Source organism: Triticum urartu, chromosome 5, assembly GCF_003073215.2.
Source record: "Triticum urartu cultivar G1812 chromosome 5, Tu2.1, whole genome shotgun sequence".
NCBI classification, from domain to species: domain Eukaryota; kingdom Viridiplantae; phylum Streptophyta; class Magnoliopsida; order Poales; family Poaceae; genus Triticum; species Triticum urartu.
Genome location: NC_053026.1, coordinates 196,101,298 through 196,173,386, shown reverse-complemented (window position 1 = coordinate 196,173,386; position 72,089 = coordinate 196,101,298). Strand labels below are relative to the sequence as shown.

Genomic DNA, 72,089 nt, shown 5'->3' with positions numbered 1-72,089 from the left:
CTATATAAACCAGAGGGTTGTAGTCCGTAGGCAATCAACTCCATATACAACAATCATACCATAGGCTAGCTTCTAGGGTTTAGCCTCCTTGATCTCGTGGTAGATCTACTCTTGTACTACCCATATCATCAATATTAATCAAGCAGGACGTAGGGTTTTACCTCCATCAAGAGGGCCCGAAACTGGGTAAAACATCGTGTTCCCTGCCTCCTGTTACCATCCAGCCTAGACGCACAGTTCGGGACCCCCTACCCGAGATCCGCCGGTTTTGACACCGACATTGGTGCTTTCATTGAGAGTTCCTCTGTGGCGTCGCCTTTAGGCCTGATGGCTCCTTTGATCATCAACAACGATGCAGTCTAGGGTGAGACTTTTCTCCCTGGACAGATCTTCGTCTTCGGTGGCTTCGCTCTACGGGCCAATTCGCTCGGCCACCTGGAGCAGATCGAAAGCTACGCCCCTGGCCATCAAGTCAGGCTTGGAAGCTTAAACTACACGGCTGACATCCACGGAGACTTGATCTTCTACGGGTTCGAGCCACGGCCAAGCGCGCCGCACTATATCGAGGGGCATGATCTAGCTCTGCCCCCGGACAGTGTCCTGGAGGCCGCACACGCATCGGTTCCGACCCCTAACTCAGAGCCTATTGCGCCAATCGAGGATGAGCGGTTGGACGTCACCTCGGGGGCTGCGATCCCAAAAGCGATCGAGCCGAACGCTAGCCCCGCACTCTGCATGACCCGTGACTCCGAGGATCCGGACTCCTCCCCGGACTCCGAACCTCCCGCGCCCTTGCCAATCGAATCCGATTGGGCGCCGATAATGGAGTTCACTGCCGCAGACATCTTTCAGCGTTCGCCTTTTGGCGACATCCTGAATTCTCTTAAGTCCCTCTCTTTATCAGGAGAGCCCTGGCTGGACTACGGTCAGCGAGGGTGGGATACAGATGATGAGGAAATTCAAAGCCCACCCACCACCCACTTTGTAGCCACTGTCGATGATTTAACCGACTTGCTTGACTTCGGCTCCGAAGACATCGACGGCATGGACGACGATGTAGGAGAGGAACAGGAACCAGCACCTGTAGGGCGCTGGAAGGCCACCTCGTCATATGACATATATATGGTGGATACTCCAAAAGATGGAGATGGCGATGGAACAGTGGGGGATGACGCCCCCAAGAAACAGCCAAAGCGCCGGTGTCAGCAGCGCCGCTCTAAATCCCGCCAAAGCAAAAACGATGATTCTGGCACGGGAGATAATACTACCCCGGATAGCGCCGAAGAACACCCACCTCAGCAAGATTCGGCACAGGAAGATGGAGAAGCCAGCCCTCATGAGAGAGCGGCAGACCGAGAGGTCGAGGATGATAACCATACGCCTCCCTCCGAAGACGAGGCAAGCCTCGATGACGACGAATTCGTCATACCATCAGACCCCGCCGAACAAGAGCGTTTTAAACGCAGGCTTTTAGCCACGGCAAGCAGCCTCAAGAAAAAGCAACAACAGCTTAGAGCTGCCCAAGATTTGCTAGCTGACAGATGGACTGAAGTCCTTGCGGCCGAAGAGTATGAACTCGAACGCCCCTCCAAGAGTTACCCGAAACGCAGGGCGCTACCCCGATCAGAGGAGGAAGCACCTACATCACCAGCGCATGACATGGCAGACCGGCCACCTCGCGGCCGCGACAGAGAGGCCTCTCGGCCCTCCACCCAAGCCATGCCCCGACGCCGCTCAACTAAGGCACGGGAAAATGCGCCAGACCTGCGAGACATACTGGAGGATAAGGCAAGACAAACAAGATCGATCTACAGATCGCGCAGGCGCCCTACGGCATGTGACAATGATCTTCACTCCGGATACAACAAATCCGGCCAGGCCGAACACAACAGACATAGCTCTTCTGAGCTGCATCGTGATATAGCCCAGTACAGAGGCGCCGCACACCCGCTATGCTTTACGAATGAAGTAATGGATCATAAAATCCCAGAGGGTTTCAAACCCGTAAACATCGAATCATACGATGGCACAACAGATCCGGTGGTATGGATCGAGGATTATCTCATTCACATCCACATGGCACGCGGTGATGATCTACACGCCATCAAATACCTCCCGCTCAAACTTAAAGGACCGGCCCGGCATTGGCTTAACAGCTTGCCAGCAGACTCAATCGGTTCTTGGGAGGACCTGGAAGCCGCATTCCTTGACAACTTCCAGGGCACTTACGTGCGACCATCGGATGCCGACGACTTAAGCCACATAATTCAGCAGCCAGAGGAATCGGCCAGACAATTCTGGACATGGTTCCTAACAAAGAAAAACCAGATAGTCGACTGTCCGGACGCAGAGGCCCTAGCAGCCTTCAAGCATAACATCCGCGACGAGTGGCTTGCCCGGCACCTGGGACAGGAAAAGCCGAAATCCATGGCAGCCCTCACGGCACTCATGACCCTCTTTTGCGCGGAGAAGACAGCTGGCTAGATCACAGTAACAACTTATCAAAGAACCCTGGTAATTCGGATACCAAGGACAAAAGTGGCAGGACACGTCGAAATAAGCAAAAACGCCGCGTTAGCAGCGACAGCAATGAAGACACGGCAGTCAATGCCGGATTCAAAGGCTATAAATCCGGTCATCGGAAAAAGCCATTCAAAAAGAATACTCAGGGCCCGTCCAGTTTGGACCGAATACTCGATCGCTTGTGCCAGATACATGGCACCCCCAAAAGGCCAGCCAATCACACTAACAGGGATTGTTGGGTGTTCAAGCAGGCGGGCAAGTTAAGGACCGAAAACAGAGACAAGGGGCTGCACTGCGACGACGAGGAGGATCCCAAGCTGCCGAACAACAATGGACAGAAGGGCTTTCCCCCACAAGTGCGGACGGTGAACATGATATACGCAACCCACATTCCCAAGCGGGAGCGGAAGCGTGCGCTACGGGACGTATACGCGATGGAGCCAGTCGCCCCAAAGTTCAACCCATGGTCCTCCTGCCCGATCACTTTTGATCGAAGGGACCATCCCACTAGCATCCGTCATGGCGGCTTCGCCGCATTGGTTCTCGACCCAATCATCGACGGATTTCATCTCACAAGAGTCCTCATGGACGGCGGCAGTAGCCTGAACCTGCTTTATCAGGATACAGTGCGGAAAATGGGCATAGATCCCTCAAGGATTAAGCCCACAAAAACGACCTTTAAAGGCGTTATACCAGGTGTAGAAGCCAATTGTACAGGCTTAGTAACACTTGACGTGGTCTTCGGATCTCTGGACAATTTCCGAAGCGAAGAATTAATCTTTGATATAGTCCCGTTTCGCAGCGGCTATCACGCCCTGCTCGGACGAACCACATTTGCAAAGTTCAATGTGGTGCCGCACTACGCATATCTCAAGCTCAAGATGCCAGGCCCTCGAGGAGTAATCACGGTCAACGGAAACACCGAACGCTCCCTGGGTACGGAGGAGCACACGGCGGCTCTCGCAACGGAGGTACAAAGTAGCCTTCTTAGGCAATTCTCCAGTCCGGCCATCAAAAAGCCAGACACGGCCAAGCGCGCCCGGAGTAACCCACAGCAGGACCGCCTGGCACACTCTGAGCAAGCGTAGCAATGCGGCCCCAACCCCAGCTCTCGTGACATAACGAAACCAGTACCTCGCGTACATAACTACGCCCTTGAAATACCATGGGCACAGGGGAAGGGGCACAATAACGGCATGCCCAAAATACGGCTTAAAACGTACTAGGGGCTGCCGGATTCCTTTTTTAATTTTTTCTTACTTTCAGGTCTCCATACTTCGGACGACCTGTTCGGCAATTCGACTGCCGCACAAACGATGCAAGCTCCAGGGAGGCAGACAAGCCATGCCGCATTATGGAACTCCCAGGTGGTCTCTGTTACGAGCGGTATACCTGTTTTAAATACAATTCCACGGCCTGCCCCTGGTCAGGACATACTAAATAGTCCAATATCTTTTGCTTACCGCACTATTTGTATCGTTCGGCTTTGATAAATAGCCTCTCTATAAACAATGCTTAGCTTCTTGTCTATTTTTTGCATTATCTTCTTTTCACATTTATTTATTAAATGACATGATTGCACCCGTACACCATGGTACGGCAAACACGCCAGGGGCTTCAGTACCCCTCATAATGGTGTGAGAAGTCCGTACACTTTCACAAGTGTGGCACCCCGAACTTATAGCACTATATGCATCGGCTCCGAATCATGATTTGGGTCAATAGTTGGGTTTTCCCGGCTCCTATGTTTTGGTGCCTTACGTTCCGCTCTATCGGCTAAGGTAGCACTAGGAGAACCACTGCGATTGTGCCCCGGTTCAGCTGGGTTAAGCACCTCAGTGGAGAAAGCCAAAACTGACTGTCATGATGTGGCGAGAGACCGATCGCTGTTCGAGAGGTTTTTTGAGTCCCTAAAGGCTTATGCCGCTTCGAGCGAGGAGCTGACTTTGTCCGGCCAAGGCATGGATAGCGCCCTGAACTCGGTCTTCCGAACTAGGGGCTTCGCCGAAATTTAAAATTATAGAGTTCTATGGCTAAGTGAGAGTGTTCAAGCATTATAGTCCGATTGCCTGGTTCGTTGTGCTGAGCGCCTCCCTCGAAGGACCCAACTATGGGAAAAAGAGCGCTCAGGTTTATCCCGAACACCCCAGCACTAGTGGCATGGGGGTAGAAGCCGACGACTGGCCATCTCTCAATTTTTGATAAACGGCCGCATAGAAAGTAATATTTTAAATTCAATAAGCATTGCTTAGCGCATATGAACAAGTTTTCAGCGCACAGGATAAACACGAGCGAGTTCATTCAAAAATCACATCCTTGGTACATTCATCCGCCACAAGGCGGGCACCTGCAAGAACATCCTTCTAGTAGTTCTCGGGCTTGCGATGCTCCTTCCCCGGCGGCGGCCCGTCCCTAACAAGCTTCTCACCGTCCAGCTTACCCCAGTGCACCTTTGCACGGGCAAGGGCCCTACGGGCACCTTCGATGCAGACAGAGCGCTTGATGACCTCGAGCCTTGGACAGGCCTCCACCAGCCGCCGCACCAGCCCAAAGTAGCTCCCAGGCAGGGCCTCTCCGGGTCACAGCCGAACTATGAAGCCCTTCATGGCCTGTTCGGCCACCTTGTGGAGCTCGACCAGCTGTTTCAGCTGGTCGCTCAAGGGCACAGGGTGTCCAGCCTCAGCATACTGAGACCAGAACACCTTCTCTGTCGAGCTGCCCTCTTCAGCTCGGTAGAATGCGGCGGCGTCGGATACGCTGCCGGGAAGATCTGCGAATGTCCCTGGAGAGCTCCGGATTCGGGTAAGTAACAAGTAGTTTACTTTTATATTTCTGCTTTGCATAAAGAATGCCTTACCCGCTGCTATCTTTTTCACCTCCTCCAACTCTTGGAGGGCCTCTTGGGCTTCGGCCTTGGCAGACTTGGCAGTCTCAAGGGCCGCCGCGAGCTCGGACGCTTGCGTCTTTGACTCAAGCTCCAGACTCTCATGTTTTTTCATGAGAGCCTGAAGCTCTTGCTGCACCTCGCCGACACGGGCCTCAAGTCTTTCTCGCTCGGTGCGCTCCGCGGCCGCTTTATTTTCGGCCTCGGACAGCGCCTGCTTGAGGGTCGCCACCTCAGTCGTGGCCCCTACAATAAGCAGTACAATCTTGTTATTTTTTGCAATCACGTCTTTTTATAGGCACCTTTTTCTGTAAGGTATTTCTTACCTTCTTTCTCCTCGAGCTGCCGCTTGGCAAGGCCGAGCTCTTGCTCGGTCCGCTCGAGTCCCTGTTTCAGGGCACCCACCTCCGCAGTCAGTGCGGCGGTGGCTAGCAGCGAGGCCTGCATACGCATATTGACTCTTTGTTGTTAGACTCCTGCGAAATTTAATAGATCCTCTATTCGGCTTTTCTTCCCGAACGCCAAACAGAGCATCAGGGGCTACTGTCTATGCGGTTATATTCTTACATATTTTTTACTTACCTCGAAGCTTGTTAGAAGGCTAGCGCAAGCTTCACTTAGTCTGCTCTTGGCGGACCAAACCTTTTGGATCACCGTACTCATAATAGTACGGTGCTCCTCGTCGATGGAGGCGTCGTCAAGCACCTCCAGCAGATTGTCCGGCACCTCCGGTTGGACGGAGGCCGCCGGCTCAGAAGGCTTGCTCCTCTTGGAAGGAGTTCGCCTACCGCGGTCCGGAACTATTGAAGATTCCGGCGCGGTGTCCGGCACAAAGCCGGACTTGGAGCCCTGGGGGTCTTGTCCCCTTTACTCCTGGAGTCCGGGAGGTCGCCTTGCGGCTCCTCCAGGACCACCTCCTCCTGCCCCGGAGCTTGTTGCGACACCACTTCGGCGTCATCCGCAGTGCGGGGGGAGACAGCGGGCGGAACTGAGTTCACGTCCGATGAATCCAAGGAGCCGCTCGACGACTCGTTGAGTTCGGCCCGGGGCGGGCTGCATAATTATGTTCGACATTAGGGAAGGTTGTGCAACAAAGCAACGTGATGAGTTACTCTGATATCTGAATACTTACGATTTCGCCGGACGCTTGGCCCTATCTGGCCATTCCTCTTCGTCCTCTTCGGCGTCGGGGGAGTAGTTCGGCGGAGGGGTCTTCCTCTTCCTGGACCCTTCGGCCTCCCCCGTTGGGGCGGCCTTCCTTTTCTTTCCTCCCCCCGTTGGAGGGGGAGAGTGTTCTTCTTCCTCCTTCTCGTTCTCATGGGAGGAGAGCATCTCAGACTCGTCGGATGACGAGTCCGACACCACCACATTACGGGTACTCTTTCGAGTCCCCGTGGCCTTCTTCTTCTTGGCCTTCTTCTCCGGCACCACATAAGGCGCCGGAACCAGCAGCTTCACTAGGAGAGCCAGGGCTGGGTCTTCGGGCAGGGGAGCCGGACAGTTAATCGATCCGGACTGCGCCTGCCAAGCTGTCAAAGGTGAGGGAGTCTAGATCCCACATAGAGTCAAGCTATGAAGAAACTTAACATCCTGTAAAAGGTGAAAATAGCTTACCTCGCTGGCGTGACGCCGCGAGCTGTATCCGTGGTCCTCGAAAGCGGATGTGGGAGCCTCGGCGCCTTTGGTTAGCACCTTCCAGACGTCTTCATACGTCGTGTCGAAGAGCCGGTTAAGGGTTTGGTGCTGCGCCGGGTCGAACTCCCACAGATTAAAGCCCCATTGTTGACACGGGAGGATCCGGCGGACGAGCATAACCTGGACTACATTGACAAGCTTGATCGGCTTGCTCACCAGGGACTGGATGCATGTCTGCAATCCGGTCACCTCTTTTTCATCGCCCCACGACAGGCCCGTCTCTTTCCAGGACATAAGTCGCGTGGGGGTCCGGATCGGAACTCGGGGGCTGCGATCCATTTCGGATCGCGCGGCTCGGTGGTGTAAAACCACCATGATTGCCACCCCTTCAGAGTCTCCACGAAGGAGCCCTCGATCCATAGGACGTTGGCCATCTTGCCCGCCATGGCGCCTCCGCACTCCGCCTGGCTGCCACGCACCACCTTGGGCTTGACGTTGAAGATCTTGAGCCAGAGGCCGAAATGGGGGCGGATGCGGAGGAAAGCCTCGCACACGACGATAAACGCTGAGATGTTGAGGACGAAGTTCGGGGCCAGATCGTGGAAATCCAAGCCTTAGTAGAACATGAGCCCCCGGACAAATGGGTGAAGTGGGAAACCCAGTCCACGGAGGAAGTGGGGAAGGAATACTACCCTCTCATGGGGCCTTGGGGTGGGGAGAAGCTGCCCTTCCTCGGGAAGCCGGTGCGCGATGTCCTTGGACAAGTATCCAGCCTTCCTTAGCTTTTTGACATGGCCCTCCGTGACGGAGGAAACCATCCACTTGCCTCCCGCTCCGGACATTGCTGGAGGAGGTTGAGGTAGGAAGCGCGGGCTTGGGCGCTGGAGCTCGGGTGCGCAGGAGATGGATAGGCAAAGGAGGAAGAAGGCGTAGGTAAAAAGGTGGATCCTTGTCCCCTTATATGGGCGGATGCGGTTGTGCGTCCCCACCTGCCTAGTAAAACTCGCTTGCCTCCCAAGCGCTGTGATAAGTGGCACGGTTGGGTTACCCACGTCCGTATTGATGAGAATCCCGTAAAAGGGGGGTACACGATCTCTGCTTTGACAAGACGTGCCAAGGAAACCACCTCGCAAAACATGCTGAGGTGGAGAAGCGAAAACGATTCGAGCGAAGGACTTGGCTGTAGTGTGATGACGCACTGTGGAATACGTCAGCAGATTTGATTTGTGTTAATATTATTCTCTCTATGGCAATATGTGGAGGCTTATTTTGCAGAGCCAGACACTACTCTTGGTGTTTACAATCTTCTATGAAGGACTTGGAGGAGGAACCCGCCTTGCAATACCGAAGACAATTTACACGCCGGACTCGTCGTCATTGAAGCCTGGTTCAGGGGCTACTGAGGGAGTCTTGGATTAGGGGGTGTTCGGGTAGCCGGACGATACCTTCAGCCGGACTCCTGGACTATGAAGATACAAGATTGAAGACTTCTTCCCGGGTCCGGATGGGACTTTCCTTGGCGTGGAAGGTAAGCTTGGCGATGCGGATATTCAAGATCTCCTACCATTGTAACCGACTCTATGTAACCCTAACCCTATCCGGTGTCTATATAAACCGGAGGGTTGTAGTCCATAGGCAATCAACTCCATATACAACAATCATACCATAGGCTAGCTTCTAGGGTTTAGCCTCCTTGATCTCGTCGTAGATCTACTCTTGTACTACCCATATCATCAATATTAATCAAGCAGGACGTAGGGTTTTACCTCCATCAAGAGGGCCCGAACCTGGGTAAAACATCGTGTTCCCTGCCTCCTGTTACCATCCGGCCTAGACGCACAGTTCGGGACCCCCTACCCGAGATCCACCGGTTTTGACACCGACACTTTATCTCCAACTTTGTAAACAGTCTCCTTGCGTTTAGAATCTGCATAACTCTTCTGTCTGGACTGAGCTACCTTGAGCCTATCGCAATCAACTTCACCTTCTGTTCAGACTCTTTAATAAAGTCAGGTCCAAACAACTGGTGGTCTCCAACTTCGTCCCATGACAACAGTGTCCTGCACCTCCTTCCGTACAAGGCTTCAAAAGGGGCCATCTTTAAACTGGTTTGGTAACTGTTGTTGTAAGAGAACTCTGCATATGGCAAATTGTCGTCCCAACTAGATTCGTAATCTAACGCACAAGCTCTCAGCATATCCTCCAAAATCTAATTGACTCTCTCGGTCTGTCCATCTGTCTGTGGATGAAAAGCTGTACTGAATTCTAGCCTGGTACCCAAAGTTTCATGCAACTGCTTCCAGAACTTTGAGGTAAACTGGGTTCCTCTATCTGATACGATACTCCTCAGAACTCCATGCAGACATACCATCCTGGTCATGTATATCTTTGCCCACTTAGCACTGGTGTAAGTGGTCTTTACCGGGATGAAATGAGCTACTTTCGTCAACCGATCAACTACAACCCAAATCGAGTCATAGCCTGAACGAGTCCTGGGTAATCCTGTGATAAAATCCATGCCTAACTTATCCCACTTCCATTCGGGTATCGGCAATGGTTGTAACAATCCTGCTGGCTTCTGATGCTCTGCCTTTACTCTCTGACATACATCACAAACTGCTACGTACTCTGCAATATCCTTCGTCATTCCGGTCCACCAGAAAATATCTTTCAAATCCAAATACATCTTGGTATTTCCTGGGTGAATCGAATATGGTGAATCGTGTGCCTCTTGCAGAATCAACTTCCTAATCTCCGGGTCATTGGGCAATAAACACGGTCTTCAAACCATAGGGTGTCGTGCTCATCCTCACGAAATCCTTTAGCCTTTCCTTTGCTCAGTTTCTCCTTAATAGAGGCAATCTCCTTGTCAGTCTTCTGAGCTTCTCTGATTCTATCCATCAAAGTTGACTGAATCTCCAATGCTGCTACATAGCCTCTCGGAACTATTTCCAAACATAGTTCACGAAGATTTTCTGCTAACTCCCTTGGTATTTCTCCCGTCATTAATGTATTGACGTGGCTCTTACGGCTCAATGCGCCAGCTACTACATTAGCCTTTCCGAGATGGTAATGTAATCTCGTATCATAATCCTTGATGAGCTCCAACCATCTCCTTTGTCTGAGGTTTAACTCCTTCTGTGTGAAAATGTACTTCAAACTCTTATGATCCGTGTACACCTCACAATGGTTTCCAATGAGGAAATGTCTCCATGTTTTCAATGCATGCACTATGGCTGCTAACTCCAAATCATGCGTAGCATAATTCAACTCATGAGGCTTCAGTTGTCTTGAGGCATATGAAACAACTCTCCCTTCCTGCATAAGCACTGCTCCAAGTCCTCGACGTGAAGCGTCGCAATACACCTCATAGTCCTTGGTCTGATCTGGCAAAATCAACACTGGTGAAGTAACCAAGCGTTTCTTCAACTCCTGGAAACTAGCCTCACATTCCTCAGTCCATTTGAACTTGGTATCCTTCTTTAATAACTCCATCATAGGCTTCGCAATCTTTGAGAAATTCTCAATGAATCTCCGGTAGTATCCTGTGAGTCCAAGAAAACTCAGGATCTCTCCAATCATGGTTGGTGCTTCCCACTTGGTCACGGTATCAACTTTTGTGAGATCAACTGATATTCCTTCTCCAGATATAACATGTCCGAGAAATCCTACTTCCTTCAGCCAAAACTCACATTTGCTGAACTTGGCATACAACTGATGTTCTCTGAGCTTTTCAAGTACCAATCGCAAATGTTCCTTATGCTCTTCTTCATTCTTCGAGTAAACCAGGATATCATCAATGAACACCACGATGAACTTATCCAAGAACTCCATAAACACTTTGTTCATCATGTTCATAAAATAAGCAGGTGCATTAGTCAGACCAAATGACATAACGGTATACTCGTACAGCCCATACCTGGTAGTAAAAGCTATCTTAGGTATATCATGTTCTCGAATCTTCAACTGGTGGTATCCTGATTGTAGATCGATCTTGGAAAATACCTTAGCTCCTTGCAATCGATCAAACAGATCATTAATCATTGGTAGTGGGTACTTGTTCTTGATCGTTACTTCATTCAATCCTCGGTAATCAACAACCATCCTTAACGATCCATCCTTCTTCTCCACTAGAAGTACTGGCGATCCCCAAGGCGAAGAACTTGGGCGAATATATCCCTTATCCAATAACTCCTTAATCTGCTTCTTAATTTCCACCAAATCCTTTGTTGGCATCCTATATGGTCTCTTCGATATTGGCCCGGTGCCTGGCAATAGCTCAATCAAAAACTCAATATCTCTATCCGGTGGCATGCCTGGCAACTCTTCTGGAAATACTTCAGGGAAATCCTTCACTACTGGTACTTCCTCCTGCACAACTCATGTTAAACAATTTACTTGAGTCCTCTTGGGCACATGCCGGGATACATACTTGATCCTTCTCCCTTCTGGGGTGGTAAGAAAAATTGTCTTACTGGCGCAATCGATGTTTCCTCCGTACATCGACAGCCAATCCATACCCAGAATTACATCCAATCCTTGTGATTCCAAAATGATTAAATCTGAGGGAAACACATGCCTACCTATACTCAATGGCACTTGAAAACATCCTTGACTGGCCATATACTCCGCTCCTGGTGAGCTTACTAGCATAGGTGTTCTAAGAACCTTAGTGGGCAGGTTATACTTATCCACAAATCCCCTTGATATGTATGAATGCGATGCACCAGTATCAAAAAGAACGAGTGCAGTAAATGACTTAACCAAAAACTTACCGATTACGGCATCTGGCTGCTCTTTAACCTCCTCCACGTTTACGTGGTTCACCTGTCCCCTGTTGAAAGGGTTCGGCTTCTTCCCAGAGCTTCCATTGCTATTTCCATTTTGTAATTCAGGACATTCATTTGCATAATGTCCTGTCTTCGAACACTTAAAGCAAGTGACTTGGCTCAGGTCCTTCTTGGCTGGGGTTGATGGGTTGGTGCGATTCTGGCCATTGCTTCCTCCATTCCCATTACCATTCCTGGTGCCATTGTGATTGTGCGAGCTACCTCCTCCATGGGTATGCTGAAAATGTCCTCCCGGTCTAGGGGTAAAACGTGGCTTCTGCTGAGCTCCTGAATTGTACTTCCCTTGTCCATACTTCCTCTTGCGATTCTCAATTTGCTGCTGCTTGCCTTCAATCATGAGAGCACGGTGTACCAACTCCTGGTAGTTGTTGAAGGTTGCTACCATCAACTGCATGCTCAACTCATCATTCAGTCCTTCCAGAAACTTCTCCTGCTTAGACGCATCCGTAGCAACGTCATCTGGGGCATAACGTGCTAACTTACTAAAGTCCTCCACATACTGGCCTACTGTCCGTCCTCCTTGGCGCAAGTTGCGAAACTCATGCTTCTTCATGGCCATAGCTCCTGATGAAACCTGGGCAGTGCGAAAGGCCTGCTGAAACTGGTCCCATGTGACAGTGTTGACAGGGAAAGTGGCGGTGAAATTCTCCCACCATGATGTTGCGGGTCCTTCAAGCTGATGTGCGGCAAACTTCACCTTCTCCGCATCCGTGCATCCTGCTGTGGTCAACTCTCTAGCTGTCTTGCGGAGCCAATCATCTGCTACTATCGGCTCGATGCTACTGGAAAACACCGGCGGATTCAGCCTAAGAAAACGCGCTAAGTGATCAACAGGTGGTGGTGGTGGTGGTGGGTTGTTGTTGTTGTTCCCCTGGTTCTGATTCTGGACTAGCAACTGCATCAATGTGTTCTGCTGCTGGATCAACTGGGTGAGCTCCGGTGGGAAGGTAAATCCGGGGTCACGTCTCGGAGGCATCTGAGGGTTTAGAAAAGATGAGATGTAAGAATAGAGGGGGTCTAAAGAGAAAACACTGCCCATATGCACATGAGGCAAAAGCAAACAATTCACTTCATTCAATCAAACAAGGGCATACAATCGATCTAACTATCGCAAAAGTGCTCGGACTACTATATTTACATGGTGGACTACTACTACTGATGAGGTGGTCTACTAGAAATATTCTTTGGTTGCAGACTCCATGATATCTGCTCCGGCTTCATCAACATAATCATCATCGCTATCATCTGGGTCCGAGTCGGTGTCGTCGATGATGATGTAGTCTTCCGGGCTAATCTCCTTGGGTTCTTCGTCTTCATCTACTGGCATAGGGTCTCCCATAAATACTGCTAGCTTCATAGTTAGGTCGGCATTCTAATCCACCAATACTTCAATTTCCTCTTCATAATCTTCACGTGTAGCCTTGAGTTCTTCCTTCAGCTCCTTGATTCTTGTCTTAGCCTTCTTCAGATCTATCATGTTGGCGCACATCTGGTTCTCCTGTCGTCGAATGTGCTGGTTTAACTCCTGGATAAAAGCTGCAATGGATCTATCCCTTCTGGTGCTGATCATCTCCCAGTGCTCATCTCGGTGCCCACAAATCTGGTAGATTGTATCCTTGAGATCATTGCGGTAGACTTCTCCAATGCGTCCCATAGCGATGTGAGCTGCCATGCTCTTTCCTAGACTCCAAGTTGGTGCATCAAAAGAAAACTCTATGGGCTCAGTGACTGGCATGAACGTCCTTCCTGGAACTTGAACTTGAATCATCCAGCGCTCTTCTTCAGGTAAAGTGGCTTTGTAGGTTCCGGTGAAGCTTGGTACTCCTATGTTCAGGTATCTAGTGACTTCCTTCAAGTGACGTCCAAATGGTGTATCTTCATCCGGTTGCATGAACTTGTTCCTTGCGTCCGCCATCCTAAAAGAGTAGAAAATATGAGGAGTCAGAAGATAAGAGAGTGGATAGTGATCTAGGTCTTTAGCTTAGTGGTCGTGTCCTACAGTCAACGTGTGCTCTGATACCATCTCTATAGCGACCAGACCTCAAACAGTCTGATCCCTGTGCTCCGGTGTCATCCGTGGATCAGTAATGCTGACACCACACAGTACTCGGAGAATTTATAGCAGAGTAGCAATCACACACTTATTACATCGAGTGTCTCAATAGAGAACTTATTACAATAAATATGGCTTAAGGCCATCTAATAACGATAACAGCGGAAGGCTTGGAAGATAAGTGAGTCCATCAACTCCAACGGCATCACTGAGTATAGAACCACGACCTAAAAACTCCTTAATCGTCGTCTGAAAAGTCTGCAACATTAACATTGCAGCCCGAAACGGGTCAGCACATGGAATATGCTGGTAATGTAACACATAGAGAGTAATGGAATGAAACAGCTATACTATATGCATATTTGGCTGGTGGAAAGCTCTATGGTTACAGTTTTTTTTGCGTAACGCCAATTTTTCCCTACTGCAAAGGAATAAATTTATTTAACTATCATGGTAGTTGTTAAAAATTGAGAATGGTTGACAGCATCCTCAATCGCAATTAAAAATATCATTAACAAAACCCAACAAAATTAATTTAGAGTAACATGTTGAGATTCACATGATAATCCAAGTACTAGATACTCAAGATGTCCATAACCGGGGACACGGCTAATCATGATTAGTTTAATACACTATGCAGAGGTTTGCGCACTTTTCCCCACAAGACTCGATCGCCTCCGTTTGGTTTCTCGCACTACATGGTGTTTGAGAAGACGGATGACCGAGACATAGTCTTTCAGAAGCGCTAGCACCTTACGATGGATAGACCGTTACACCTACTTTCCCCTACATCTGCTAGTCTACCCTGTAAGAGTTCGCACGACTTAATCAACTATGCTAGAGCCCATAATAGTTTGTGGCTGCACACGGAAGTTTCTAGTATGAATAATCTCATGATCCCTTTGAGCCCGGGTGGCGGTCCAAAAGAAAACAGGCAAGTCCTGGACTACCCAGGTGCCTCAATCCACCCAGATGTGTGTTTAAGTTGCCACCTTAGATAAACCATTAATTAACAATACTCACATCTGTCATGGAATATCACTCACCCAATCCACGTCTACTAGCATAGCATGGCACAGTAAGCAAACGTAGAAGTAACTCCCAAAGGTTTGGTAATAAACAGGTAATAGGTACTACCTCAACTACTTCCCATCCCACAATTTAATTAGATCCTAATCATGCAATGTGTGAGGATTGATCTAATGCAATAAAACTGGGTTGTAGAAAAGGTATGATCAAAGTGTTACTTGCCTTGCTGATGATCCGAGAAACCTAGCGATTCGAAGTAACACGCGGCACACTCCGGGTATTCTATCGCAGACAAACAAACAAGCATACAATAAGACTCATCTAATGCACAGGTAAAACTCAAATAAGAAACTAACCAGAAATTCAACTTAAGAACTCCGGTTTGGCAAAAAGAATCAAATCGAACGAAGCAACGAAAGTAAAAGGAGAAAGAAAACAACTTGTTCTACTAATCTGGATCTAAGGCAATTTTTACAGTAGCAAAACTTGTTTAAGTTGGTTAAACGGATAGAGGGTTTCGAGACGAAACTCCAGGCGCTTGAATCGCCTGATTCCGATAAACAGCGAAAAGTTAAACTAAAACGAAAAATGGATCAGAAATCGCGATCAGATAAATCGCGGATTTAATCCGAGAAAAAGAAAAACGACGAACGTTCGCTAGAACGAACGAACGACGAACGCTCGCTAATTAAATAAACCGGAAAACCTGATCTATTAGAAAAAACCGAAACTAAAAAAACCCGAGAAAACCGAACGGATTTTTCAAAAAAAACGGCGGCACGGATTTCGAGGCGACCTCGGGCGGCGTGCGGCAGCGAGGCGGCGGCGGCGGCTCCGACGACGGCGGCAGCAGCGCTGGTGGCGGCGGCGGCGGGCGGGGCTTGGGGCGGCTCGGGGCTAGGGTTCGGCCTGGGGTGGGCCGGCTTATAACGGCGAGTCGGGCCGGAGTCCGGGTAGGACACGGCCCGTAGGTCGGTTCGTTTTTTTAAAATAATTACGCGCAGAAGAAAAATAAAAAGAAATACTAAACGGACTCCAAAAATCCCGAAATAAATTTTCCTGGCTTCTAAAATCAAGCCGCACAAGGTGAACATTTATTTGGGGCCTAAATGCAATTTTGAAAAACGCACATTTTTCCTAAATTCAAATAAAATAACGAAAAACTCCGAAATAAAATCTTATTTGATTTTATTATTAAATCCTCAATATTTCTTTATTTTGGGAAAGTCATTTTATTCCCTCTCTCATATTTTTGTAATAGAAATAATTGACGATAAAATAATAAAAATCAAATGATCCTATTCTCAACATTTGAGAAAACTCAAATATGAAAATAATGAATTTCCCAACTCTCTCTGTGGGTCCTTGAGTTGCGTAGAAATTCTAGGATCAAACCAAAAGCAAAACAAAATATGATATGCAATGATGATCTAATGTATAGCATTCCAAATTGAAAATTTGGGATGTTACACATGCATGGGTAAAAGCCTTGAGCAATAGCTTCGGACTGTGATTTGGGCTGAAGACCTTTGTATGTGATATCTCCCCATGGTCCCTTGATGGCACTCTTCTCAGCATATTCGTCGGTGACGAATCTGTACTTGAACCATTCCTTTACCCAATGTCTTCGAATCCATTGGATTCGGTTCTTGCGTTCTCCATAGGTTTCTTCTGGATCTGACTTGTATTGCTCATATAGATCTGGTGGCAGGTCCTTAGCAGTGTTTCCACGGCGCTGTCTGCCTCCCTTCCTTGTAGATTTCTCTGTAGCCATGAACTTCAAATTTAATGGCTTCAACACGTTCAAAGGTTTCAAAGGCTTCCGCCTACGGGTCAAACAGGAACTGGCTTCGGGAGAATTTATATGATGTTGTAAGAATTCTGCAAATGAATGCAGACTATGAGAACCAAGGGATTCTCCCATGGACATGTACCTGTGACAGCATTAAGGTGCGAGGGAAGGGGAAGAGGTCATATGCATTCTCATAAGATTTTGAAGATAAATCAGTTTAGAAGACATTGACCTCATCGTGCGAAGACATTCACTCATAGATAAAGAGTTGGTTCCAGATTTGTACGAATCCACGGATCAGTACAAGTGAGGAATGTAACTACTTTGTGAAGCATAAATGAACATACTAGGCATATTATGAGATGCAGTATGAAATAGATCCAACTTGTGTGAATAGAAACTTCTTGAGGCAGAAAGTGATGAATCTATAGGATCAAAGGGGCCGTAAAAAAGGAAGTTTTATTTACCACACGAAGAACTGCTAGACGGAGTGTAAGAGGAGGCCGAGCAGTTCGATCGTCCGTGCCCTAACTTGGCGACGGAGGACACCTGCGGCGACGGCGGAGAAGACGATGTCCACGGCCGGCGTGAAGACGGCGTCAGAGAGGTCATGGCAGCTAAGCGCTTCGTCGCCGGCGTCATCGAGGGCTAGCGATGGCGCTAGGGTTTGTGCGAGAGTGGAAGAAAGGATAATGACTGTGGTTAGGAGTGTATTTATAGGGACAGGGACGGCACAGTGTTATTACACAGGTGCCCCTGGCGATTCACATCTGAAGGACACGTGGCCATCATGCAACATATTGGAGGTTGTTCCACGTTCCCACGCATGCCTGGATTGTCGGGTGGTCGTTCCTACTTCTTCGGGTTTCAGGTGAAGAAATTAGCATTGAAAACAGACTTAATGTTTGTCTCTGTATCTTCTGCTGACAAGGACGCAGAGAAGACATTCGACAGTTTCAAGAGAATGCATATGATTTGGACAGATAGAGTTTGAGATAGAAAGCATAGAGAGGTTAGGGTCTGATCACATTCACTTAGTTCAAAAGATTCAACAAGAAGACATAGCTATAAGTGAATGCTGTAGAGGACAGAACAATCAAATCAACATAGTGACGATAATCATGAAGACAAGTTGAAAATGAAGACAAACAAAATGTGAAGACATAGCAAATGTAACGCCTTAGGTAAAACACTTCAAACAGAAGAATTTGGTGGTGGCGTTACCCACCGTATAGGAAGTATTAGACCCAGACACGGCGCACAATTATCGTGGTGCTCCGAAGTCAAATTCCACAATAATGTATTCACATTTAGAATATATGTCTTCATTGATTGAAGATATACTTTACTTCGTGTGTGTTGCACATCTAAGTCATCAATATGCATAAGTGTTAGGATGTGTGCCTGATCACAGGACATTTGAGGATTCCAAGATATTTAGCTCACACCGTAACTTGCAAAATCTCTTCTCATCCAAGGGCTTGGTGAAGATATCTGCCAATTGCTCTTCAGTGTTGACGTGTATGATATCAATATCTTCCTTCACAACATGATCTCTGAGAAAGTGATGACGAATTTCAATGTGCTTTGTCTTTGAGTGTTGAACTGGGTTGTTGGCAATCTTGATGGCGCTTTCGTTGTCGCGGTAGAGTGGCACTTGCTTCAGATGAATGCCATAGTCTTTGAGTGTTTGCTTCATCCATAGAAGCTGAGCGCAGCAAGATCCAGCAGCAATGTATTCAGATTCAGCAGTGGAGAGAGATACACAGTTCTGCTTCTTTGAAGACCAACATACAAGTGATTGTCCCAGAAAATGACATGTGCCTGATGTAGACTTGCGATCCACATTGTCACCAGCATAATCAGCATCCGAGAATCTAACCAGATCAAACTCTGAGCCCTTTGGATACCATAATCCTAGTGTTGGGGTGTAAGCCAAATATCGAAGAATTCGCTTCACAGCTAAGTGATGTGATTCCTTTGGTGCCGCTTGGAATCGAGCACACATGCAAACACTAAGCATAATATCTGGCCTAGATGCACATAGATAAAGTAAAGAACCAATCATGGAGCGGTATACCTTTTGATCGAACTCTTTACCATTGTCGTCGGGACCCAGATGATGTTTGGCTGGCATTGGCGTCGTGAAGCCTTTGCAGTCTTGCATACTAAATTTCTTCAGGCAATCTTTGAGGTACTTCTCTTGAGATATGAAGATGTCGTTGCGTTGCTGACGTATTTGAAGACCAAGGAAGAACTTCAGCTCACCCATCATGGACATCTGATATTGCTCTTGCATCATATATCCAAATCTTTACTGTATTTCTGATTGGTGCAGCCGAAGATAATGTCATGCACATATATCTGGCACACAAATAGTTCACCATCATATGTCTTCGTGAAGAGAGTGGGGTCGAGGGAACCAGATTTGAAGCATTTGCTTTTCAGGAAGTCTTTGAGTGTGTCAAACCAAGCCCGAGGGGCTTGTTTGAGGCCATACAGTGCCTTGTTGAGCTTGTACACCATGTCAGGATGTTTTGGATCTTCAAAGCCAGGCGGTTGTGCAACATACACTTCTTCTTCAATCTTGCCATTGAGAAAAGCGCTCTTCACATCCATTTGATATAGAAGTATGTTATGATGATTTGCATAGGCCAGCAGTATGAGTATGGCTTCAAGTCTAGCCACAGGAGCAAATGTTTCATCGAAGTCAATCCCTTCAACTTGAGTGTACCCTTGAGCAACGAGACGAACTTTGTTTCTAACAACTTGACCATGCTCATCTTGCTTGTTGCGATATATCCATTTGGTGCCTATTATATTGTGCTTGCGAGGATCAGGACGCTTAACCAGTTCCCATACATTATTCAGCTCAAACTGTTGAAGCTCTTCTTGCATAGCTTGGATCCATTCAGGTTCCATGAAGGCTTCTTCAACTTTCTTGGGTTCAGATATTGAGACGAATGTGAAGTGCCCACAGAAATTTGCTAGCTGTGTTGCCCTTGAACGAGTGAGTGGACCTGGTGCATTGATGCTATCAATTATTCTCTCAATCTGTACTTCATTTGCAACACGAGGATGTGCAGGACGAAGATTTTGCTCTTGCTGATCATTGTCATCGTTAGAGGGATTGTCTTCAGGCTGAGCATTGTCTTCAGGTTGATCAGGTGCGGAGATGATAAGTTCCTCTTCAGGTTGAGCTTCAGACGGTATGATTTCTCCAGTTCCCATAAGTTTGATTGATTCACTGGATGGAAGTTCATCTAGAACATTTAGCAGGTGCTCTCTTTGTGAGCCGTTCGTCTCATCAAACCGCACATCCACTGTTTCAACCACTTTATAGTGAAAAAGGTTGAAGACTCTGTAGGAGTGCGAATCCTTTCCATATCCAAGCATAAAACCCTCATGTGCTTTTGGTGCAAATTTTGAAGTGTGATGTGGATCCTTGATCCAGCACCTGGCGCCAAATACTCTGAAGTAACTGACATTTGACTTCTTTCTAGTAAGGAGCTCATAGGATGTCTTGTTCAGAAGCTTGTGAAGATAAACACGGTTGATGATATGGCATGCAGTATCAATGGCTTCCGGCTAGAGTTTTCTTGGAGTCTTGTATTCATCAAGCATCGTACGGGTCATCTCAATAAGTGTTCTGTTCTTGCGTTCGACGATGCCATTCTGCTGTGGCGTGTACGGAGCTGAGAATTCATGTGTGATGCCTAAGGTATCAAGATATGTATCTAGGCCAGTGTTCTTGAATTCAGTGCCATTGTCACTTCTGATGTGCTTTATCTTGGCGCCATAGTTGTTCATTGCTCGACTGGCGAAGCGTCTGAAGACATCTTGCACTTCAGTCTTGTAGAGGATTATATGCACCCAAGTATATCTTGAATAATCATCAACAATGACAAAGTCATAGAGACAAGCAGTAGTAGTAAGAGTTGAGTAATGAGTGGGACCGAAAAGATCCATGTGGAGCAGTTCGAAGGGCTGAGTCGTTGTCATGATTGTCTTAGAGGGATGCTTGGCCCTCGTCATCTTTCCTGCTTCACAGGCACCGCATAAGTGATCCTTCTTGAACTTGACGCCCTCGATGCCTATGACATGCTTCTTCCTTGCAAGGGTGTGGAGGTTCCTCATGCCAGCATGCCCTAGCCTTCGATGCCAGAGCCAGCATTCAGAAGCTTTTGCTAGAAGACATACTGCAGGTTGTGGTCCTGCTGATAAATCTACCACGTACAAATCATCTTTCCGATACCCTTCAAACACTAGAGACTTGTCAGATTCCATTAGTACAAGGAAATGATATTTTCCAAACATCACAATCATGTTTAAATCGCAAAGCATTGAGACAGACATTAAGTTGAAACCAAGGGATTCAACAAGCATGACTTTATCCATGTGTTGATCCTTTGAGATTGCAACTCTACCTAGACCCAATACCTTGCTTTTACCAGTGTCATCAAATGTGATGTGACTTTTGTCAGATGGACGTAAAGTTGAGTCCATGAGAAGGCTTCGCTTTCCAGTCATGTGATTTGTACACCCACTATCAATAATCCATTCTGAAGCAGCTGGTGTCATACCCTATAGTGCAGTTAGGGGGATAGGCTTCACAAAGAGAATTGTGAAGCAAAAACATTTGACGAACCAGTGGATTATTAAAGCTTAGATCGAGATTAGGACTGATAGGGCAAGTAGCAAGCGATTCAGAAACAAAGTACATAATAAGACCATTTGGGCATTTGATCTTGCGTCCTACAAGATGTTTAAGGTCCCCAGCAATAGTGTCAGCCGATTTTGGTTTTCGGCTGGAGACCTTTCCCTGCAAAAGAGAGTTAAGCTTTCTTAGCCACCCACATCTTCAAGGGTGGCTTCGAAGCAATGAGTCTAAGTGCAGCATCTGAGAACTTTGGCTTTGGAGCCCTAGCAAAAAGTCTTGCAGGTGGACAATAGTACTCTTAAGAATAAGCAGAATAGTTCTTGGTCTTATGAACATGGCGGTTTGATGAAACGCGCTCATATTCACAGGCCTGAGTATGGTTTCCCTGCAAAACATTTGCATTAGTGCGACTCAGGTGAGTCCTCTGTCTGTATGAAGCCTTTGGACCGTATGAAGCCTGTGGTCTGGGGTTTGTCTTCTTCACCTGTGGTGTCATGATGACATTCACAAGAAGATTCTCCAAACACCTTTTCGGCACCCAGATCTTCTTCATAGGCGGTCCATTCCTGCAGTTAGTACCAATATACCTGGCAAACACTTCACCATTCTAATTCTTAAACAGTTTATAGTTTGCATCAAAGAATTCATCAATAATAATGGGATTAGCACAAGTGAAGCCAGATAGGGTGGATGGATCCGCTGAAGGTTCCTTTGCAGCAACCCATGTGGTTTTGGGGTACTGCTCAGGTTTCCAGTAAGAGCCATCAGCATTCATTTTCCTTTCGAACCCAACACCCTCTTTCCTAGGGTTTCGGTTCAGAATCTGCCTTTTTGAGGACATCACAGAGTGTCTGATGCCCTTTGAGACTTTTGTACATCCCTGTTTCAAGCAGTGTCTTCAACCTAGCATTCTCATCAGCAATAGCAGTGGTATCCTCAGCAGAGGGGTTAGTTACCACATCAACAGTTGAAGATATTGCAATAGTGGCAGCAGTAGAACATTCAGCAACAGAAGTAGCGTTATCACGCTCAATGCATTTAAGACATGGTGGTTCAAATCCTTCCTGGGCTGAACTGATCTGTTCGGCACGAAGTGACTCATTTTCTTTTTGAAGATCTTCATGAGCCGCTCTCAATTTCTCAAGATCTTGCTTCCTTTGAATATAATCATAGTAAAGCCTTTCATGAGTTGTTGAGAGCGTTTCATGACGACTTTCAAGTTTCTCATACTTAACGTGAAGATTTTTTATGTCTTCAATTAAGGACTGAGATCGAGTCATTTCAGTGTCTAACAGATCATCGCTTTTGTCTAACAGTTTTTGAATGTGTTCTATAGCTTTCTGTTGGTCAGTTGCAATTTTAGCAAGTGTTTTGTAGCTGGGTTTGGAACCACAATCAGAGTCATCGTCACTAGATATTTGATAGTGAGTAGTGCGTGTGTTTACCTTGGCACCGCGTGCCATGAAGCAGTAGGAAGGAGCGGAGTAGTCCTTGTCATTTGCATCGGTGTCGGTGATGAAGTCATTGTCTTCAGTGTTGAAGATGGACTTGGCAACGTATGCTGTAGCCAGACTCGCAACGCCAGAATCGGACTCCTCCTCAGACTCCACCTCCGCCTCCTCAGAAGCGGACTCCTTCTCAGAATCCATTTCCTTGCCAACAAACGCACGTGCCTTGCCATATGAGCTCTTCTTGTGTGATGAAGACTTGGAGGAAGACTTGGAAGAAGACTTTGAGTATTTCTTCTTCTTGTTGTCGTCAGAGTCATACTCCTTGCTCTTCTTCTTCTTGTTGTTCTCATTGTCCCACTGTGGACACTCAGAGATGTAGTGGCCAGGTTTCTTGCACTTGTGACATGTTCTCTTCTTGTAGTCATGAGCAGAACCTTCATCATTCCTTGAGCTTGATCGTGAAGACTTTCTGAAGCCTTTCTTTTTGGTGAATTTTTGGAACTTCTTCACAAGCATAGCAAGCTCCTTTCCAATGTCTTCAGGATCATCAGAACTGCTGTCAGATTCTTCTTTAGATGAGGAGACAGCCTTTGCCTTCAAGGCACGAGTTCGCCCATAGTTGGGACCGTAGATGTCTCTTTTCTCAGAAAGCTGAAACTCGTGTGTGTTGAGCCTCTCAAGTATGTCAGACGGATCGAGTGTCTTGAAATCAGGACGTTCTTGAATCATCAGGGCTAGGGTGTCAAACGAACTGTCAAGTGATCTCAGGAGTGTCTTGACGACTTCATGCTTGGTGATCTCAGTAGCGCCGAGGGCTTGAAGCTCATTTGTGATGTCAGTGAGTCGATCAAACGTGAGTTGGACATTCTCATTGTCATTTCTCTTGAAGCGGTTGAAGAGGTTGCGAAGGACACTGATTCTATGATCTCTCTGGGTTGAGACGCCTTCGTTGACCTTGGAGAGCCAGTCCCAGACTAGCTTAGATGTTTCCAAAGCACTCACGCGTCCATACTGTCCTTTGATCAGATGACCACAGATGATATTCTTGGCAGTAGAGTCCAGTTGAACGAACTTCTTGACATCAGCAGCAGTGACACCTTCTCTAGCCTTGGGAACGCCGTTCTTGACGACATACCATAGGTCGACATCAATGGCTTCAAGATGCATGCGCATCTTATTCTTCCAGTAGGGATATTCAGTTCCATCGAAGACGGGGCACGCAGTGGAGACTTTAATTACCCCTGCAGTTGACATAGCTAAAACTCCAGGTGATTAAACCGAATCACACAAAACAAGGGAGTACCTTGCTCTGATACCAATTGAAAGTGCTAGTGATCGACTAGAGGGGGGTGAATAGGCGATTTTTATGAAAGTCTTCAAAACATGTAAGTTTCGAAGACAAACGATAGAAATAAACCTATTACCATGCAGCGGAAGGTAGACTACACTAGGCAAACCATAGTCAAGTATTCAATGAAGTGAAAGCACAATGACTAATAGCAGCTAGGCAGTAAGGATCAGGTACGAAGATATTATGAAGCCAATCAGAACAAGTAATCACTCAGTGAAGCCAAATGGTGATGCAATCGTACAATGACTTCACAAGGACCAACATTAAGTAAAGGGAAGGGAAGGATGAAACCAATGACTCGTTGAAGACAATGATTTGTTGGACCAGTTCCAGTTGCTGTGACAACTGTACGTCTGGTTAGGGAGGTTGAGATTCAACTCAGAAGACCTGGTCTTCACCTTATTCCCCTTGAGCTAAGGACACCCAGTCCTCGCCCAATCACTCTGGTAACTCTTCAAGGTAGACTTCCAAACCTTCACAGACTTCGTTCACCGGCGATCCACAATGACTTTTGGATGCTCGGAACGCGACGCCTAACCGGCTGGAGGATTCACAGTCCTCAAGTGTAATAAGTCTTCAGATCACACAGACAGGAAGACTTAAGTGATGCCTAACACTCTTTGGCTCTGGGTGGTTAGGGTTTTATCCTCTCAAGGAATTCTCTCTCAAAGGCTTCGAGGTGGGTTGCTCTCAAACGACAAAAGTCGTGCTGTAACTTTGAGCAGCCAACCGTTTATAGTTGTAGGGGGTGGGCTATTTATAGCCACTAGGCAACCCGACCTGATTTGTTCGAAATGACCCTGGGTCACTAAGGAACTGACACGTGTTCCAACGGTCAGATTTCAAACACACACGACAACTTTACTTGGGCTACAAGCAAAGCTGACTTATCCAACTCTGGACAAGATTTGCCCTTATAGTCTTCACTCGAAGACATAGGATTTTGGTTAAGCATCACTTCAGTCATTCTGACTGGTTCTCTTGGACCCCACTTAACAGTACGGTGGTTCCTATGACTCAACAAAGAAAAACACAAAACGACGAAACTGTTAAGTCTTCATGCTCTATAGTCTTCACGCGATGTCTTCTCTTGTCATAGTCTTCAATGTGAATGTCTTTACATACCACCTTTGACTTCAATGTCTTCATACATTTTTAGGGGTCATCTCTGGTAGGAAAACCGAATCAATGAGGGACTTCTACCTGTGTTATCCTGCAATTCTCACAAACACATTAGTCCCTCAACTAGGTTTGTTGTCAATACTCCAAAACCAACTAGGGGTGGCACTAGATGCACTTACAAGTCGGAGCCGACGGCCTCCCCACGGCTGCCCCGCCAGCCAAGTGCGCCGCAGCTGGGCCCCCTGACCGCGCCCCGCAGCGGCCTTGGGAGGCTGCACACCAGCACGGCCGACAGCCGAAGCCGGCGCCGGCAACACGCCCCTGCCACTCCCTTGGCCCGGCGGCACCTCGGCCCGGCCATTGCCTTGGCCCGACGGCGGCACGCCCCGGCCATTGCCTTGGCCCGGCGGCAGCGTGCCCCGACCATTGCCTTGGCCCGGCGGCGGCGCGCCCCGGCCATTGCCTTGGCCCAGCGGCGGCGCCCCAGAGGACCGACTAGCCCCGCTGGGCGGGAGCGGTATCTTCCCAGGAGGAGGAGCGCCACCGGAACCCGCCATCGCACCTAGGGGAGGGATGCGGCGAGCCCGGCCAGGTCCGGCAGAATGCAGGTGCGGCACACGACGCAGATAAACCCTAGTTCGCGGTGGTGGAGTAGGCGATGACGAATACGACGTGCATGCGCCCCTCCTCTCGGTAGCGTTTGGAGCCACGTCCGGCTGGGCCTCATACCCACCAGACACCGGCCCAAACGTACCCACCGACCCAACAGGCATCGGCACAGCTCGGCCCAGGAGCTGATTCAAACGCTCCTGGCGAGCGGCACGGATCGGGATCGTTGTGGCCGCCGGCAACAAAGCCGCGGCCACCTCCGGCGCCGATCGGGGCCCTACCTGGCGAGTTTTCTTTCTCCATGTCACCTTAGTCCATGATTCCGGTGGAATCAGATCAAATAACATTAAGTTCGGTAGACGTAACTTAGGCAGGGGACCCTTCCACGACCGGATCACCGACGTCGCTGTTCTTCGGTGAACCACCCGGTGCAACATCTCCTTGGTCTCCCCCGCATGAAGCCCGACCCTAGCCGGATCATCAACGGGCAGGATCTTGTTGACCATGGAAGCGACCTCATCTTCATCGTAATCTGCACACAAGAACTCACACAGCACATCAGAAGGGGTCGACGAAGGTGGAGAAGGTTGCGCCGCATCAGCCTCCTCATCCCCTCGTCTTCGTCGGCGTCAGCGAGTGCCCAAAACCGGCCCCCCGCCCGCCTTCGATCGCCGGAGGTCACGGTGGTCGTGCACCCAGTCGTCCCCCGCCGACCGTGCTCCCCTCCGTCAGACTCCGAGGACGAATCAAGAAGCTCGATCAGGTTTTCCACATCCGCAACCATCTGCATACGATGATCCACAACCACGTCATAGACATCAATCCGCAAATGAAAATCTACCATCACCTGGTCGCTGATCTCTACATAATCGCCGGCGCGGACGTCGTTGTCCAAATCCAGCAGCGTCGTCCAGCGAGATGCCGGAGAATGATGCAGACGTTCGTTGATCCAATCCCCATGGCCATCTCGAAAACGCACAACCCAATGCACCCCCACCTCCGCACGCACGTCCGCCTCACACACAGCCTCGATCCGATCCAGCTGGATGGGATCGGGCTGTGCCGAGAAGGGTGCCGAGGCCGAGGCGATCCGCATCGGCGGCGGCAGATCAGCGGGATCCGCCGCGCCTAGCCTCAGTATGGGCTCATATGGAATGAAATTGGATTATACGCCGAGCTAGGAGTCCTTCAAATTGGCTCATATGGAATGAAATTGGATTATAGGATGATCCACAATCACAAAAGGAATTGAAATCATTATTTTATTTATTTGTAATTCTTCATCTGAGTGCACATGCACCCGAGAGCAGAACTCTTGGGCCTCTCCAACTCAATCACTAGATGTACATAGAGGCAGTGGCGGAGTGTGAATAAAATATTAGGAGGGGCCAAATGAGTGTATATGGCTTAGAAAAGGCTAGGATGATCAGAGACGCCGGATAATTAGTAGAGCAATTAACAGATAAGTAAGTGTTTTGGTAAATTTTCCTCTTGGAAGGAGGGGGGGGGGCAGGGCCCGGAATTGTCCCCACTACGGTCCGCCATTGCATAGAGGTGCTAGCCGGGGAAAATACCCCGAGAACCTTCGGGTAGAAGAACTTGATATGAGAAAATAAAAAGCAATTCAAAAAATTCAAAACATATTAATCTTTTGGAACAAAATTGACCTACTGGTGCACTCGTATAAAAACTTTGCCAACAAAGAAAATCCATCAAAAATCTGGCATAAAAAAATATAAATTTTCTAGGGGGCATCTACATTCAGACCCCTCAAACGTCCTATCGGACAGCCGGTCACTATCCGGTCATTGTGCGAACAGAAGAGAGAAGAAAAAATTCCACCCAACCGGACCCTCCCAACAGCTGGACCTTTCTTTGTTCCGAGCTAGCATGACTGGACACGAAGAGGAAAGAAGCTCGATCAACCAACTGGCATAAAATACGTACACATCGGTTTCTTTGGATTCGTTATGTAGAAAAGGCTTGCTTTGGAGACGCGGAGTTTCTGCACCCGAGGTCAAATGAGCTCGGGTGAACAGTAAAATCAAAACAAAATAAAAAAAATCCAAATTTTTTTTGAAAGAAACATTGACAAAAGTTCTAAATGCTTGCAAAAATTCGTCATGAAATCACATTTCTAGAAGGCGTGGCAAAAAAAACAACATCAGTACTCTGAAAAAGCTACTTTCAAAAGCATTTTGGAGCATTGAATTTTTTTTTTGCCACGCTTTATAAGAATGTGATTTCATGATGAATTTTTGCAAGCACTTAGAACTTTTGTCAATATTTCTTTCAAAAAAAATTAGAATTTTCTGATTTTTTTTTAAAAAAATTTGATTTTACTGTTCACCGAGCTCAAACGAGCTCGGGAGCAGAAAGGCACTTTCGTGCTTTGGACATCTTCCGGAACAAACATATGTTTCATATTGACGTGATGCGCCCGTCATGTGTTTCTCCACTGCCATCGGTCACTCTACTCGTCATGTGGGGGGTAGCTAATATAATACTACTACGTATGAATTGTGGTAGTTTGCGTAGGCGATGACTAATGACCGAGGTGTGAGTTGTGAGTGACGCAGCAGGTGACAGAGGAGAAGCTCCTAAACAAAGAGCAGCTCGATCGATCACCTCACCTCCCAACTTTTGAAATTTGAGCCACAGACTCTGCATGGCTGGCCCTAACGGACGTGATGGAACAAGGAAACGTGTTCCGTAGGATTATCGGTACGAGGAGGTTTGAAACATGGCAAGATAAAGGCGGCGCTGCGAACAAGGAAGGCAAAACAAATGCAGGTTCAGACGTCGATCGAGGACAGCACGCCAGCCGCATTTTAGCACCATCACATCTTGAAGATATTGGGAGTCGTTTTTTTCTGGCCAGCACGTTTAAAAGGCCTTCCATTTGCTGGCTTGCCCAACTGAAATTCGCGCTGCAGTCTTTCTTTGGGCCTCGGACTGTTCTTCAGTTGGAGAAGAGTAAATGATACGTACGTACATACGCACGCATTGGCCAATGGCAAAGAGACACGCAGGGCAAGGGAGACCACAGGACCTGCATCTCACGTATATATATAAAAATAAAACAAGATGGCAACACATGTCCCCGAGAAAAGCATATAGCATAGGTACGATTGTTGAATTTCCTCCGACCGCCAGATCTCAGATTCGGTGGCTTTGCGTCGCGACGTCGCGCGTGCAACCGTGATTTCATTTTGCTTGGCATGCAATGCATGTTGTCTGTGTCATTTCGGTTGCGCAGATGAGTTAGGCGGCGCCGCCGCACCGAGACAAAACACACGGCCACATTTTGCAGGCCATGGAATGGAAAGATAGATAGATATCGAGCAAAGCATATCTTGCGGAGCGTGCCCGCTAACTTTCATGACCAAATCTAATTTGTAAGAGCATCTAAAACGTTTTTACCATCCAAGCGGACTTCTCATAGCCGCTCAAATGTCCGGACTGACCGACACTTTTCATATTCGGCTCATATATGAGGACGGATATGGAGACGTCCGGATGCACTCGTCACGTCAGACAGACCGATAGAACCCACGTGGGCATACAGAGAGACCGCTGGTCTGACGGGTATCTTCGACGATGAGTAGTTTTAGATACAGACATAGTATGTAGGTTTTAATTTGCATGGCAGGTATTGATTTGAGGTATGAAGTTCGAGTTCTGTTCTGGAGAGATTGTTGGATCCATGGCTTTGCAGTGGTAGATATCACGTCACTGTTGCACATGGCGGTACAGACGAGGATGATCAACTCCCGGACGGTGCAACAAGCACTACTAAATGACCGTTGGTTGGAGGACTGCCAGTCCGAGTCTTCCTTCATGGCTCAAATACAGTGCATGCACCTTTGCCATGCATTGGCCTCGGTGAGTCGAGACACGGCCACGCAGGATAGCTTCACGTGGACCTGTTCGAGTTCAGGAGGATACACAGCTAAATCCGTGTACAACAGTCTATGCTTCGGGCTGCCAAGATCTCCAACGACAGCGTGTATTTAGAGGAGTTGGGCGCCTCTCAAGTGCAAGATCTTTGCGTGGTTGGCGATACAGTTTTAAATTTGGACTTCGGACAGGAGAGCACGACATGAACTGCAGGATGAGGCCACGGCATGTTATACTTGCTTGCAGGAGGAGGACAACGCGAATCACATTCTTATGCACTGTCAATACGCCCGGGAGGTATGGCACACCACTTGAAGTACGATACGGGTCCAAGTATAAGATGCCCTACCCACGGACTCAACCTCGGATTGGTGGCTGAGAGAACGAAAGAACTACCACAAGGCCCACAAGAGGGGCTTTGGCACCCTAGAAGCGAGGTTGCAGATTGGCGATAGGTGGCGGTGTTGGGATCTACGGTAGGGTGCGTCGACTGCAAATTAAAATTTCCTACGCGCAGAACAACTAAGAACATGCTACGGGAGATGGATCACAGTTCGTCATCACTAGATGCACAGTGCCGTGCAGCGGAAGAAGAGTTGGGGCAGCGCGTCCGCGTGGATCGTCTCCTCCTCGTCCCCTCGTACAGCTGGTGGTCGGTTCCCACGTACAGGTTCGCCGGAGCGGTGCAAGTGCACCGCCTCTAACGGTATCCGCGCGTGCAGGAATAACGTCGTGCGGCGGACTGCTAGGTCCGATCACACAACCGGCGGCGAGTGGAGGTGTCTATTCGCAACACATGCAAACCCTAGTGACAACGCCGAAGCGATCAACCGCATGAGTGTGCGGCACCTCCACTATATATATATAGGCGTCCGTCGCAAGCTCAACACTTGGGCCTCACACGGACCCTAAAGCCCATAAGTCTACTCGGCCACAATCCGAATACAGTTCGGATCACATCCGACCAGTGTCCTCGGATCCGACCTTGTAGGTTCCTTCCCTTAAGCGCGCGACCCCTTAGATTCAAGTCGGCTTGGTCGCAGTTCGGATCACCTCCGAACTGCACGGTTGGTAGCGGCCTCTAGCAAAGCATGCCGAACACCAAGCAGACTATGAAGCTGGTTAGCGAACCTGTACATCACACTTCCATTCCTTTTGTCACACGATATATGTTGTCGAGCTCAAGGCGAGTCTGTCATCCTTGTGCTAGCCCGACCTCTTTCTCGTTCCAGTGATGCCGACCACAAACCGGATTATCTCATAATCCTTGTCGCATGGCCATGCTTATCCTGGTCGGATCACATGAGGGGCCCAGAGTATATCTCTCCTGGTCGGAGGGGCAAATCCCATCTTGCTCGACCATGTCTCGCAGCATGGGTCTGGACAAGCTTGAAACCTACCTTTGTAACTACCCAGTCACGGAGTAGCGTTTGGTCGGCCCAAAGCAAGTCTGTCACCATCCCGAGTACATGCATCAGCTCAGGTCTTAGGACATAGAACATATGTTGTACTAGAGACTCACAGATGACATATCGCTGCGTCTCATAGTTGGGTCTGTCCGACTCAGATCTTATCTCGACTCGGATCCGACTACGTCGAATCCGACCAGATCCTTCCAAGTCCATATTATCCGGTTAGCATCCAATGCTCCATGGCTAGTGAGACCAAGCCATCGACCGTGTCATATGCCAGTCTAGTTTGCTGCGCGTCCACACAGCCCTTTCGACTAGGGACCTTTTAGGACAGTCATCATACAATGCATAATCCCACAAACAAGTCACGTACTTGCTGATACACATCATTGATAATGTCCAAGGACTATCTTTATTCATAAATACATAGGAAATATCATCATACATGATTGCCTCTAGGGCATATCTCCAACAGTCTCCCACTTGCACTAGAGTCAATCAAATAGACATCGAATGCCCATAGCTCTAACGTGCCCCTCATGCTTGGGTTGTGGAAGCGGTTTAGTCAATGGATCCGCAACATTTGCATCCGTGTGAATTTTGCATAACTCTACATCACCACTCTTTACGATCGTTCATATCAGGTGATATTTCTGATCTATGTGTCTGACCTTCTGGTGATTCCTCGGCTCCTTGGCTTGTGCGATGGCACCAGAATTATCACAATAAAGGTCCAACGGTTTTACCGAGGCTGGGAAAATACCAAGATCATCCAGAAAGTTCCGGATCCAAACACCTTCCTTTGCAGCTTCACAAGCCGCAATGTATTCGGCTTCTGTAGTAGAATCGGCCACCGTATCTTGCTTGGAACTCATCTAGCTTACTGCTCCTCCGTTCATGACGTACACGAATCCGGACTGTGATCGACAATCATCTATGTCGGTTTGGAAACTAGCATCGGCGTAACCCCTTACGACGAGCTCTTCCTCACCTCCATAAACTAGGAACATCTCTTTAGTCCTTTTCAGGTACTTCAAAATAGTATTTACCACTGCCCAGTGACTCTCACCTGGGTTGGCCTGGTATCTACTTGTTAGGCTTATTGCAAAAGCAACATCGGGCCGCGTACATATCATGGCATACGTGATGGATCCGATTGCCGATGCATATGGAATCCTACTCATCCTGCTTCGCTCATCAGATGTCGAAGGACTCTGAGTCTCGCTTAGCCTTATACCATGTGAGAGTGGCAAGAACCCTTTCTTTGCCTCACTCATGTTGAACCGCTTCAACACTTTATCTATGTACGTGCTCTAGCTTAAGCCGAGCAGCCATCTTGATCTATCTCTATAGATCTTAATGCCTAAAATGTACATTGCCTCACCAAGGTCCTTCATCGAAAACTTGCCATTCAATGACTCCTTGACCGAGTTCAGCATTGAAATATCATTTCCGATCAGTAGTACGTCATCCACATACAAAATCAAAAACACTATCGAGCTCCCACTTAACTTCTTGTATAAACAAGAGTCCTCTTCGCTTTTGATGAAGCCGAAACCAGTGACGACCTCATCAAAACGAATGTTCCAGCTCCGAGATGCTTGCCTCAACCCATAAATGGATCTCTTGAGCTTGCATACCTTACTAGTGCTAGTCGGATCGACAAAACCCTCGGGCTGTATCATATACACGTCCTCAGTTAAATTTCCGTGAAGGAAAGCCGTCTTGACATCCATATGCCATATCTCGTAATCGAAATATGCAATTATAGCTAGTACGATCCTCACCGACTTCAGCATCGCTACCGGCGAGTAAGTCTCGTCGTAGTCAATTCCTTAAACTTGTCCATAACCCTTAGCGACAAGCCGAGCTTTGTGGATCTGAACATTTCCATCCACATCGGTTTTCTTCTTAAAGACCCATTTGCAACCAATGGCCGTTACGCCAGGCGGCGGATCAACCAAGTCCCAAACTTGATTCTCATCCATGGACTTTAACTCGGATCTCATGACCTCCAGCCATGCCTCGGAATCTGGGCTCACCATCGCTTCTGCATATGTAGCCGGCTCATTGCTTTCTAGCAACAATACATCGCGCACTCTGCGCAATCTTTCCGACCTCCGTGGTTCCGGTGCCGCTTCCACTACGGGTTCCTTGACTGACTCCGGTATGATCTCATCACCAGCCGAGCCGTCCCCGAGTGGTCCTTGAATTTCTTCGAGTCGGACCGTCCTCCCACTGGCCTACCGACTGAGAAACTCTTTCTCAAGGAAAACCCCGTTCCCAGCAACAAACACTTTGTTCTCTTCCCGGTTGTAGAAGTTATATCCCAAGGTTTCCCTCGGATACCCCACGAATATGCATTTATCCGACTTGGGTGTAAGCTTGTCTGACATAAGTTTCTTGACAAATGCTTCACAACCCCAAATCTTTAGAAAAGACAAACTAGGACTCTTCTCGGTCCACATCTCATGTGGTGTCTTGTCTATGGATTTTGATGGTACCCTGTTAAGTGTGAAAGCTGCAGTTTCTAGAGCGTATCCCCAGAATGACAAGGGTAAATCCGACTTGCTCATCATAGATCGAACCATGTCCAACAAGGTGCGATTCCTCCGTTCCGATACACCATTTCTCTGTGGCGTACCCGGAGGTGTGAGCTGAGGTACTATACCTCTGCTTTTTAGATGATCATCAAACTCCTGGCTCATGTACTCACCTCCACAATCAGATCGTAGAAGTTTTATAGTCTTGCCGAGCTGATTCTCCACCTCGTTTTGAAACTCTTTGAACTTTTCAAAAGTCTCTGACTTGTGCCTCATCAAATAGATATATCCATATCTACTCAAGTCGTCGGTAAAAGTCACGAAGTACTGATAGCCACCTCTGGCAGTTGTGCTCATTGGTGCACACACATCACTGTGTATCAGTTCCAACAGCTCGGATGCCCTCTCACAACTCTTTGCGAAAGGAGACTTAGTCATCTTGCCGAGCAAGCATGATTCGCATGTCTCGAACGACCCAAAGTCGGTCGAAGTTAGGAGTCCATCATCATGGAGCTTCTTCATGCGTTTCAGACTAATGTGTCCAAGCCGGCAATGCCAGAAGTATGTCGGATTTATCTCATTGGGCTTATGCCTCTTGACATTCACGTTATAGACCGGTTCCTGTTCTAGATTCAATATAAATAACCCATCAACAATGGGTGCATAGCCGTGGAACATACCATTCAAATAAATCGAGCAACCATTGTCCTTTAAATTGAATTCATAACCCTGACTCATCAAGCATGAGGCAGAAATAATGTTCTGACTAAGTGCAGGAATGTAATAACAATTATTCAATTCCAAAATGAATCCAGAAGGAAGCTGGAGCTGCATCGTGCCGACCTCCAACGTAGCAACACTTGCTTTGTTGCCGACCCTGATGTCAATCTCCCCTTGTGCCACACGCCTAGTTCTTACCAGCCCCTGCATCGAGTTGCAAATATGAACAACCGATCCGGTATAAAATACCCAAGAGCTACTAGGTATGTCAGCAAGGTAAATGTCTATAACATATGCAACAAGTGTACCTTTGCCTGAAGCAGCATCCCGGCCTTCTTGCCATGCTCTGCAAGCCACTTGCTACAGTTCCTCTTCCAGTGACCAGTTTCCTTGCAATGATAGCAAATAGTCTTTGAGTCTCATCCAGACTTCGGCGCAGCGGCGGAGGTTACCATCTCTGTGCCCTTTGCCTTACCCTTCTTCTTAGACCAACTCTTCTTGAACTTAGCCGATTTCTGCACCATCAACACTTGATGTGTGCCTTTATTAATATCCTGCTCTGCTACTTTGAGCATCCTATGCAATTCAGTGAGCTTCGTATCCATGCCATGCATATGATAGTTCGAGATGAACGTCCCATAGCTGGGCGGAAGAGAACCCAGAACTGCATTAGTAGCCAGCTCATCCAAGAGCAGGAAGCCCAACCGATCCAAAGCTTGCACATATCCGATCATCTTGATCACATGCGGGCTCAGTGGATCACCTTCCTTCAGCTTACAATCCATCAAGGATCGCCAGACGTTGAACCTTTCGGTCCTAGCCTGCACCTGAAACATGCTCTTGAGACTCTCGATCATATCAAAAGCCCCAACGTCTTCGAAATGCTGCTGCAAATCGGGCTCCATACAAGCTGTTGGGTTTCGTAGTAATTTCAAAAAAATTCCTACGCACACGCAAGATCATGGTGATGCATAGCAACGAGAGGGGGAGTATGATCTACATACCTAGTAGATCGGCAACGGAAGCATTTGGTTGATGTAGTCGTACATCTTCACGATCCGACCGATCAAGCACCGAAACTACGGCACCTCCGAGTTCTAGCACACGTTCAGCTCAATGACGATCCCCGGACTCCGATCCAGCAAAGTGTCGGGGAAGAGTTCCGTCAGCACGACGGCGTGGTGACGATCTTGACGTGCTACTGCTGCAGGGCTTCGCCTAAGCACCGCTACAATATAATTGAGGACTATGGTGGCTGGGGGCGCCGCACACGGCTAAGGAATAGATCACGTGGATCAACTTGTGTGTTCTAGGGTGCCTCTGCCTCAGTATATAAAGGACCAAAAGGGGGGAGGCTGGCCGGCCACATAGGGCGCGCCAGGAGAGTCCTACTCCCTCTGGGAGTAGGATTCCCCCCCCCCCAATCCTAGTTGGAACAGGACTTGTGGAGGGGGGAAAAGAGAGAGAGGGGTCGGCCCCCTCTCCTTGTCCAATTCGGACCAAGGGAGGGGAGGGGCACACGGCCCATGTAGGGCTGCCTCTTCTCTTTTCCACTAAGGCCCATCATGGCCTATTTAGCTCCCGGGGGGTTCCGGTAACCTCCCGGTACTCCGGTAAAATCCTGATTTCACCCGGAACACTTCCGATATCCAAACATAGGCTTCCAATATATCAATCTTTATGTCTCGACCATTTCGAGACTCCTCGTCATGTCCGTGATCACATCTGGGACTCCGAACAACCTTCGGTACATCAAAATGCATAAACTCATAATATAACTATCATCGTAACCTTAAGCGTGCGGACCCTACGGGTTCGAGAACAATGTAGACATGACCGAGACATGTCTCCAGTCAATAACCAATAGCGGGACCTGGATGCCCATATTGGCTCCTACATATTCTACGAAGATCTTTATCGGTCAGACCGCATAACAACATACGTCGTTCCCTTTGTCATCGGTATGTTACTTGCCCGAGATTCGATCGTCGGTATTCCAATACCTAGTTTAATCTCGTTGCCGGCAAGTCTCTTTACTCGTTCTGTAATACATCATCCCGCAACTAACTCATTTAGTTGCAATGATTGCAAGGCTTAAGTGATGTGCATTACCGAGAGGGCCCAGAGATACCTCTCCGACAATCGGAGTGACAAAACCTAATCTCGAAATACGCCAACCCAACATGTACCTTTGGAGACACCTGTAGTACTCCTTTATAATCACCCAGTTACGTTGTGACATTTGGTAGTACCCAAAGTGTTCCTCGGTAAATGGGAGTTGCATAATCTCATAGTTATAGGAACATGTATAAGTCATGAAGAAAGCAATAGCAACATACTAAACGATCGGGTGCTAAGCTAATGGAATGGGTCATGTCAATCAGATCATTCTCTCAATGATGTGATCCCGTTAATCAAATAACAACTCATTGTTCATGGTTAGGAAACATAACCATCTTTGATTAACGAGCCAGTCAAGTAGAGGCATACTAGTGACACTTTGTTTGTCTATGTATTCACACATGTATTATGTTTCCGGTTAATACAATTCTAGCATGAATAATAAACATTTATCATGATTATAAGGAAATAAATAATAACTTTATTATTGCCTCTAGGGCATATTTCCTTCACAAGCCAGCATGAGGCAGCTGATCTCGTTTGATTCATCAACGAGTTTCTGGTAGGCATTCTTGGTTGTGGTACTAGCATTATTGGCAGGTTCCTCTGGAAGCGGATCCTCTAGAACATGTTCCTTTTTATCATGCTTGAGAACAATTCCCAAATTTCTATACCAGGTAGTAAAGTTTGTTCCATTCAGTTTATCCTTTTCCAGAATTGATTTCAATGCAAAGTTGGGTTGAGCAGGTGGTGCCATTGATCTACAACAGAAAAATATGCAATCACTAGGCAATGTGTTTATGTAGAGTAATTCTAGACTTAAACAGAAATACTCCCACTGAAGTCAGCATCCCTCCGCAAACTCTCAGTGATTCAGGATCCGACTAGCACATGCGACTAGTGAGCTTTAGCATCACTGCTAGACAACATGTCTATCCGGTAAGCAACTCCTTACTAATCGTATCTCTATACGACTCCTGTCGGTCGGGTAGGTATCTCATACCCCGGCTCCCGACCTCTTTTGCCACAAGGCCCAAAACCGTTTTGATAGCCTTGTCAAGTCAACCTAATGCAATGCATGTCCGTGTCCGACACGAACCCTTCAGTCAAGGACACCTAGAAGCACCCCAATTTTATGAGCCCACTACTACACGTACTTGACGTGCGAAGGTGCAACATCGGGGATGGCAATTCGCTTGATATTCATGAGGGATCTTTCTACCATTCTATCATGCATAGAAAACAAGGAAGCATAACAATCACAAATAAACACATATTGTGAAATAGTATGGCTCCTTCATGGATGTTCTTCCTGGTTGGCTCCGACTCCGATGACCATCTAGGAACTCCATCTTGCTTGTCACGCCGGGACGCCAAGCCACCAACCTGATCCCTATTATCCAACTACTACATCTAGTAATGAATTTTACATAGAGTCACAAGTCGACACGCAAGTCGTTATACAATATAATGACAGCACTTTGGCTCCTGCCGGCTGACAAACATGACACGCAGGCCATGTATAATTTACACATATGCATCACATACACATGAGCCATACTATTCACATCAAACCCTGCAAAATAAAGTTATGCATAGAATCGCATTCTACCGGGTTGAGTTTTCGGAAATCGATCATCGCGAATCTGATTCGGATTTACGTTTCACTGTTAACCCCGATGGCGGATAACCGACCGGTAGGGGTAGATTGTGTCACGACCTCATCGATCCCAATCAACAGAAAATATAGCCACATTGATCCCCATGTGCAGTTGATCTCATCAACCGTGCACACAACCAATCTTATCATTGACAACAGATCTCATCTATTGCCTCCACATATTTAATATGCATACGATCTGAATCCAAATCCTATAGCAGAGGCTCTGATACCACTGTTGAGATCTACGGTAGGGTGCGTCGATTGCAAATTAAAATTTCCTACGCGCAGAACAACCAAGAACATGCTACGGGAGATGGATCACAGTTCGTTACCACTAGACGCGCAGTGTCGTGCAGCGGAAGAAGAGTTGGGGCAGCGCGTCCGCGTGGATCGTCTCCTCCTCGTCCCCTCGTACAGCCGGTGGTCGGTTCCCACGTACAGGTTCGTCGGAGCGGCGCAAGTGCACCGCCTCTAACGGTATTCGCGCGTGCAGGAAGAACGTCGTGCGGCGGACTGCTAGGTCCGATCACACAACCGGCGGCGAGTGGAGGTGTCTATTCACAACACATGCAAACCCTAGTGACAGCGCCGAAGCGATCAACCGCATGAGTGTGCGGCACCTCCACTATATATACAGGTGTCCGTCGCGGGCTCAACACTTGGGCCTCGCACGGACCCTAAAGCCCATAAGTCTACTCAGCCACAATCCGAATACAGTTCGGATCACATCCGACCAGTGTCCTCGGATCCGACCTCGTAGATTCCTTCCCTTAAGCGTGCGACCCCTTAGGTTCAAGTTGGCTTGGTCGCAGTTCGGATCACCTCCGAACTGCACAGTTGGTAGCGGCCTCTAGCAAGGCATGCCGAACACCAAGCAGACTATGAAGCTGGTTAGCGAACCTGTACATCACACTTCCATTCCTTTTGCCACACGATATATGTTGTCGAGCTCAAGGCGAGTCTGTCATCCTTGTGCTAGCCCGACCTCTTTCTCGTTCCAATGATGCCGACCACAAACCGGATTATCTCATAATCCTTGTCGCATGGCCATGCTTATCCTGGTCGGATCACACGAGGGGCCCAGAGTATATCTCTCCTGGTCGGAGGGGCAAATCCCATCTTGCTCGACCATGTCTCGCAACATGGGTCTGGACAAGCCTGAAACCTACCTTTGTAACTACCCAGTCACGGAGTAGCGTTTGGTCGGCCCAAAGCAAGTCTGTCACCATCCCGAGTACATGCGTCAGCTCAGGTCTTAGGACATAGAACATATGTTGTACTAGAGACTCACAGATGACATATCGCTGCGTCTCATAGTTGGGTCTGTCCGACTCGGACCTTATCTCGACTCGGATCCGACTACGTCGAATCCGACCAGATCCTTCCAAGTCCATATTATCCGGTTAGCATCCAATACTCCATGGCTAGTGAGACCAAGCCATCGACCGTGTCATATGCCAGTCTAGTTGGCTGCGCGTCCACACAGCCCTTTCGACTAGGGACCTTTTAGGACAGCCATCATACACTGCATAGTCCCACAAACAAGTCACGTACTTACTGATACACATCATTGATAATGTCCAAGAACTATCTTTATTCATAAACACATAAAAAATATCATCATTCATGATTGCCTCTAGGGCATATCTCCAACAGGCGGGTGGTGTTGGAGGTTTACAACGTTTTGTGATAAGTTAAGTTAGCTTAGATGTTTAGGGTCGGTGTTGGTGTTGGTGTTTTGTGGACGCCCGTATGTACGCATATGGGCTACACTTCTTGTAAATATGCTCTATCTTCTACTCCCTCCGTTTCTAAATATAAGTCTTTCTAGAGATTCCAACAAGTGACTACATACGAAGTAAAATAAGTGAATCTACACTCTAAAATATGTCTATATACATCCGTATGTTATAGTCCATTTGAAATGTCTAAAAAGTAAAAAGACATATATTTAGAAACGGAGGGAATATAAAAATATGGTATACCATTGGCGTACTTTTAAAAAAAAGTTTAAGATTCACGGATGTGATAGACGTTTCTTGTGTACTGCTCGGGCATGTTCGCTCGGTCACGGTCAGCAGATATGCCCGAGCGCACCCATGAGCGTTTGGGCCGAATTTTGGTGTTCGTGGTTGTAAATGCTCTCGTACTTTCTGGTTTGGTTTGGTTGGAAAAGATAATGGCTGCGTTGCAATTGCATGAAGAAGTTGTGCACGAGTAGCCCAGCCAAACAAACGAACCGCACAAGCTCCGACTGAAACATCACCAGCTAAGATAGTGGATAGGGCTCAAGTTTCTCCTTTTCATTTTCCCTTCTCTGAGAGGACAAGTTGACCAGCGTCTTCCCTTTCTCCTCGGATGATTGGACGCAAAAGGAAAGAAAAGAAAATTGAGCAGCTCGCTCCACATCTCAGGTCGCTTAGTGTATATCACTTTCTTTGGATTTCTCCTCGAGGAAACTCGGCCGGGTACATTAACACGATTCTTATTATCTACTACTCCCTCTGTTTCAGAATATAAGAAAGTTTTTTATACTATGCTAGTGCTAAAAACTTTTTATATTTTAGGACGAAGGGAGAGCATAGTAACATTTTTATATTCTGGGACAGAGGGAGTAGTGTAAAAAACGCTTTTATATTATGGAAAGGATGAAGTAAAAGTAAAAATATCAATACGAATGGAGGATGGTTGCGCATGTTGCAGAGGCAGGCAGGCAGCACACTTGTGTTATGTGAGTGAACAAGGTGCTGCTAAAGGGACTTTCACTACTGGAGGAGGCCGCCTGTATCATCTTTGTGGAGATTTTTTGTCCCAGCACGTTTAAGGCATTTCCTTTCATTTGGCATACCGAGTACTATTCACCGAGAAACGCGCGAGGGAAATGTCTTACTGGCGTAACCGCATCAACATCATCTGGAAAATCCAGCACCATCTGATCTGATGAAAGCGCAAGCATACAACCACTGTTTGACAAGAATTAATCACAAGCTTGGGTAATTGGATTTAAGCTCGTTTGCATGTTCCCTCGAAAAGTTGAAGCATTTGGTTATGCAATTAACAAGTTGACTGAAGCATTTAGCCTCCTTTGCGCTTGTTCTGAATGGAGCAATCATCGTGACACCAAGTGTTGTAAACAATCTATATGGCCCAAAAATTGAAATATATTTCAAAGCTTCGACCGAGTCTATATATCCTCGCCACAAGAGTGCAGCAGCCTTGCACGTTGGCCCACATTTTGGATAAGCATTACTGCAGCCAAACATGAAACCTAGTATTGCCGAATATAAGTTAACCATACTGCAACAATTTATAACATTTCAAAAGTACGGTCTATTTAGTTAATGTTCCATACGGTATAAGGAGATTGTAAAGAGGGGCACTCAAACTGATGTATTTTGAAACAGTACAAAATTTTGCCTATCAAACTTGGTTCGACTTCTTAGAAACCTTCCAGACATCAAACCGGCACTGTGATGAGCAGCACAGCCAAAAACAAATTAATCCACCAAGGTAATGTATCAAAATCCAAGAGCAAAGGTGACCCTGAGGAACTAAACAATGCGCTCTCTTCCTTTCACCCCCAGAATCTGCGGAGGAGACCCTTCTTTTCCTTCTTCATCCTGTTCTCAAGGTTCGGGAACTCGATTGCGTTGTATGCCATGTCAAGAACAATTGGGTTGCAGGGAACTGGTTGGAACGGTGGTGGGAACTGTGAAATGCGACATGGCGCTTTGGCGCTTTGCTCACCAAGTGCTGATTCATAGCTCCCTAGGATATCAAGGAGGTATTTAGGATCCTGCAAAATACAAACTCATTATTATCAGCATATATTCAAAAGATGACCCTAAAGTGCATCACTTCGTAATAACAGTATAACACCCTTTAATGACATGGCATGCCATTGGTTTTGATTTCACACATAAAAGATCTACCCAGGGAACACCAGACTGTACGTAGATTAAGAGATGCAATGAAAGTTGAGATAGCAGAATCCTCTAGCAAAGTAATGAAGTATCATACCAAGGTAGTGAATAAAGCGGATTCATTAACATATCAGGTAAAGCTAAAGAATAATACTCCCTCCGACCCATATTAATTGTCACTGATTTAGTAAAAAGTTGTACTCCCTCCGTCCGGAAATACTTCTCCTCGAAATGTATAAAATGGATGTATCTATAACTAAAATAAGTCCAGATACAACCATTTGAAGGACAAGTATTTCTGGACGGAGGGAGTACTAAATCAGAGACAAAAAATATGGATCAGAGGGAGTAGAACATAAGAATGGAAGGGAGAGAAAAGATAATAAACCAAGCTGGTGAATAAAGTGGATTCATGGACCTTTTCATCAATAGACTCATGACGTGTACAAAAGAATTGTCGCTGATTTAGTAAAAAGTTGTACTAAATCAGAGACAATTAATATGGATCGGAGGGAGTAGAACATAAGAATGGAAGGGAGAGAAAAGATAATAAACCAAGCTGGTGAATAAAGTGGATTCATGGACCTTTTCATCAATAGACTCATGACGTGTACAAAAGAATTGTCGCTGATTTAGTAAAAAGCTGTACTAAATCAGAGACAATTAATATGGATCGGAGGGAGTAGAACATAAGAATGGAAGGGAGAGAAAAGATAATAAACCAAGCTGGTGAATAAAGTGGATTCATGGACCTTTTCATCAATAGACTCATGACGTGTACAAAAGAATTGTCGCTGATTTAGTAAAAAGTTGTACTAAATCAGAGACAATTAATATGGATCGGAGGGAGTAGAACATAAGAATGGAAGGGAGAGAAAAGATAATAAACCAAGCTGGTGAATAAAGTGGATTCATGGACTATTCATAAGAAAGAACGGAGTTGTAAGAATAAAAGGAAAACAGAATCTGCAGTTTTTTCTTCTTTTTGGTTCAATATGAATATCCCTCACTGTAGGACTTCAGTTCAAGTTTTCCCAGACACCCTTTTCATCAATAGACTCATGACGTGTACAAAAGGGTGAAAGAGCTGGCTGCCAAGGATAGCTACCCTACCATAACATAAGACTCACATGGTGGGACTCTAATGATCTAAATACCAATAGTAACAGACTGATCTCATCAAACGTTTACGTGGACAAGAACTTGTACGAAGCATACCTTTTTTCTATTGTCGCCAAGTGATATAGTTGAGACTCCTTTAGAAAGTCTTTCAGGAGCACTCTCATCCTCCATAATACCTGTTGCATGTTCAATGCAACTATTGGATCTACAATTGAAAGATAGAGCCTCGAGATCTTGGATTAAGGCCTGTAAAGTAAGAGCATTTGAGTTAGACTTAAGTACCTGCCAGACAGACAAAAAATCAAGCTTTTTTTCCTCCAACAAGCACCCAAACGCATGTTTTTTACTCTGTAAACTTTTATAAGATGTTTTAGGTCACTACTTTTATCAAAGTTTACAGAGGTAGTATATGAAGAGCATGAAGATAGCACAAAACCGACAACTCAGAAGGGAAAAAACCCAAAGAAAATATGAAAAGGCTAAGCTACTAACTACTAGGAACTGAAAAAGGAAGCCAAAAAAGCCAAAACTGTACAATTTGTAGCTAATACATGCGTATTAACTAAAAAAGTAAGATAAACTTAAGAGCCCCTCAGTAAAGCCCTAAAACTATGTTGTTTGAACTTCAAAGATCAATAAACAACATTTATCCTGGCAGACTTGTACAGGTACCAACATAATACACGCATTTCTGAAGATCAAAAAGCTGCTATTAGCTTACGAGGGCACCAAGATAATACATGCACCAAATGAAAATGGTAATGATGAGGGCACAATTAAAACAATGATATAAAACGGCTGGAATTTAGAAGCTACCAACTTCTTAATGATCATATAAATGTTAGCACAGTAGCGAACCTTGTGAGGACTGTTAGCCAGTTCTTGCAGTGCAGAATCAGCAAGGGAACGTGCATAACAGAATAATGCATAGGCTTCGGCCCTTTTACTGACTGAACTATATGACTTTGCCAAATAGAAACATCTGCACAGTACTCCAAAACAAAATTTGTGAGCATAGCCGCTATGTGTTACATGTAAGCTTTCTAGGATAGCAGATGGAACCTTGATAACAAGCTGGAACATTTGTTTAAATAATTTAAAAATAAGACAATTAACTATTTGGATGCCTTGTGTCAAGCTCTCAATAACATTATTCGATATAGTCGTGAACAGAGAAGCTGATTGTTAAAGAATTCTAGGTTTCGAAGAAAACAATGTGGAACTCACCTCTCGGCTCGGAAAGCCAAATCTTTCAGTTCATACTCATGAACAAAAGCGTTCTCTTCTTCGTTTTTATCCCTTCCTGAGCTAACTAAATCAGTTAGGTCTGTTGTATTCTGCAAGTTAAGAGGTTTTCACATCAGCAGAAGTACACAACTCTAGTAAGTAGTAAGTCGTAATATGAACAGAACTTACCTGAATTAGCAGATCATATAGCCGAACAAGTTCTTCCGGCTTTGTAATTTTCTCATTCTTCTCATCCCGATGCTTTGCAAACTTACTTTTAGCAATACTAACAAGTAACTGGTTACGTTCTATGGTCCTCAATCCTAAAACTGCACTGACAGCCTTGTCAAGACCATTCAATTCGTCTCTTATATTCTCAGCACTGCCAGCAGAAGCCTGCATTTGGCAGAAGTGTTAGTAGGATGCATATACTGCCTTTAGAACATACATATATCTACTCCCTCCGTTCCTAAATATTTGTCTTTTTAGAGATTTCAAATGGACTACCACATACGGATGTATATAGACATATTTTAGAGTGTAGATTCACTCATTTTGCTCCGTATGTAGTCACTTGTTGAAATCTCTAGAAAGACAAATATTTAGGAACGGAGGGAGTATATCATTATTATCATACCAAATCATTGCGGATGCAGCTTCGAGCTTCGTGGTATGCAGAGAATAGTTTATCAAATATAGCAAGTTTTTTGTCTGCTGAAATTGGTTCTGTGGCTGCGCCATTTAAATCCCTCTCCAGCTGCTGAGCTGAATCATATCACTAGATTAAAAAGAAATCTATCTACAAGTAGAAAGCAAAGTAGATGCAGAAATACTGTAGAAAAACTGTTTTGGTCAATTAAATAAGATGTGGACTATCTGCTATCTCTGAGATGAACATGCAAATCATGTCTATAATAATTAGAGAGAACATACATAACCTATATAGGAGTACCTTTTAATATGGAGACACGGGTCTTTGCACTGGTAATTGGAAATCTGCGACCAAGCCAGTTAAACTCAGTCATAGAAGCCGCCTGCTGTGACCTTGTCTCAGATAATACAGCCTGCAAGTATCAAAATACATCTATCTGAAAATACGGATGGAAATGCAATCTGACAATCAGAAACTGCAAGTAGGCTATGGTGTCATATTTACGAAATAACATCAAAATAGTTTCTAGTGAGCAAGTCCAACGTGGGACTCCTCAAACCGACTCCTTATATCTCTATTTACAGAGCCTCACCAAAAGATTCCTTCTCTATTTCTCTGTACGCTCCAACAGTCCTGCTGTCCAAATGTCAGCCATCTATATTTTATTAATTTTTTGTAACTCACAAAATTCTCTAAAACCTATTAATCCAACAAAGTATTTGATATTTTATTGATGCATAATTTCAGTTGACCCCACTATTCATGTGCTATCTCCATCCAACAACAGCAATTGCAAACACACAACATCAAACGAATCGATTCAACATCTGTTGTCAATATATCTCTCACTTATCTCTAATAAAATGCAAGCATACAAGCACAAGGAGCAGCACATGATCTCTCTGTCTCTCACAACCTCACATTAATGGAAGCATCAGCAACAGGTAGAGGGCAGCAGCGCAGCAATCAATCGACGACACAAAGCATCAAATGTATCGCTGCAGCCAGAGAGCACCGCCAACCCCCTGTCTCTCGATGGCACGGACGAGCGCAGCACCTCCTGCCCTCTTGACGCCACCGAACACCACCACCGCTGCACCCTATCCCCCCAAGCTTCTTCCTCCCCTCTCCCCGGCGCCCTCCCCTCTGATTTTTCCAGACCAACCACTTCCCCCAGATCGAGCGAGCAGCAAGAGAGGCGCGCGGCGGCAACAGAAAAAAAATGGTGGTCGCACGAGAGGGGAACGGAGCACCATCCACAGATCATTCCTCGGCAACGCAGGAGGGAAGAGCTGCCGCGGTCATTGATCAATGCCCACTCACTTCCAGGTCTGCAGAAGTGGCAAACATAAAGGATAGTTTGCCGAGTGATTCTTTTGCTGGGCTGTTTGCCGATGCTGTTGGAGCATCGATTTCAACCAAAATCAGCAATTTGGCCGATTCAAAGCCGGATAGGTAAGCCATTGGTCTTGCTCTAAGCAATAATTAACGCCATACTAGAACTTGTCTAGCATGATTCTGACAATTCCTTTTCTAATTTTGTGAGGAAAACAGTTCCCAATTTCAAATACAAGTCATAAATCTTCAATGAACTTCCCGACTTGACCAAGAAATACACAAAAGCACAGGTTCAACAAAAAAACAGCATACCCATTGTGTGAAGTCAAAGAACACAAAAGCTAAACTAGAATTGTTGGTTGCGTATTTTGATACCCTCATTGTACTAATTCAAGTTTGCAAGTATGCAACATTAACTAACTTCAATATAGTGAAGTTTAGGTGCACTGCAAGATATGCACACCATTTTCAAACTGTAAACAAATGATGTGGATTGCAGATAAAAAAACTCGAAGTTTAAACATGCATTAATCAAGCTGACCAAACATTCATGTTACACACTGCAAAGATAAGAAGTGTGTGGTGACCTAATTCCCAGAAGAACCAATGGGAATCATATATCTGTCAAAATGTGCATGGAGAAAAATTAATCGAATCGTTGCAGTGGTATGTGCAATATCTGATAGTTTTGCAGTGGCATAATAAAAAAAATTACCTACATTATGTCTCTGACGTGCAATCCCTGACTAGTTCCTCATAATATGGGTTGCACGTGATTTGGGGATTGGACTTGTATCTTCACATGCGTGAGGGAGAGAGGATCAGGACGAGAGGTTGGGGATGAGCCTATGTTACCAGTGGGCGGTGTTCAAAATATCAGCCGATGAATCAGTTAACTGGACAATTAATCCCTTCTCAGTGGGTCACTGAGTAGCCAACTAACTCATTTATCAGCCGATTAGCTGATTTGTCAGCTGATTCGCCTATTAATACCCTACTCACCAACCGACCGAGTGGTTGCCAGTTAACTATTTCCTGAACATTGCCAGTGGGGAAAAGAACTAGGGGCCACAAGTGAAAATTACCAGGATATCAGGGGTGTTTCTACTTTCAACAGATTCTGGCTTCAATCGGTTATCCTGGTGAGTCCATACGTCTACGCGGCGACAGTCAACATACCACATAAGCAAGTCAGACCCGGTCTGGGCTGCTTAGGACCGCGATGAACAACTTATAACTTTTGGAGCCCAAGTCTGCACTTTTAAAGTTTTAGGACTACCTTGACACCCCTCGATAGTTTTAGGACCTCTTATGCATTCCACTATATTCTTTATTTGTAAGAAAAGAAAATACCTCAATCTTAGCTTTAAAAAGGTCATAAGCAGGCCCCTCCTTTTCCATATCTAGGAGATCATGTTCTTGCAGAGCAGATCCACCAAGTTTGCGTGAACAGAATCCAATCATAGGCTCCACTTCCTCAATGCGCTGACGGCATAAAAGTTGATTTTCTATGCCGCCATACTTCCCAAGCTCCTCATATACAGTCCTGTGAAAAATAATACATGTCAATCACTAACTTTTAAAATACTCATGAGGGGAGCAAGTATCATGATATATCCAAACAGCAAGGCACGACAATAATGGGATGATCCACACAAGGAATAATACCACACTGCATAGAACCAAAACTTCAATGAATTATCATTTCCACAAACCTGGTATTCTTGAAATTCAACATTGCTGCCTCTATGTTCTTCTCTTGCTCAAAAAGCAAAGTTCCTTTCATATATGAAGCATATGCCTACAAAAGATATTATTTTAGATGGTTCAAAAAATACTTTTCTTATAGGACAACTATATCAGGTCAATATAGTGAGGTTTCTATTTTGTACTTAAAAAGGATTGTCAACTGAGCACTAAATCAAACAAATATAAGAAACACACCTCAGCTTCCAAAGATGTCCTGGAATCTCCTTTTATAGAACATAACTGTGAAAAAAGTGCCGCCCATTTGACTGCCTTCCTAAATCGACCCAGCATGTAGATGCGCTGCGGTGCATTTGGACCAGCAGTTTTCTTCTCCATAGCATGACTCCATGCTCTCTCAGCCATATAAAATACCACATGTAGAAACCTACACGCATGTGTTAAAATTGCTTCAGGCATAACCAAGCCTAACAGCTCACTAAATTGCAAAAGCATTTGCTTAAGTTCCCCAATAGTTATCGCATACCGATTACATGCACTACAAAAGTGTTCATCAACAATAACAAGAATTTTGCTAGGGTAAGGAATTAACAATACTGATAAATTACTAACGAATATCACAGGCATGTAGTACACAACTACCAAATGGTGGCTGAAATCTTTGTAACTAATAGTAATCATATGTTCAACGGTACAAAGGAAATCACATTGTTAGTTTTAAACATTGACAATGTTATTTAACATACCAAGTCCAAACAGATCCATCAAAATTGACAAAATTACCAAAATACCAGCCGAAGTGAAGTATGAACAAATGCAGCAGGCATATGGTAGATTATCAGGAGCCACACCTCACATCAGTCACTGTTGACTCTGTTATATTCCTCCGGGTATATTTACCACGGCCATGCAAAAACTTCAGAGACTTGTATAGCCTTCTCAGACGCGCAGTACAGTATCTCCTGCAAATAATCCTAAATCCTTTAGACAAAGTATGCATCCACAAACGACAGCAGCACCATACTAATAAATTATAAGCAAAAGCAAGATACTTTGGGCAAACAAGACATGCAACATCTGAGAGGACAGAACTTCCCCCTCATGTACCAGCAACAGAGAAAACGGAGCAAGCATAATGTGCAAAGCAAATGTGTAAAAAGATAACTTTCTTTTAGAGCAGATTAAATGTATGAATTCAACTCCCTCCGTTCACTATTATAAGATGTTTTGGATATTTCAATATGGACTACATACGGACTGAAATGAGTAAACAAACACACGAAAATGCGTCTCTATACATCCGATTCAGAAAAAAGATAACATCTTATAATAATGAACTAAGGGAGTATTAGACTACAAAGCAAGTTCGAAGCAGGGTTTCCATGGGAAAGTTTCGATATAGGGGAACAATTGGATGAAAGCATTCCATCACAAGTCACACATCTGAGAGCACGGTAGGAAGAAAAGACGCCTCCCGATCAATATACGCGCGTGAATCCCGCGAGGCGAGAATCACGGTGGCATGGCACAGTTGAGAAGACGAGCAGGCAGCAGATCTGGGTGGGCGTAAGTGGGGTGGGATCGGTAATCGGAGCGCTCACCTGTACCGCGTGTAGTCGCCGTGGCGAAGGCCGTGCTGCATCTGCGCCTCCCTCATGAGTTCCAGCACTGCGCGGAGGAAGGCGGACGGATCAGGAGACACGAGGGGGCGAGATCGGGTCTGCGCAGAGGGTAAGGAGAGGGGACAAGCTCACCATTGATGGAGAACCTGACGGGATTCTTCTCCTCGACCGCGGCTGCGGAGTCAATATCCATATCCGACGGCGGCGGCGGCGGCTGGTTGGCGAGCTTCGACATGGCGGCGGGTATGCCTCCGCCCGGCGAGCGAACCTGTCAGATGGTCGCGACGAGACGAAGCGGAGTTCGCGTGGCCTCTGGATGCGAAAATATTTGATAACTTTGTTCGTTTTTTGTGACAAATTCGGAAAAAAAACTTGTTTTTAAGCTACGAAAATAACTGAAAGTCTAATTTTAGGCGATGTTAAAAAAAAGTTTGACTAAATTATAATACTCCTAGAAAATATGCCAACATCCATCAACATTTTGAAAATATTTTAGGGGTACGCAATGCGTCGTCCATGTGAAACTGAATTTGATCGGACGCCTTGGCAGCCATCTGATGGCGCACGAGACAGTTGTCCAATCTACCACCGAGTATTCCACGATGAAAGGATCGATATGACTGACTACGGGGTGAACAGGCAAATACCAATTTTTATTTTTTCTTATCAAATTAGGTTTAGCAACAAATAGGTTGTCTAGATATACAACTAGACGAACAATCTATATGATGATAGCAACAACAATAACACAAGCAAGCAAGAGATACAACACTAGTAAAGCTTGCACAAATTAAAGATAAGAGGTAACCATAAGTGTTACTGAAGTTACTTCCCTTTGTTGGAGTGGTATGGGGGCACGATGCTCCTCAAAAAGCCACTAGGGCCACTGTATTCTCCTCACGCCCTCGCGCAATGTAAGATGACGTGATTCCATTAGTGATACCTTTGAAGACGGCAACCGGACCTTTACAAATAAGGTTGGGCAATTTCCACAATCGAATTTGAGGCTCCCAACACCACCATGAAGCTTCACTACAATGGAATGTGGTTTCGACGTAACCTCAGCCATCTAGAGTGCTCAAAAACCCAAGAGAACCGCAAGGAATTAATGGGGGAATCAAATTTCTCTATGTGAAAGTGTAGATCTAGGCCTTCTCAACCAATCCATAGGAAAATCAACAAGTTTGAATGGTTAGGGAGAGAGATCGGGCAAGAATGAGCTTTTGAGCAACAATGAATCTTGGAGGGGGAAGAGGTAAGTCAACTAGAAGAAGAAGACTCACTTATATAGTGGAGAAAAGAATCCAACCGTATGCCCCTTCAGCCCGTGCACAAGCGGTAGTATCGCTCGCGCGAGCGGTACTTCGGCTGGCATGGAAGTTTCAGCAACTGCACTCAACTGAACAGATCAGGGAGACGGTAATGCCGTTGGAGCGGTACTACCTAGAGTTGTGCAACCACACGAAACGGTGGTAGTAGAGGAGGGCAGTGCAGTAGTGCCACATAGAGCGGTACTACCGCTGGCTACTGCTGCTCTACTTCCGCTCGAAGGACAGAGCAGTCCAAAAGACAATAAATAAACGATACTCTGCTTAATAGTTAGAAGCTCGATAGATATGTTGTTGTAGGGTGAAACCCTAGATGGGATCTTTTCACACTTGGAGAGAGGGAAAGTGATGAACACACAAGAACATGAAGGAGAAGAATCACTCAAAAAAATCCAAATAACACATCCACTAGAGTAGATCCACAAGCGTACAAGAACAATTCAAGGAAAAGTAGCACTAGGGTAAAGTTCTTCCTACTCCAAGGAGATGAGGTCTTGATGTTGATCTTCTCCAACAGGAGGCCTTGATAATCCACAAGGATTCTTCCCAAAGAGGGATCTTGATCTCCAAGAGGAGGGATACAAGGAGCAAAGCTCTCTAGTGTCTATCAAATACTTTGCTAACCTCATAAATGAGCTAGATTGGGAGTACTTATAGGCTAGGGACGAATTGGGGGTAAAACAAGGGTACATGGGCAATTTATCTTGAAAAATGCGTAGCCACGGTGGAGGGGCCGGGCACCCGGGATCAAGGGGTCCGGGCACCCGGGGCGCGCCTGGGGAGGAGGGTCGGGCACCCAGGGGGTGTGAAGCCCGGGCACCCAGGGCATACAGGGGGCCAGGTGGCTGAGGGGACCGGGCACCCGAGGCCATTTTGTCGGGCATTCAGGGAGCCGGCCCGCGGGCGGCTGAAATGGTCGGGCACCCCGGCGGCCGCAGCCAGCGCCAGGCAGAGGGGTCGGGTCAAGGAAATATGCCTTAGAGGCAATAATAAAGTTGTTATTTATATTTCCTTATATCATGATAAATGTTTATTATTCATGCTAGAATTGTATTAATCAGAAACTTAGTACATGCGTGAATACATAGACAAACATAGTGTCCCTAGTATGCCTCTACTAGACTAGCTCGTTAATCAAAGATGGTTAAGTTTCCTAACCATAGACATGTGTTGTCATTTGATGAACGGGATCACATCATTAGATAATGATGTGATGGACAAGACCCATCTGTTAGCTTAGCATAATGATCATTTAGTTTTATTGCTATTACTTTCTTCATGACTTATACATGTTCCTTTGTCTATGAGATTATGCAACTCCCGAATACCGGAGAAACACCTTATGTGCTATCAAACATCACAACATAACTGGGTGATTATAAAGATGCTCTACAGGTGTCTCTGATGGTGTTTGTTGAGTTGGCATAGATCGAGATTAGGATTTGTCACTCCGAGTATCGGAGAGGTATCTCTGGGCCCTCTCGGTAATGCACATCACTATGAGCCTTGCAAGCAATGTGACTAATGAGTTAGTTACGAGATGATGCATTACGGAATGAGTAAAAAGACTTGCCAGTAACGAGATTGAACTAGGTATGATGATACCGACGATCGAATCTCGGGCAAGTAACATGCCGATGACAAAGGGAATGACGTATGTTGTTATGCGGTTTGACCGATAAAGATATTCGTAGAATATGTAGGAGCCAATATGAGAATCCAGGTTCCTCTATTGGTTATTGACCGGAGATATGTCTCGGTCATGTCTACATAGTTCTCGAACCTATAGGGTCCACATGCTTAACGTTCGATGATGATTTGTATTATGAGTTATGTGATTTGATGACCGAATTTTGTTCGGAGTCCCGGATGAGATCACGGACATGACGAGGAGTCTCGAAATGGTCAGGAGATAAAGATTGATATATTGGAAGGTTATATTCGGACACCAGAATGGTTTCGAAGTGTTTCGGGTATTTTTCGGAGTACCGGGAGGTTACCGGAACCCCCGGAGAAGTAATGGGCCTTAATGGGCTTTAGGGGAAAGGAGGGAAGGGCCTCAAGGGGTGCCCCCCTTGGCTGGTCCGAATTGGACTAGGAGGGGGCGGCGCCCCCTCTTCCTCCTTCCCTCCTTCTCCTAGTTGGAATAAGAAAGGGGGGGGGCGAATCCTACTTGGACCGGGAGTCCAAGTAGGACTCCCCCCTATGGCGCGCCCCCTTGGGATGGCCTCCTCTTCCCCCCTCCTTTATATACGTGGGAGGGGCACCCAAAAGACACACCAAGTCTTCTCTTAGCTGTGTGCGGTGCCCCCCTCCATAGTTACACACCTCGGTCATATTGTCGTAGTGCTTAGGCGAAGCCCTGCGCCGGTAACTTTATCATCACCGTCACACACGCCATCGTACTGACGGAACTCTCCCTTGTCCTCAACTAGATAAGAGCTCGAGGGACATCATCGTGATGAACGTGTGCAGAACACAGAGGTGCCGTACCATTCGGTGCTAGGATCGGTTGGATCGCAAAGACGTTCGACTACATCAACCGCGTTACTAAACGCTTCCGCTTTCAATCTACGAGGGTACGTGGACACACTCTTCCCCCTCATTGCTATGCATCTCCTAGATAGATCTTACGTGATCGTAGGAATTTTTTTGAAATACTGCGTTCCCCAATAGTGGCATCCGAGCCAGGTCTATACGTAGATGTTATATGCACGAGTAGAACACAAAGAGTTGTGGGCGATAATAGTCATACTGCTTACCACCAACGTCTTACTTTGATTCGATGGCATTGTTGGATGACGCGGCCCGGACCGACATTACATGACCGCATTCATAAGACTGGTTCTACCGACGTGCTTCGCACACAGGTGGCTGGCGGGTGTCTGTTTCTCCAAATTTAGTTGAATCAAGTTTGACTATGGCTGGTCCTTGTTGAAGGTTAAAACAGCACACTTGACGAAAAATCGTTGTGGTTTTGATGCGTAGGTAAGAACGGTTCTTGCTAGAAGCCCGTAGCAGCCACGTAAAACTTGCAACAACAAAATAGAGGATGTCTAACTTTTTTGCGGGGCATGCTGTGATGTGATATGGTCAAGACGTGATGAGATATAAATTGTTGTATGAGATGATCATGTTTTGTAAAAGTTATCGGTAACTGGCAGGAGCCTTATGATTGTCGCTTTATTATATGAAATGTAATTGCTTTGCTTTATCACTAAGCGGGAGTGATAGTCGTATAAACAATAGTTGGCAAGACGACAACGATGCTACGATGGAGATCAAGGTGTCAAGCCAGTGATGATGGTGATCATGACGGTGCTTTGGAGATGGAGATCAAAGGCACAAGATGATGATGGCCATATCATATCACTTATTTTGATTGCATGTGATGTTTATCTTTTATAAATCTTATTTTGCTTAGCATGGTGGTAGCATTATAAGATGACCCCTCACTAAATTTCAAGGTACAAGTGCTCTCCCTGAGTATGCACAGTTGCTACAGTTCGTCATGCCGAGACACCACGTGATGATCGGGTGCGATAAGCTCTGCGTTCACATACAACGGGTGCAAGCCTGTTTTGCACGTGCAGAATACTCGGGTTAAACTTGACGAGCCTAGTATATGCAGATATGACCTCGGAACACTGAGACCGAAAGGTCGAACGTGAATCATATAGTAGATATGATCAACATAGTGATGTTCACCATTGAAAACTACTCCATCTCACGTGATGATCGGACATGGTTTAGTTGATATGGATCACGTGATCATTTAGATGACTAGAGGGATGTCTATCTAAGTGGGAGTTCTTAAGTAATATGATTAATTGAACTTTAATTTCTCATGAACTTAGTACCTGATAGTATTTTCATGTCTATTTTGTTGTAGATCAATGGCCTGTGCTACCGTTCCCTTGAATTTTAATGCGTTCCTAGAGAAAGCTAAGTTGAAAGATGATGGTAGCAACTATACAGACTGGGTCCGTAACTTGAGGATTATCCTCATTGCTGCATAGAAGAATTATGTCCTGGAAGCACCGCTAGGTGCAAAACCCGCTGCAGGAGCAACTCTAGATGTTATGAACGTCTGGCAGAGCAAAGATGATGACTACTCGTTAGTTCAGTGTGCCATGCTTTACGACTTAGAATCGGGACTTCAAAGACGTTTTGAACGTCATGGAGCATATGAGATGTTCCAGGAGTTGAAGTCAATATTTCAAGCAAATGCTTGAATTGAGAGATATGAAGTCTCCAATAAGTTCTATAGCTGCAAGATGGAGGAGAATAGTTCTGTCAATGAATATATACTCAGAATGTCTGGGTAGCACAACCACTTGACTCAACTAGGAGTTAATCTTCCTGATGATAGTGTCATTAACAGAGTTCTTCAATCACTACCACTAGGCTACAAAAGCTTCGTGATGATCTATAATATGCAAGGGATGGATATGACAATTCCTGAGCTCTTCGCGATGATAAAGGCTGCGGAGGTAGAAATCAAGAAGGAGCATCAAGTGTTAATGTTTAACAAGACCACTAGTTTCAAGAAAAAGGGCAAAGGGAAGAAGGGGAACTTCAAGAAGAATGGCAAGCAAGTTGCTGCTTAGGTGAAGAAGCCCAAGTCTGGACCTAAGCCTGAGACCGAGTGCTTCTACTGCAAAGGCACTGGTCACTAGAAGCGGAACTGCCCCAAGTATGGCGAGAAGGATGGCAAAGTGAAAGGTATATTTGATATACATGTTATTGATACATACCTTACTAATGCTCGTAGTAGCGCCTGGGTATTTGATACTAGTTCTGTTGCTCATATTTGCAACTCGAAACAGGGGCTACGGATTAAACGAAGATTGACTAAGGACGAGGTGACGATGCGCATGGGAAATGGTTCCAAAGTCGATGTGATCGCCGTCAGCACGCTACCTCTACATGTACCGTCGGGGTTAGTTTTATACCTAAATAATTGTTATTTGATGCCAACGTTAAGCATGAACATTATATCTGGATCTTGTTTGATGCGAGACGGTTATTCATTTAAATTAGAGAATAATGGTTGTTCTATTTATATGGGTAATATCTTTTATGGTCATGCACCCTTGATGAGTGGTCTATTTTTGTTGAATCTCAATTGTAGTGACACACGTATTCATAATATTGAAGCCAAAAGATGCAAGGTTAATAATGATAGTGCAACTTATTTGTGGCACTGCCGTTTAGGTCATGTTGGTGTAAAGCGCATGAAGAAACTCCATGCTGATGGGCTTTTGGAATCACTTGATGCTTGCGAACCATGCCACATGGGCAAGATGACTAAGACTCCGTTCTCCGGAACAATGAAGCGAGCAACTGACTTATTGAAAATAATACATACCGATGTATGCGGTCCGATGAGTGTTGAGGCTCGCGGTAGGTATCGTTATTTTCTGACCTTCACAGATGATTTGAGCAGATATGGGTATATCTACTTGATGAAACATAAGTCTAAAACATTTAAAAAGTTCAAAGAATTTCAGAGTGAAGTGGAAAATTATCGTAACAAGAAAATAAAGTTTCTACGATTTGATTGTGGAGGTGAATAGTTGAGTTACAAGTTTGGTCTTCATTTGAAACAATGTGGAATAGTTTCGCAACTCACGCCACCTGGAACACCACAGCGTAATGGTGTGTCCGAACGTCGTAACCGTACTTTATTAGATATGGTGCGATCTATGATGTCTCTTACTGATTTACCGCTATCGTTTTGGGGTTATACTTTAGAGACGGCTGCATTCATATTAAATAGGGCACCATCTAAATCCATTGAGACGACACTATATGAACTCTGGTTTGGCAAGAAACCTAAACTGTCGTTTCTTAAAGTTTGGGGCTGCGATGCTTATGTGAAAATGGTTCAACCTGATAAGATCAGACCCAAATCGAAGAAATGCGTCTTCATAGGATACCCAAAGGAAACTATTGGGTACACCTTCTATCACAGATCCGAAGGCAATATATTCAATGCTAAGAATGGATCATTTCTAGAGAAGGAGTTTCTCTCGAAAGAAGTGAGTGGGAAGAAAGTAGAACTTGATAAGGTAATTGTATCTTCTCCCTTATTCGGAAGTAGTTCATCACAGAAATCAGTTCCAGTGATTCCTACACCAATTAGTGAGGAAGTTAATGATGATGATCATGAAACTTCTGATCAAGTTACTACCGAACCTCGTAGGTCAACCAGAGTACGATCCCCACCAGAGTGGTACGGTAATCCTGTTCTGGAGGTCATGTTACTTGACCATGACGAACCTACGAACTATGAGGAAGCGATGATGAGCCCAGATTCCACGAAATGGCTTGAGGCCATGAAATCTGAGATGAGATCCATGTATGAGAACAAAGTGTGGACTTTGGTTGACTTGCCCGATGATCGACAAGTCATAGAGAATAAATGGATCTTCAAGAAGAAGACTGACACTGACTGTAATGTTACTGTCTACAAAGCTCAACTTGTTGCGAAAGGTTTTCGACAAGTTCAAGGAGTTGACTATAATGAGACTTTCTCACCCGTAGCGATGCTTAAGTTTGTCCAAATCATGTTAGCAATAGCCGCATTTTATGATTATGAAATTTGGCAAATGGATGTCAAAATTGCATTCCTTAATGGATATCTTAAAGAAGAGTTGTATATGATGCAACCAGAAGGTGTTGTCGATCCAAAAGGTGCTAACAAAGTGTGCAAGCTCCAGCGATCCATTTATGGACTGGTGCAAGCCTCTCGGAGTTGGAATATACGCTTTGATAGTGTGATCAAAGCATATGGTTTTATACAGACTTTTTGAGAAGCCTGTATTTACAAAAAAGTGAGTGGGAGCTCTGTAGCATTTCTAATATTATATGTGGATGACATATTATTGATTGGAAATAATACAGAATTTTTAGATAGCATAAAAGGATACTTGAATAAGAATTTTTCAATGAAAGACCTCGGTGAAGCTGCTTATATATTAGGCACCAAGATCTATAGCGATAGATCAAGACACTTAATTGGACTTCCACAAAGCACATACCTTGATAAAGTTTTGAAGAAATTCAAAATGGACCAATCAAAGAAAGGGTTCTTGCCCGTGTTACAAGGTGTGAAGTTGAGTCAGACTCAATGTCCGACCACTGCAGAAGATATAGAGAAAATGAAAGTCATTCCCTATGCCTCAGCCATAGGTTCTATCATGTATGCAATGCCGTGTACCAGACCTGATGTGTGCCTTGCTATAAGTTTAGCAGGGAGGTACCAAAGTAATCCAGGAGTGGATCACTGGACAGCGGTCAAGAACATCCTGAAATACCTGAAATGGAGTAAGGATATGTTTCTCGTTTATGGAGGTGACAAAGAGCTTGTCGTAAATGGTTACGTCGATGCAAGCTTTGACACTGATCCGGATGACTCTAAGTCACAAACCGGATACATATTTATATTGAATGGTGGAGCTGTCAGTTGGTGCAGTTCCAAGCAGAGCGTCGTGGCGGGATCTACGTGTGAAGCGGAGTACATAGCTGCTTCGGTAGCAGCAAATGAAGGAGTCTGGATGAAGGAGTTCATATCTGATCTAGGTGTAATACCTAGTGCATTGGGTCCAATGAAAATCTTTTGTGACAATACTTGAGCAATTGCCTTGGCAAAGGAATCCAGATTTCACAAGAGAACCAAACACATCAAGAGACGCTTCAATTCCATCCGCGATCAAGTCAAGAAGGGAGACATAGATATTTGCAGACCCGTTGACTAAGCCTCTCTCATGAGCAAAACATGATCAACACCAAGACTCCATGGGTGTTAGAATCATTACTATGTAATCTACACTATAAAAAAGACACATCCGTGACATTTTGGGCCGAACGAAATTTTTTTCTGTCATACATATGACACTTCTATGACGATAATTGTGACAAAACCCGGTATCATCATAGATGTGGTGGGCTCCTACTTCTATGATAAAAAATCATGACAAAAAATGAGCTTTTCATCCTGGGAGGGCCGGAGACGCAGCTGCATGACATTCTTTGGGCCGTCCATGACGGAAAAAACCATGGTAGAAGCGAGGGCGAGGAAAATTCCGGGGAGTTCCCGGTTACGGTGGGAGGTCGGGGGCCGAGCGATGCGCGTTTCTCTCGTACACGTACGCGCGTGTGTGCGAGGCATTGGCTCTAACTGAACCCGAGCGAGGCGTTGGGCTCTAACTGAACCCGAGCGATTGCACTGCAGGCTACGCGTTACTGAACCTGAGCGATCGATCGATGGCTGTTAACTGAACTCGATCGAACGATTCCTTCGCTACTGCTGCTAACTGAAACCGATCGATGGGATGAACAGTGAGCGTTGCGGGGGGGGGGGGTGGATGAACAGTGAGCTGTGGCATTGCCTCTGGATGAACAGGACCCCGTGGTGTGGTGGAGGGCTGGATAAACAGTAGATGGTGGAGGGGTGCTCGTGGAGGGGTGGATGAACAGGACCCCGTGGTGTGGAGGGCTGGATGAACAGTAGACGGTGGAGGGATGGTTGAACAGGACCCCGTGGTGTGGAGGGTTGGGTAAACAGTAGACGGTGGAGGGGTGGTTGAACAGTAGCCAGTGGAGTAGCGCGCGGTGGAGGCTGGATGAACAGGAGCCCATGGAGCCTGGATGAACAGGAGCCCGTGGAGGCTGGAGGAGGTCGACGGTGGAGATGAACAGTATCCCGTGGAGTCCCGTTTTGCGGTACGCCACACCCCTCCCGATGAACAGGACCCCCGTTTCGACCGTAGTGCTCCAACACAAGTCCGTTTCCTCCGTTTTGCGGTACGCCACACCCCTCCTGATCAACAGGACCCCCATTTCGATCGTAGGAGGTCCGTTTTCTTTGTTTTGCGGTACGCCAGACCCCTTCCGATGAACAGGATCCCGTTTCGAACATGGTCGGTCGAACACAAGGCTGTTTCCTCCGTTTTGCGGTACGCCAGACCTCGTTTCCATCGCCTGTTCCGTCCAAGCCCTCTCGATGAACACGACCACGCATTTCGTTCTGACCCAGCCGGTTGGCTCCCACGCGTTCTGTTGCCTCCCCATGAACACGACGCATTCCGTTGCCTCCCCATGAACATGACGATGACACTGTTTCTCCGTTCCGACCCAGCCATGCACACGAGCCCTGGCCATACGTATGCGCGAGTAGGCGTTCGAGACCCCGCCCGTATGTACATATATGTGGCCGTATTTTCTTTCTTGCACCCTGGTCGTTGTACGTACGTGTACATGCTACGTACGCGCCTCTACTACGACACGTGCGCGCCTCTACTACGACACGTGCGCGCCTCTACATCGACCAGTATGTACATACACGTTCACGATCAAAATGACAACGCTACGTACGCTTCGACCAGGTGATTCCTCCACCTGGTCGGGACCCACCTGCGAAGATGTAGCTGGTGGGTCCCAGCAGTCAGGGGGCGAATCGTTTCTTTTGCCCGGACGCACTTCCTTGCGTGCGAAGATGTAGCTGGTTGGTCCCAGCAGTCAGGGGAAAACGTTTTTTTCGCGAAATACAATGGTCCGTCTGGTGGGTCCCAGCTGTCAGGTGGAGGAATCATTATTTTCCGCGTAATAAGGAGGCACTTCCTTATTGCGGCCGTGGACCCAGCTGTCAGCCTCTCCACATACAGTCCACGTCCGATGGAAGTCGTTCCTTGACCATGTTGACCATGCCGCGCCGAGAGCACCAGGGCGGTGGACGACGAGGAGGCCTAGGAAGGGGACGACACTGAGGCAGGAAAGACTCAGCAGTTGTTTCCCACGCGGAGGGGAGTACGACTGTACGAGGGTTTACTGGTTCGTCTGCCGTCGCCGGAGAATAACCGCAGGTGTGGGTGAGTAGAGGGATGGCTAGGCCAGTGATGGGAGTACGGTCGGGCGGTGACGCCTGCGTGGCAGCACAGCCGACCGCGAGGAGGAGGGAGCAAGCAGTCCCGCCGGCGCTTGTTCGAGCGGCTGGAGCAGGAAGAGCAGAGATTGAAAAAGCACGACGGCCGTTGGATGGACATCCAACAGTCAGTGCTTGTGCGTCAACCTTTTTTTAAGGAAAGCCTCAAATATGTGGAAAACAGCATACATCCCATCTGCCATTATTTCTAATAATTTATAGCCCCATTTGCTAATTCTTAAGGTTTTTTTGGAGCACATATTCTTTTTGTTAGCATTACAGCCCATATTGTGGCAACGGTTAAAAAATTATACGAAATTTTGCATATTTCGGTGCGGTCCGAACTGTTTTTAATCCCGAAATTTCGACTCACATTCAAACTGATTTTAAAAATAAATGTATATCAATATAAAATCCAACAAATTCTCCACGCATAAAAATTAATGTAATTTAAAATCTTGAAATAAAAAAAAGATATTTGAAACTAATTGCCGGTTTGATGTGTTTTAAAAATGCACAACCCATTTCTCATTACTGATGGGTCATTTTCTCGGCCAGCCGAATGAAAGCTCTCCTCGCCTTGAAAGATTTGCAGCCCAACAGGCCTGACAAAGCGACTTACTTGGCAAATCACAAAAAAACTATGCTGTGGCCGTGGACCCAACTGTCAGCCTCTCCACGTACAGTACTCTTCTAATGGAAGTCATTCCTTGACCATGTTGACCACGCCGCACGGAGAGCACCACGGCGGTGGACGACGGCGAGGCCTAAGAAGGGGACGACGCGGCAGTGGAAGCCCGCGCGGAGAGGACTACGAGGGTTCACTCCTTCGGCTGCGGTGTGAGGCTGCCGTCGCCGCAGGGCCTGGCCAGCGGTGGGAATAGTAGGGGGCGGTGAGGCCTCTGCGGCAGCACAGCCGGCCACGGGAGGCAGGAGCATGCAGCATGACCGGCGCTGCTTTGGGCGGCTGGAGCAAGAAGACCAGAGGTTGAAGAAGCACTACGGCCGTTGGATGGACATCATACGGTCACTGGAGCTAGAATCGTTCATATTGACTAAGTTGACAAAGCCCTTCGTCCCCGTCAACTTAGTAGGCCCACAAGTCAGCTTCCCAGCAAGGTGGGTCTCAGCTAGCCGGAGGACTATTCTTTTTTTTTGTGCGTAATAAGGAGGCACTTCCAGTGGGTCCGAGCTGACAGCGGGGGGAACGTTTTTTTCGTGAAATACGGTGGCCCGTCCGGTGGGTCCCAGCAGTCAGGGGGAAACAATTTTTTTCGCAAAATACTGGTGGCCCGTCCGGTGGGTCCCTGCTGTCAGGTGGAGGAATCATTATTTTCCGCGTAATAAGGAGGCACTTCCTTGCTGCCGCGTGGACCCAGCTATCAACCTCTCCACGTACAGTCCACGTCCGATGGAAGTCGTTCCTTGACCACGTTGACCACGTCACGCCGAGAGCACCAGGGCGGTGGACGACGGCAAGGCCTAGGAAGAGGATGATGCGGAGCCGGTGAAGACACGGCAATGGATGCCCACGCGGAGAGGAGTATGAGGGTTCACTCGTTCGGCTACGGTGTGAGGCTGCCGTCGCCGCAGGGCCTGGCCAGCAGTGGGAATAGTAGGGGCGGTGAGGCCTCCGCGGCAGCACAGCCGGCCACGGGAGGCAGGAGCAGGCGGCACAGCCGGCGCTGCTTTGGGCGGCTGGAGCAAGAAGACCAGAGGTTGAAGAAGCGATACGGCCGTTGGATGAACATCGTACGGTCACTACAGGTAGAATCATTTATATTGACTAAGTTGACAAAGCCCTTGGTACGTCAACTTAGTAGGCCCACAGGTCAGCTTTCGAAACGGTGCGACTTAGATGTCAGGGGGAGGAATCATTTTTTGGGCGAGTGAAGCTAGAATATCCGAGATTGAAGAAGAAGCACGGCATCCGTTGGATGGACATCCAACGGCCACTGCTGCTAGAACCGTGTGTTGACTATAGGTTGACAAAGCCTTGCATACGCGTCAACTCTGTTTTTTTGGGACACGTCAACTTAATAAGGCCAGAAGTGTGTGGCAGAGAACTTATAGCTCATTTGAGATTTGTAAGAATGTGTAGCCCATTTTTGAATTCTAATGGAATTTACTATAGTCCATTTACAGTTTGTTAAAAGTACAACCCATATCAACCAACCGTTCAAAATAGAATTCAATAAAATTTCCCACATTTTGATGAGATCTGAAATATTTTTATCCCGAAATTTCTAGTCAGATTAAATACAATTTCAATATAAATTTATATTACGTAAAAATCCGACGAAACATTGCGCTCGTAACAATTAATGAAATTAAAATTTTCAATATCTAAAAGTAATATTTTATAAAGTAATCACATGTTTGGTGTATTTTTTTTTATAGTTACTGCCCAGTTTTTATAATTACATCCCATTTATTATTTCTTAAAGCCCATTTTCTTGTTAAGCCTAATGCATCCCTCCTAGGAAAGATTTGCAGCCCAGCGGGGCAGAGAATAACAACTTGACCTTGTCTGGATATTCCTAAAAAAAAGTATAGCTGGGCTAGCCATTTTCAGCTTGAAAAAAAAATTAATATCTGGGCTGAATATCTGGCCTGGGCTAGACGGGCCACAACCCGCCCAGTTAATACTTGCAGCAATGTTTTCGTTGTTGTTCAGAGGAGAAAAATTAATATTTGGGCTAAACATCGAAATACTCTGCAGTGCTCACACCTCAAAAACACAAATACTGCTCGAGCTGCTTGGTCCCAGCTGTCGGCCGCTTCTTGTGCAATTCTCTGTTTTATTGACTACTACATAGGTTGACAATGGTGTGGGACCGTGATGTCAGGAAACCAGGGGGAAGCAAAATAAATTACTCCAGCGAGCGCTTCCACCTCTGCCTGGTTGTCTCCCGTCGAAACCCCTTTCCTCCCTTTTTTTGCTCGGGCAAGGACTAACGCATGCAGCACGTCCATGTGGTTACTAGGCAAGAAATAAAAGCGCTTTGCATGCTATGAATTACGATGGCCTGCATGGGTAGCTAATAAAGCATCCTCTTAACTGCTGTGATTAAATGTTGTGTTTAGAAGAGAGAAATATTCTTCTTTTCCACCAATCTGCTTGCACCTAGGTTGTGATGCACCTTCTAATGCGACTTATTCACCTAGACGGAGGGAGTATAGTTTTATACATATATATAATAAGGAGGCACTTGCATACGCGAGGCTATGGACCTGGTGGGTTCCCATTGTCATCCTCTCCAAGTAAAGTCATCTCCTCGCCCACGCGCGCTTTCCACCCGAAACAGTCAGCGCCATGATACGTCTCCAACGTATCTATAATTTTTGATTGCTCCATGCTATATTATCTACTGTTTTAGGCAATATTGGGCTTTATTATCCACTTTTATATTATTTTTGGGACTAACCTATTAACCGGAGGCCCAGCCCAGATTTGCTGTTTTATACCTATTTTAGTGTTTTGAAGAAAAGGAATATCAAACGGAATCGAAACGGAACGAAATCAACTAGAGAAGTTATTTTTGGAAGGAAACACACCTGATGGACTTGGACCCCACGTCAGAAGATACGGGAGCTGCCCACGAGGGTGGGGGGGGAGCCCACCCCCTAGGGCGCGCCCCCCTACCTCGTGGGGCCCCCGTGGCTCCCCTGACGTGCTTCTTCTGCCTATATAACTCCACGTACCCTAAAACTTCCAGAACAGAACATAGATCGGGAGTTCCACCGCCAGAAGCCTCCGTAGCCACCAAAAGTCAATCGGGACCCTGTTCCGGCACCCTGCCGGAGGGGGGAACCCTCACCGGTGGCCATCTTCATCATCCTGGAGCTCTCCATGACGAGGAGGGAGTAGTTCTCCCTCGGGGCTGAGGGTATGTACCGGTAGCTATGTTTTTGATCTCTCTCTCTCTCTCGTGTTCTTGATTTGGCACAATCTTGATGTATCGCGAGCTTTGCTATTATAGTTGGATCTTATGTTTCTCCTCCCCCTCTTCTCTCTTGTAATGAATTGAGTTTCCCCTTTGAAGTAATCTTATCGGATTGAGTATTTAAAGATTTGAGAACACTTGATGTATGTCTTGCCGTGGATATCTGTGGTGACAATGGGATACCACGTGCCACTTGATGTATGTTAAGGTGACCAACTTGTGGGTTTCATGACATTGGGAACCTATGCATAGGGGTTGGCACACGTTTTCGTCGTGATTCTCCGGTAGAAACTTTGGGGCACTTTTTGAGGTCCTTTGTGTTGGTTGAATAGATGAATTGAGATTGTGTGACGCATATCGTATAATCATACCCACGGATACTTGAGGTGACATTGGAGTATCTAGGTGACATTAGGGTTTTGGTTGATTTGTGTCTTAAGGTGTTATTCTAGTACAAACTCTAGGGCTGCTTGTGACACTTATAGGAATAGCCCAACGGATTGATTGGAAAGAATAACTTTGAGGTGGTTTCGTACCCTACCATAATCTCTTCGTTCGTTCTCCGCTATTAGTGACTTTGGAGTGACTCTTTGTTGCATGTTGAGGGATAGTTTTATGATCCAATTATGTTAGTATTGTTGAGGGAACTTACACTAGCGAAAGTATGAACCCTACGCCTTGTTTCCTATCATTGCAATACCGTTTACACTCACTTTTATCACTTGTTACCTTGCTGTTTTTATTATTTCAGATTACAAATACCTTTATCTACCATCCATATACCACTTGTTTGACTATCTCTTCGCCGAACTAGTGCACCTATACAATTTACCATTGTATTGGGTGTGTTGGGGACACAAGAGATTCTTTGTTATTTGGTTGCAGGGTTGCTTGAGAGAGACCATCTTCATCCTACGCCTCCTACGGATTGATAAACCTTAGGTCATCCACTTGAGGGAAATTTGCTACTGTCCTACAAACCTCTGCACTTGGAGGCCCAACAACATCTACAAGAAGAAGGTTGTGTAGTAGACATCAAGCTCTTTTCTGGCGCCGTTGCCGGGGAGGTTAGCGCTTGAAGGTATATCTTTATATCTTGCAATCGAGTCTTTTAGTTTCTTGTTTTATCACTAGTTTAGTTTATAAAAGAAAATTACAAAAAAAATGGAATTGAGTTTGTCTCATACGCTTCACCTTTTTAATATCTTTCGTGAGTATGATGGAAAGGATAATTGTGCTCAAGTGCTAGAAGAAGAAATATATAAAATGTTTGGCACTAAATATTTGAATGATGAGCATGATTACAATGTTGTTAGTATGAATTCCTTGAATATCCATGATGCTAATGATATGCAAAGCCACAAGCTTGGGGAAGCTATGTTTGATGAAGATGATATTTTTTGCCCCCCAAGTTTTGATGAGCAAATTTATTATGATGAAACCATGCCTCCTATTTATGATGATTATATTGATGAAAGTAGATTTGGAGAGGTCATGACTTTATTTTGTGATGAATCCACTATTCCGGAAGATGTTCCAATTGATTATGAGAACAAAGTTACTATCTATGATGATTATTGTGATGATTTGTATACTATAAAGAATAATGATATCCATGAAACTTGTCATCATGATTTTAGCTTTTGATTGGATTATGCCTCACATGATAATTATTTTGTTGAGCTTGCTCCCACTACTATTCATGAGAAGAAATTTGATTGTGTGGAGAGTAGTAAATTTTCTATACTTGTAGATCATGAAAAGAATGCTTTAGGTGCTGGTTATATTGTTTAATTCATTCATGATGCTACTGAAAATTATTATGAGGGAGGAACATATGCTTGTAGGAATTGTAATAATATCAAGTTTCCTCTTTATGTGCTTAAAGTTTTGAAGTTATGCTTGTTTTGCCCTCCTATGCTAGTTGATTATTGTTCCCATAAGTTGTTTGCTCACAAAATCCCTATGCATAGGAAGTGTGTTAGACTTAAATGTACTAGTCATATTCTTCATGATGCTCTCTTTATGTTACAATTCTTATCCTTTATGTGAGCATCATTGAAATCATCATGCCTAGTTAGGGGCATTAAACGATAGCGCTTGTTGGGAGGCAACCCAATTTTATTTTTGTCCCTTGCTTTTTGTTCCTGTTTAATAATAAATAATTCATCTAGCCTCTGCTTAGATGTGGTTTTATGCTTTTAATTAGTGTTTGTGCCAAGTAGAACCTTTGGGAAGACTTGGGGAAAGTCTTGTTGATCATGCTGTAAAAAACAGAAACTTTAGCGCTCACAAGAATTGTTGCCATTTTTATTTGGAGAGTGATATTTAGTTAATTCTTTTTGAATATGATTAATAGATAAATTCCTCAGGTCCAGCAATTTATTTGAGAATTTTATGAGTTCCAGAAGTATATGTTTGATCCAGATTACTACAGACTGTTCTGTTTTTGACAGATTCTGTTTTTCATGTGTTGTTTACTTATTTTGATGAATCTATGGCTAGTAAAATAGTTTATAAACCATAGAGAAGTTGGAATACAGTAGGTTTAACACAAATATAAATAAAGAATGAGTTCATTACAGTACCTTGAAGTGGTGATTTATTTTATACAAACGGAGCTTACGAGTTTTCTACTTTAAGTTTTGTGTTGTGAAGTTTTCAAGTTTTGGGTAAGGATTCGATGGACTATGGAATAAGGAGTGTTAAGAGCCTAAGCTTGGGGATGCCCAAGGCACCCCAAGGTAATATTCAAGGATAACCAAGAGCCTAAGCTTGGGGATGCCCCGGAAGGCATCCCCTCTTTCGTCTTCGTTCATCGGTAACTTTACTTGGAGCTATATTTTTATTCGCCACATGATATGTGTTTTGCTTGGAGCGTCAATTTATTTTGTTAGGATTTTCTTGCTGTTATTTAGAATAATGTTTTGCATCTTTTATTTCAATAAAAGTGGCATTGATAGCCTTTACTATGCCTATTTTAGAAGTCCACATGTTGCTGTTTGAAAACAGAAAGTTTACCGCTGTTGCAATAATTCCCTAGAAAAGTCAGAATGTGATAAAATGTTGAAACCTTTTGCATATTAAGCTCTGATAAATTTACTACAGTGGGAATTTTCTTAATAATTTTTGGAGCTAGGGAAGTATGGACGTTGCAGCATTCTTTACAGACTATCCTGTTTAGGCAGATTGCTGTTATGTTTGCATTGTTTGCATATGTTTGCTTCTTTAATGATTCTATTTGAGGATAGGACTATTAAATATGCAGCGGCATTTAGTAATGTTGAATAATAATTTTAGTGATTTGCTACAGTAGAGTATGATAAGGTTTTGCAATGGTTTATACTAACTTATCTCACGAGTCCTTGTTGAGTTTTGTGTGGATGAAGCTTTTGAGATTTAGGGAGACCGTGATATGAGAGGAATTAAGGAGACACAAAAGCTCAAGCTTGGGGATTCCCAAGGCACCCCAAGATAATATTTCAAGAAGTCTCAAGCATCTAAGCTTGGGGATGCCCCGGTTGGCATCCCACCTTTCTTCTTCAACAACTATCGGTTAGTATCGGTTGATCCTAAGTTTTTGCTTCTTCACATGATGTTTGCTATTCTTAGATGTCATTTTATTTTGCTTTGCTTTCTGTTTGAATAAAGTACCAAGATCTGAAATTATTAAATGTTAGAGAGTCTTCACATGGTTGCATAATTATTCAACTATTCATTGATCTTCACTTATATCTTTCGGAGTAGTTTGTCATTTGCTCTAGTGCTTCACTTATATCTTTTAGAGCATGGTGGTAGTTTTATTTTGAAGAAATAGATGAACTCTCATTCTTCACTTAGATTATTTTGAGAGTCTTAAATAGCATGGTAATTTGCTTAAAATCCTAATATGCTAGGTATTCAAGAATAATAAAATTCTCTTATGAGTGTGTTGAATACTATGAGAAGTTTGATACTTGATAATTGTTTTGAGATATGGAGATGGTGATATTAGAGTCATGCTAGTTGAGTAGTTGTGAATTTGAGAAATACTTGTGTTGAAGTTTATGACTCCCGTAGCATGCACGTATGGTGAACCGTTATGTAACGAAGTCGGAGCATGAGGTGTTTATTGATTGTCTTCCTTATGAGTGGCGGTCGGGGACGAGCGATGGTCTTTTCCTACCAATCTATCCCCCTAGGAGCATGCGCGTAGTACTTTGTTTCGATGACTAATAGATTTTTGCAATAAGTATGTGAGTTCTTTATAACTAATGTTGAGTCCATGGATTATACGTACTCTCACCCTTCCACCCTTTCTAGCCTCTCTAGTACCGCACACCTTTCACCGGTAACATAAACCCACCATATACCTTCCTCAAAATAGCCACCATACCTACCTATTATGGCATTTCCATAGCCATTCCGAGATATATTGCCATGCAACTTTCCACCGTTCCGGTTATTATGACACACTCCATCATTGTCATATTGCTTTGCATGATCATGTAGTTGACATTGTATTTGTGGCAAAGCCACCATTCATAATTCTTTCATACTTGTCACTCTTGATTCATTGCATATCCCGGTACACTGCCGGAGGCATTCATATAGAGTCATACTTTGTTCTAGTATCGAGTTGTAATCGTTGAGTTGTAAATAAATAGAAGTGTGATGATCATCATAAATAGAGCATTGTCCCCCCAAAAAAGATAAAGGCCATAAAAAAAGAAAGGTCAAATAAAAAAATAAAGGCAAAAAAAGGGAAAGGCCAAATAAATAAAAAGAAAATAAATAAAAGGGACAATGCTACTTTCCTTTTACCACACTTGTGCTTCAAAGTAGCACCATGATATAGCGAGTCTCATATATTGCGCTTCAAAGTAGCACCATGTTCTTCATATAGAGAGTCTCATATGTTGTCACTTTCATATACTAGTGGAAATCTTTCATTATAGAACTTGGCTTGTATATTTCAATGATGAGCTTCCTCAAAATGCCCTCGGTCTTCGTGAGCAAGCGAGTTGGATGCACACCCACTAGTTTCTTTTGTTGAGCTTTCATACATTTATAGCTCTAGTGCATACGTTGCATGGCAATCCCTACTCACTCACATTGATATCTATTGATGGGCATCTCCATAGCCCGTTGATACGCCTAGTCGATGTGAGACTATCTTCTTCCTTTTTGTCTTCTCCACAACCACCATTCTATTTCACCTATAGTGCTATGTCCATGGCTCACGCTCATGTATTGCTTGAAAAAGTTTGAGAACATCAAAAGTATGAAACAATTGCTTGGCTTGTCATTGGGGTTGTGCATAATTTAAATATTTTGTGTGGTGAAGATGGAGCATAGACAGACTATATGATTTTGTAGGGATAACTTTCTTTGGCCATGTTATTTTGAGAAGACATGATTGCTTAGTTAGTATGCTTGAAGTATTATTATTTTTATGTCAATACTAAACTTTTGTCTTGAATCTTATGGATCTGAATATTCATACCACAATTAAGAAGAATTACATTGAAACTATGCCAACTAGCATTCCACATCAAAAATTATCTTTTTTATCATTTACCTACTCGAGGACGAGCAGGAATTAAGCTTGGGGATGCTTGATACGTCTCCAACGTATCTATAATTTTTGATTGCTCCATGCTATATCATCTATTGTTTTAGGCAGTATTGGGCTTTATTATCCACTTTTATATTATTTTTGGGACTAACCTATTAACCGGAGGCCCAGCCCAGATTTGCTGTTTTATGCCTATTTCAGTGTTTTGAAGAAAAAGAATATTAGACGGAGTCAAAACGGAACGAAATCAACTAGAGAAGTTATTTTTGGAAGGAAACACACCTGATGGACTTGGACCCCACGTTAGAAGATATGGGAGCTGCCCACGAGGTTGGGGGCGCGCCCACTCCCCTAGGGCGCGCCCCCTGCCTTGTGGGGCCCCCGTGGCTCCCCTGACGTGCTTCTTCTACCTATATAACTCCACATACCCTAAAACTTCCAGAACAGAACATAGATCGGGAGTTCCACCGTCAGAAGCCTCTGTAGCCACCAAAAGTCAATCGGGACCCTGTTCCGGCACCCTGCCGGAGGGGGGAACCCTCATCGGTGGCCATCTTCATCATCCCGGAGCTCTCCATGACGAGGAGGGAGTAGTTCTCCCTCGGGGCTGAGGGTATGTACCAGTAGCTATGTTTTTGATCTCTCTCTCTCGTGTTCTTGATTTGGCACGATCTTGATGTATCGCGAGCTTTGCTATTATAGTTGGATCTTATGTTTCTCCTCCCCCTCTTCTCTCTTGTAATGAATTGAGTTTTCCCTTTGAAGTAATCTTATCGGATTGAGTATTTAAAGATTTGAGAACACTTGATGTATGTCTTGCCGTGGATATCTGTGGTGACAATGGGATACCACGTGCCACTTGATGTATGTTAAGGTGACCAACTTGCGGGTTTCGTGACATTGGGAACCTATGCATAGGGGTTGGCACACGTTTTCGTCGTGATTCTCCGGTAGAAACTTTGGGGCACTTTTTGAGGTCCTTTGTGTTGGTTGAATAGATGAATTGAGATTGTGTGACACATATCGTATAATCATACCCACGGATACTTGAGGTGACATTGGAGTATCTAGGTGACATTAGGGTTTTGGTTGATTTGTGTCTTAAGGTGTTATTCTAGTACGAACTCTAGGGCTGTTTGTGACACTTATAGGAATAGCCCAACGGATTGATCGGAAAGAATAACTTTGAGGTGGTTTCGTACCCTACCATAATCTCTTCGTTCGTTCTCAGATATTAGTGACTTTGGAGTGACTCTTTGTTGCATGTTGAGGGATAGTTTTATGATCCAATTATGTTAGTATTGTTGAGGGAACTTACACTAGCGAAAGTATGAACCCTACGCCTTGTTTCCTATCATTGCAATACCGTTTATGCTCACTTTTATCAATTGTTACCTTGCTGTTTTTATTATTTCAGATT

General features: G+C 45.5%; 1 protein-coding gene and 1 long non-coding RNA gene across 2 annotated transcripts; both read right to left on the bottom strand.

Moving 5' to 3' along the window:
- Positions 1-41,602: 41,602 nt before the first annotated feature.
- LOC125508380 (signal recognition particle subunit SRP68) lies at positions 41,603-50,259 on the bottom strand. Its single transcript, XM_048673078.1, has 13 exons — positions 50,042-50,259; positions 49,889-49,955; positions 49,139-49,249; positions 48,525-48,714; positions 48,296-48,381; positions 47,934-48,126; positions 45,543-45,654; positions 45,228-45,355; positions 44,780-44,986; positions 44,591-44,700; positions 44,222-44,345; positions 43,460-43,609; positions 41,603-42,114 (listed from the first exon to the last, which is right to left on the bottom strand). Exons 1-13 carry the CDS (start codon positions 50,142-50,144, stop codon positions 41,893-41,895), a joined length of 1,803 nt encoding a protein of 600 aa, XP_048529035.1. The 5' UTR covers positions 50,145-50,259; the 3' UTR covers positions 41,603-41,892.
- On the bottom strand, positions 42,747-43,451 carry LOC125508381. Its single transcript, XR_007283416.1, has 2 exons — positions 43,284-43,451; positions 42,747-43,159 (listed from the first exon to the last, which is right to left on the bottom strand). It is a non-coding gene; the product is annotated as an uncharacterized LOC125508381 (long non-coding RNA).
- Positions 50,260-72,089: the final 21,830 nt, after the last annotated feature.

Excerpts from the sequence above, each read along its gene's own strand:
- LOC125508380 (XM_048673078.1), bottom strand. The coding sequence starts at position 50,144 with ATGTCGAAGCTCGCCAACCAGCCGCCGCCGCCGCCGTCGGATATGGAT. Across the intron at positions 44,987-45,227 it reads GCTGCATCCGCAATGATTTG|GCTTCTGCTGGCAGTGCTGA; the intron begins GTATGATAATAA and ends TGCCAAATGCAG. Across the intron at positions 44,346-44,590 it reads TTGGCTTTCCGAGCCGAGAG|ATGTTTCTATTTGGCAAAGT; the intron begins GTGAGTTCCACA and ends AGTACTGTGCAG.